This window comes from Triplophysa dalaica, chromosome 23, assembly GCF_015846415.1.
Source record: "Triplophysa dalaica isolate WHDGS20190420 chromosome 23, ASM1584641v1, whole genome shotgun sequence".
NCBI classification, from domain to species: Eukaryota; Metazoa; Chordata; class Actinopteri; order Cypriniformes; family Nemacheilidae; genus Triplophysa; species Triplophysa dalaica.
This window is the reverse complement of record NC_079564.1, coordinates 20,089,289-20,161,377: the sequence shown is the minus strand read 5'-3', so window position 1 is coordinate 20,161,377 and position 72,089 is coordinate 20,089,289. Positions and strand designations below refer to the sequence as shown.

At 41.8% G+C, this 72,089-nt stretch overlaps 1 protein-coding gene and 2 long non-coding RNA genes across 4 annotated transcripts; 1 reads left to right on the top strand and 2 right to left on the bottom strand.

Moving 5' to 3' along the window:
- Window positions 1-24,800: 24,800 nt before the first annotated feature.
- On the bottom strand, window positions 24,801-40,595 carry LOC130413185 (uncharacterized). Of its 2 annotated transcripts, XM_056738208.1 has the most exons (15): window positions 40,331-40,470; window positions 39,394-39,574; window positions 38,809-38,850; window positions 38,598-38,692; window positions 38,341-38,388; window positions 37,797-38,175; window positions 37,493-37,669; window positions 37,267-37,355; window positions 36,919-37,171; window positions 36,652-36,746; window positions 36,403-36,450; window positions 35,859-36,237; window positions 35,555-35,731; window positions 35,175-35,263; window positions 24,801-35,080 (listed from the first exon to the last, which is right to left on the bottom strand). In XM_056738208.1, the coding sequence occupies exons 2-15, from the start codon at window positions 39,503-39,505 to the stop codon at window positions 33,404-33,406; spliced, it is 3,660 nt and encodes a 1,219-aa protein (XP_056594186.1). In that variant the 5' UTR covers window positions 39,506-39,574; window positions 40,331-40,470; the 3' UTR covers window positions 24,801-33,403. The 2 variants fall into 2 exon arrangements, with proteins under 2 accessions (XP_056594186.1, XP_056594185.1); XM_056738207.1 differs by lacking the exon at window positions 39,394-39,574 and having other exon boundaries at window positions 40,331-40,595.
- Window positions 40,596-40,787: 192 nt separating this feature from the next.
- On the top strand, window positions 40,788-41,684 carry LOC130413186 (uncharacterized). The gene is made up of 2 exons (XR_008905460.1): window positions 40,788-40,941; window positions 41,208-41,684. It is a non-coding gene; the product is annotated as an uncharacterized LOC130413186 (long non-coding RNA).
- A 385-nt stretch (window positions 41,685-42,069) lies between these two features.
- Window positions 42,070-46,455, bottom strand: LOC130413187 (uncharacterized). Its single transcript, XR_008905461.1, has 2 exons — window positions 44,112-46,455; window positions 42,070-43,691 (listed from the first exon to the last, which is right to left on the bottom strand). It is a non-coding gene; the product is annotated as an uncharacterized LOC130413187 (long non-coding RNA).
- Between the last annotated feature and the right edge of the window lie 25,634 nt (window positions 46,456-72,089).

Here is a 72,089-nt window from a genome sequence, read left to right as displayed (position 1 = left end):
GGCATGCCTTCACAACAGTCAAAAAGGTGAAATATCATACATTTAAATTACTATTTTAAACTTGTCTTTAATAAATACATCATTTGCTAATCAAATTGCTAATCAGCCAGTCACATAGCATAAACCCAATCCATTTTGGCATCCAGACGTGGTAAACACACTTGCTGAAGTTTAAACCGAGCATCAAAATGGAGAAACAATTGGATATATGGTATGGGATATATTAGATAACACATACCACCTGAGGATTGTTGCCAACCATGTCCATGTTTTGATGGCTACTTCCAGCAGTAAAAAATGGACCATGTCAGAAAGCTCAAATGATCTCAAACTGGTTTCTTGAACATGACAATGAGCTCACTGTACTCCAATGGCCTTCAGAGTCACCAGACTCAACCAAATAAGCATCAGTTAAATGGCAATGTCTTCTGGAATATTGTTGCAGACCATGAATGTGAATCAATTATCTATTTAAATTGGTCTTATTTTTTTTAATCAATTTTTCAGAACACAAAATGAGCTATTTTGAAGAATGTGCATTGTATTAACAAAAAAGACCTATATATGTGCATGGAATGTTTTAGAGACACAGGAGTTGCTTTGTTTTGCTAATGGCTTCGTTCTTTATCAATTGACAGCTGTCAAGCCACGCCCTTAGCAACCAAACAGATTATTTTTTGCAACCGTCTAGCCAGACCTACATCTCTGCAGTAGAATATTATAGAGACAAGGGGCTTAGTTCGTTTGACTTGTGGTTTGATGTGTTATTAATTGACAGGTGCTATTCCACACCCATGGCAACCGAACAGGTTAGCTTAGCAACCGTTTAGCAAGATCTATATCTCTGCAACAAATCATCGTAGAGACATGAGAATTGGTTCATTGCACTCGTCCCTTAGGTATTATCGGTTTACGCCCGTTTTTGCATACGAGTGTAAGCATGCATGGTCTGTATTAAAAGTTACCGTTCGTTTCTGTCATATTTCTTGGTGTGGAAGAGTGTCATTCGTTGTGGATTTGTTACGGTGCCATTCCTGATCCTAGTTGACAATGGCAAGGCCAATAGAGGCCTTAGACTGCTCGAACCCGCTAAATGCTGCTTGCAGCTTTAATTCTTCTTCTTATTATTATTCTGCCATAAAACTGATACTGCAGCCCAAACCGTAAGGCCGACAGAGCTGAGACTTGGTCAGATGGTAGTAGTCCTTGTCGCTACTCAGATACACGGAGCCAGCCATATCGACCCATAGGTGGCGCTATAGCAATACCAAACGCGTTTGCGCTTGTTACTCCGAAACCGTTTGTCGCACACCCAAGTGTCTTATATCAGTGTAATCACTGGCTCAAAACTTAAAAAACGTATATCTCCGATTTCATTTCCGCCATTATAGATTTTTCGCTAATTAGCATTTTATGAAAAAAAAAAAAAATGAACTAGTCCCTGGATTTTTGCCCTATTGGAACCAAACCAACGCTGATGAGTTCTGTGGAGTGTGAATATGAATAATTATTAAAAAAAAGTTCAATTTTCAATTCACGGTCGCTAGGTGGCGCTAAAACATCCAAACCGGAAGTAACATATTTAGCTAAAATGGCCATAACTCCTGAACTGTTTGAGATATCTTCATGGGGCTTTGAACACATGTGTAGACCCTCAGTCCGGGGTCACAATAAAAAAACAGTGGCGTTTGGCCACTAGATGGCGCTATAATTTGAATGAGCTAGAAAATGTCTATAACTACGCAACAGTTTGCCCGATTGACTTATTATTTGGTATGGTGTGTCTTTGTCTCATTCTACATAAATATCTAAATGGACATTGGCGTATATCAAAAAACATGGCCGCCATTGGTCGATGAAGTTTGAGCACTCATTACGCCGGGTTAACGGAGGCCGATCAAATCGCCACTCACTGGGCTTATTTGTCTCATGGTCCTGACGGTGTGTAAGAAACATGAACTTATTCGGCCACCGGGGGGCGTAATAGCGCTTTTGGAGTGCATGCACAACTGTGTATCACGTGATATTTGACATTTACCCAAACTATGGTTATAATATGATAGTACTCTTCATTCTGAGCAACTTTGCCTCTGGAACAACTTCTATTGATCAAACGGTTCGTGAGTTATCGCTGATGATGTCAAAAACCTACTTTCGCGAACTAGTTCCTGGTTTTTCAACCGATCGGAACCAAACCAATGCAGATGACTTCTGTGGAGTGTGAATGTAAATAATCATTGAAAAAAAGTTGCAATTTTTCTTTCACCGCTGCTTAGGGACGCCAAAACTTAAAATGGTCTGAGCCTATCACATTAAAATGGCCATAAATCCAGAACGGCTTAACATATCATCATGGGGCTCAGATGATATGTGTAGACCATCACTCCAAGGTCACATACAAAGGAAGGTGGCGTTTGGATACTAGGTGGCGCTAAAACATTAAAAAAGGCAAAATGTACATGTATTTTGGTGGCCTGGACAACTTTGTGTCATGTGACATTTGACTAATACACAAACTATTGATATCAAACGATAGATCTCCTCATTCATAACAACTTTGCCTCTTGAACCATTGATGTCTATCAAATGGTTTGTGAGTTATTGGTGATGATGTATAAAACCTACTTTTGCAAACTTGTTCAAAGATTTTCAAGCAATTACAAAATTTCCACCACAGTACATTTCTCTGGACTCTCTAGGTCAATAATCATCAAAAACATGTTGAGTTTTTTTAGTTTTGTGACCATAACAGTGTCCTTTTTGATATTAGCGTGAATCGAGTACGGTGAAGGTCGCTAGTCCTTAATAAATGATCCAACTGACTTGCCATTTAGTACTATTATACATATTATGATACTTAACAATCATGCAAAATGTGATGCTCATAGGAATAGGCTTTCCTTCATAAGAGTCAAAAAGGTGAAATATCATTCATTTCAATGGCTTTCTTATAGAGTCACCAGATCACAATGCATGTAGCTTTGCTTAAGGAACGATAAATGTGTGCAGGATAAAGGTGTGTAGTGTGCATGTGTGTATGTTTCTGGGTATCATTTCCCTCTTTATCATAAGAGTGTGAATGCACTGTATAGTTCTGTGTGTCTTGTGTGATCGAGACTGTGCATGTGTGTGTAATGAAATATGTCTCACAGGAAGACAGTGTTAGAGATATAATGTATTACAGATTAAAAGTTGCTCCATATTTACACATCTATAAATATAGCACATGTCTGGCTGGTTTTAAGATGCTGTGTTGATATATATATATATACAACACACCTTTATTAGATAAAACCAGTTTAATTGCATGTAAACCCAAATTGCTACTCAGCCAGTCACATGGCAGCAACTCAATGCATTTAGGCATTTAGACATGGTAAACATGACTTCCTGAAGTTCAAACCAAACATCAAAATTGAGAAGAAATGGGATATATCATGTGAGGTGTGTCTACCAAAGAAACATAATTTAAATGGCACGTCCTTCTAAAATATTATTGCAGACAATGTCAATGTCCTACTGACCACAATGTATTCATGAATATGAATCAATGTATCCATTTAAAATTGTCCTAAATTTTAAATTCAATTTTAATTCTTCAAAACACAAAAGAGGCTATGTTGAAAAATATGCATTAAATTAACAAAAAAGACCAATATCTCTGCAATCGAATGTCATAGAGACAAAGAAGTTGCTTCGTTCTACTCATGGAAAAGTGTATTATAATATGACAGGTGACAAGCTATGCCCATAGCAACTAAACAGATTAGCTCTACAATCAGTTACACAGACGTGTATCTCTGCAGTTGAATATTGTAGAGACACAGGGGTTCGGTTAATTTCACTTGTGACTTAATGTAATATCAATTGGCAGGTGCCATACCACACCCATAGCAACTAAACTGTTAACTTAGCAACCATTAAGCTAGACCTCCATCTCTGCAATAGAGCATCGCAGAGTCACTGGAGTTGTTTCGCCACTTGTGGTTTGATGTGTTATTAATTGGCAGGTGCCATTCCACGCCAATAGCAACCAAACGGATTAGCTTAGCAACCTTTTAGCAAGATCTATATCTCTGCAACTGTATTAAATGTTTCTGACATTTTACTTGGTGCGCTAGAGTGTCGTCCGTCCTTGATCTGTTATGGTGCGATTCTTGAAACTGATCGGCGATGGCAGACGTACCTTAGATGCCTTAAATCGCTCGAACCCGCTAAATGCTGCTTGCAGCTTTAATTAGGGTTTCGAGCACGAAGTGCTGAAAACCTATTGTTTTTGTAAGGATTTTTAGGGTTCGAGCCCGAAGGGCTAGAAACCTATTGTATTTGTTGGTTTTATTATTCTTCTTCTTATTATTATTCTGCCATAAAACTGATACTGCAGCCCAAACCGTAAGGCCGACAGAGCTGAGACTTGGTCAGATGGTAGTAGTCCTTGTCGCTACTCAGATACACGGAGCCAGCCATATCGACCCATAGGTGGCGCTATAGCAATACCAAACGCGTTTGCGCTTGTTACTCCGAAACCGTTTGTCGCACACCCAAGTGTCTTATATCAGTGTAATCACTGGCTCAAAACTTAAAAAACGTATATCTCCGATTTCATTTCCGCCATTATAGATTTTTCGGTAATTAGCATTTTATGAAAAAAAAAAAAAATGAACTAGTCCCTGGATTTTTGCCCTATTGGAACCAAACCAACGCTGATGAGTTCTGTGGAGTGTGAATATGAATAATTATTAAAAAAAAGTTCAATTTTCTATTCACGGTCGCTAGGTGGCGCTAAAACATTCAAACCGGAAGTAACATATTTAGCTAAAATGGCCATAACTCCTGAACTGTTTGAGATATCTTCATGGGGCTTGGAACACATGTGTAGACCCTCAGTCCGGGGTCACAATAAAAAGACAGTGGCGTTTGGCCACTAGATGGCGCTATAATTTGAATGAGCTAGAAAATGTCTATAACTACGCAACAGTTTGCCCGATTGACTTATTATTTGGTATGGTGTGTCTTTGTCTCATTCTACATAAATATCTAAATGGACATTGGCGTATATCAAAAAACATGGCCGCCATTGGTCGATGAAGTTTGAGCACTCATTACGCCGGGTTAACGGAGGCCGATCAAAACGCCACTCACTGGGCTTATTTGTCTCATGGTCCTGACGGTGTGTAAGAAACATGAACTTATTCGGCCACCTGGGGGCGTAATAGCGCTTTTGGAGTGCATGCACAACTGTGTATCACGTGATATTTGACATTTACCCAAACTATGGTTATAATATGATAGTACTCTTCATTCTGAGCAACTTTGCCTCTGGAACAACTTCTATTGATCAAACGGTTCGTGAGTTATCGCTGATGATGTCAAAAACCTACTTTCGCGAACTAGTTCCTGGTTTTTCAACCGATCGGAACCAAACCAATGCAGATGACTTCTGTGGAGTGTGAATGTAAATAATCATTGAAAAAAAGTTGAAATTTTTCTTTCACCGCTGCTTAGGGACGCCACAACTTAAAATGGTCTGAGCCTATCACATTAAAATGGCCATAAATCCAGAACGGCTTAACATATCATCATGGGGCTCAGATGATATGTGTAGACCATCACTCCAAGGTCACATACAAAGGAAGGTGGCGTTTGGATACTAGGTGGCGCTAAAACATTAAAAAAGGCAAAATGTACATGTATTTTGGTGGCCTGGACAACTTTGTGTCATGTGACATTTGACTAATACACAAACTATTGATATCAAACGATAGATCTCCTCATTCATAACAACTTTGCCTCTTGAACCATTGATGTCTATCAAATGGTTTGTGAGTTATTGGTGATGATGTATAAAACCTACTTTTGCAAACTTGTTCAAAGATTTTCAAGCAATTACAAAATTTCCACCACAGTACATTTCTCTGGACTCTCTAGGTCAATAATCATCAAAAACATGTTGAGTTTTTTTTTGTTTTGTGACCATAACAGGGTCCTTTATTATATTAGCGTGAAACAAGTGTGGTGAAGGTCACCACTCCTTAATAATTAATCCAACTGACTTGCCATTAAGTACTATTATACATATTATGACACAAAACAAGCATGCAACATGTGATTCTTATCGGAAGAGGCATGCCTTCACAACAGTCAAAAAGGTGAAATATCATACATTTAAAATTACTATTTTAAACTTGTCTTTAATAAATACATCATTTGCTAGTCAAATTGCTAATCAGCCAGTCACATAGCATAAACTCAATCCATTTTGGCATCTAGACGTGGTAAACACACTTGCTGAAGTTCAAACCGAGCATCAAAATGGAGAAACAATTGGATATATGGTATGGGATATATTAGATAACACATACCACCTGAGGATTGTTGCCAACCATGTCCATGTTTTGATGGCTACTTCCAGCAGTAAAAAAAATCGACCATGTCAGAAAGCTCAAATGATCTCAAACTGGTTTCTTGAACATGACAATGAGCTCACTGTACTCCAATGGCCTTCAGAGTCACCAGACTCAACCAAATAAGCATCACTTAAATGGCAAGGTCTTCTGGAATATTGTTGCAGACCATGAATGTGAATCAATTATCTATTTAAATTGGTCGTATTTTTTTTATCAATTCTTCAGAACAAAAAATAAGCTATTTTGAAGAATGTGCATTGTATTAAAAAAAAGACCTATATCTGTGCAATAGAATGTTTTAGAGACACAGGAGTTGCTTTGTTTTGCTAATGGCTTCGTTCTTTATCAATTGACAGCTGCCAAGCCACACCCTTAGCAACCAAACAGATTATTTTTTGCAATCGTCTAGCCAGACCTACATCTCTGCAGTAGAATATTATAAAGACACGGGGCTTGGTTCGTTTGACTTGTGGTTTGATGTGTTATTAATTGACAGGTATTAATTGACACCCATGGCAACCGAACAGGTTAGCTTAGCAACCGTTTAGCAAGATCTCTATCTCTGCAACAAATCATCATAGAGACATGAGAAATGGTTTATTGCACTCGTCCCTTAGGTATTATCGGTTTACGCCCGTTTTTGCATACGAGTGTACGCATGCATGGTCTGTATTAAAAGTTACCAACCGTTTCTGTCATATTTCTTGGTGTGGAAGAGTGTCATTCGTTGTGGATTTGTTACGGTGCCATTCCTGAGCCTAGTTGACAATGGCAAGGCCAATAGAGGCCTTAGACTGCTCGAACCCGCTAAATGCTGCTTGCAGCTTTAATTATTATTATACTTCTTCCCTAGAACTGATACTGCAGCCCAAACCGTAAGGCCGACAGAGCTGAGACTCGGTCAGATGGTAGTAGTCTTGCTCGCTACTCAGATACACGGAGCCAGCCATATCGACCCATAGGTGGCGCTATAGCAATACCAAACGCGTTTGCGCTTGTTACTCCGAAACCGTTTGTCGCACACCCAAGTGTCTTATATCAGTGTAATCACTGGCTCAAAACTTAAAAAACGTATATCTCCGATTTCATTTCCGCCATTATAGATTTTTCGCTAATTAGCATTTTATGAAAAAAAAAAAAAATGAACTAGTCCCTGGATTTTTGCCCTATTGGAACCAAACCAACGCTGATGAGTTCTGTGGAGTGTGAATATGAATAATTATTAAAAAAAAGTTCAATTTTCAATTCACGGTCGCTAGGTGGCGCTAAAACATCCAAACCGGAAGTAACATATTTAGCTAAAATGGCCATAACTCCTGAACTGTTTGAGATATCTTCATGGGGCTTGGAACACATGTGTAGACCCTCAGTCCGGGGTCACAATAAAAAAACAGTGGCGTTTGGCCACTAGATGGCGCTATAATTTGAATGAGCTAGAAAATGGCTATAACTACGCAACAGTTTGCCCGATTGACTTATTATTTGGTATGGTGTGTCTTTGTCTCATTCTACATAAATATCTAAATGGACATTGGCGTATATCAAAAAACATGGCCGCCATTGGTCGATGAAGTTTGAGCACTCATTACGCCGGGTTAACGGAGGCCGATCAAAACGCCACTCACTGGGCTTATTTGTCTCATGGTCCTGACGGTGTGTAAGAAACATGAACTTATTCGGCCACCGGGGGGCGTAATAGCGTTTTTGGAGTGCATGCACAACTGTGTATCACGTGATATTTGACATTTACCCAAACTATGGTTATAATATGATAGTACTCTTCATTCTGAGCAACTTTGCCTCTGGAACAACTTCTATCGATCAAACGGTTCGTGAGTTATCGCTGATGATGTCAAAAACCTACTTTCGCGAACTAGTTCCTGGTTTTTCAACCGATCGGAACCAAACCAATGCAGATGACTTCTGTGGAGTGTGAATGTAAATAATCATTGAAAAAAAGTTGAAATTTTTCTTTCACCGCTGCTTAGGGACGCCAAAACTTAAAATGGTCTGAGCCTATCACATTAAAATGGCCATAAATCCAGAACGGCTTAACATATCATCATGGGGCTCAGATGACATGTGTAGACCATCACTCCAAGGTCACATGCAAAGGAAGGTGGCGTTTGGATACTAGGTGGCGCTAAAACATTAAAAAAGGCAAAATGTACATGTATTTTGGTGGCCTGGACAACTTTGTGTCATGTGACATTTGACTAATACACAAACTATTGATATCAAACGATAGATCTCCTCATTCATAACAACTTTGCCTCTTGAACCATTGATGTCTATCAAATGGTTTGTGAGTTATTGGTGATGATGTATAAAACCTACTTTTGCAAACTTGTTCAAGGATTTTCAAGCAATTACAAAATTTCCACCACAGTACATTTCTCTGGACTCTCTAGGTCAATAATCATCAAAAACATGTTGAGTTTTTTTTTTGTGACCATAACAGGGTCCTTTATTATATTAGCGTGAAACGAGTGTGGTGAAGGTCACCACTCCTTAATAATTAATCCAACTGACTTGCCATTAAGTACTATTATACATATTATGACACAAAACAAGCATGCAACATGTGATTCTTATCGGAAGAGGCATGCCTTCACAACAGTCAAAAAGGTGAAATATCATACATTTAAAATTACTATTTTAAACTTGTCTTTAATAAATACATCATTTGCTAGTCAAATTGCTAATCAGCCAGTCACATAGCATAAACTCAATCCATTTTGGCTTCTAGACGTGGTAAACACACTTGCTGAAGTTCAAACCGAGCATCAAAATGGAGAAACAATTGGATATATGGTATGGGATATATTAGATAACACATACCACCTGAGGATTGTTGCCAACCATGTCCATGTTTTGATGGCTACTTCCAGCAGTAAAAAAAATCGACCATGTCAGAAAGCTCAAATGATCTCAAACTGGTTTCTTGAACATGACAATGAGCTCACTGTACTCCAATGGCCTTCAGAGTCACCAGACTCAACCAAATAAGCATCACTTAAATGGCAAGGTCTTCTGGAATATTGTTGCAGACCATGAATGTGAATCAATTATCTATTTAAATTGGTCGTATTTTTTTTATCAATTCTTCAGAACACAAAATAAGCTATTTTGAAGAATGTGCATTGTATTAAAAAAAAGACCTATATATGTGCAATAGAATGTTTTAGAGACACAGGAGTTGCTTTGTTTTGCTAATGGCTTCATTCTTTATCAATTGACAGCTGCCAAGCCACGCCCTTAGCAACCAAACAGATTATTTTTTGCAATCGTCTAGCCAGACCTACATCTCTGCAGTAGAATATTATAAAGACACGGGGCTTGGTTCGTTTGACTTGTGGTTTGATGTGTTATTAATTGACAGGTATTAATTAACACCCATGGCAACCGAACAGGTTAGCTTAGCAACCGTTTAGCAAGATCTCTATCTCTGCAACAAATCATCATAGAGACATGAGAATTGGTTTATTGCACTCGTCCCTTAGGTATTATCAGTTTACGCCCGTTTTTGCATACGAGTGTACGCATGCATGGTCTGTATTAAAAGTTACCAACCATTTCTGTCATATTTCTTGGTGTGGAAGAGTGTCATTCGTTGTGGATTTGTTACGGTGCCATTCCTGAGCCTAGTTCACAATGGCAAGGCCAATAGAGGCCTTAGACTGCTCGAACCCGCTAAATGCTGCTTGCAGCTTTAATTATTATTATTTTTCCGCCATAAAACCGGTCGCCCAGCCCAAACCGTAAGTCGTAGAAACTCGACACTTGGTCATTTGGTTGTATCTGTGCAGGCTACTCAGATACAGTGACCCAGCCAAATCGGCCCATAGGTGGCGCTACAGCGATGAAAAGCGTGTTTGCGCACGTTAACGCTCGTTACTCCTAAACCGTTTGTCGCACACCCAAGTGTTTTATATCATTGTAATCATTGGCTCAAAACCTAAAAAACGTATATCCCCGATTTCATTTCCGGTATGCAAATTTTCCCGCTAATTTGCATTTTAGGAAAAAAATAAAAAATGAACTAGTCCCTGGATTTTTGCCCGATCGGAACCAAACCAACGCTGATAAATTCTGTGGAGTGTGAATGTAAATATTCATTGAAAAAAAGTTGAAATTTCGATTCAGGGTCGCTAGGGGGCATCAAAACGTCAAACCCGGAAGTAGCCTATTTCATTAAAATGGCTATACCTAGAGAACGGTTTGAGATATCTTCACGGGGCTTAGACCATATGTGTAGACCCTCAGTCTGGGGTCACAATAAAAAAAACTCGGTGTTTGGCCACTAGGTGGCGCTATAATAGCAAAGAACTCGAAAAGGGCTATAACTAAGCAACCGTTTGCCCGATCGACTAATTATTTGGTATGGTGTGTCTTTGTGTCATGAACCTTGACTGTATAAAAGGACTTCTGCGTATCTCAAAAAACAAGTCTGCCATCGGTCAATTAAATGTGAGCACTCATTATACCGGGTAAACGGAGGCCGATCAAAACGACACTCGCTGGGCTTATTCGTCTCACGGTCTTTAAGGTCTGTAAGAAATGTGAACTCATTTGGCCACCGGGGGGCGAAATAGCGCTTTTGGAGTGCTTAATCAATTCTGTATCACGTGACATTTGACATATACAGAAACTATTGGTATCATATGATAGCTCTTCTCATTCTGAACAACTTTGCCTCTGGACACGCGTCTGTCAATCAAACGGTTTGTGAGTTATCGCTGATGATGTCAAAACCTACTTTCGCGAACTAGTCCTTGGTTTTTCAACCAATCGGAACCAAACCAATGCAGATGACTTCTGTGGAGGGTGAATGTAAATAATCATTGAAAAAAAGTTGAAATTTCTTTTCACCGTTGCTTAAGGACGCCAAAACTTAAAATGGGCAGATCCTATCACATTAAAATGGCCATAAATCCAGAAGGGCTTAACATATCATCATGGGGCTCAGTTGATATGTGTAGACCATCACTCCGAGGTCACGTACAAAAGAAGGTAGCGTTTGGACACTAGGTGGCGCTAAAACAGTAAAAATGGCAAAATTGACGTGTATCTCATATCTTAAACAATTGTGTATCACATGACATTTGACACTTACACAAACTAATGATATCATTTAATAGTCCTCCTCTTCATTCTGAACAACTTTGCCTCTTGATCCATTGATGTCACACAAACGGTTCACGAGTTATCGGTGATGGTGTTTAAAACCGACTTTTGCTAACTAGTTCTTTGATTTTTTTAAGCAATTTCTAAATTCTCTATTGCAGGTACATTATAATTGATCATAAAGATTATGAAATGACCATGCCAGTAAACATTCATAACATTTAGTTTGATAATTATTCAAGGGAATGTATTCAATTATACAACACATCTCTTAGATGGTGTGTGACTATGTTCCACATTATAAATCTGGTGGCGAAATGGCCAGGCTCTGTTCACGACTCAAGTATCGGAGAGTTATGCACATTATTTGGACGTGGCAAGTCAAATAGTCTTTACAAACTAACTGGATTACTAATTTTGGGCCTTTTTGGGCCTAACAGAACTGCATTTTTCTATTATACAGGTGACTATGATGGAATCCTGCTAGGGGACAAAGGCTACACCTGCAGACAGTATTTTATGACACCATTACCTGACACCAACCAACTTTGAATAAGTTTATTTTGTTGTTTTTATTAAGGGAAAACAGCTAGTCATGAGTGTGTAATCATGCAACGCTACTTTGAGGTGATACTGATCATTTCTATAATTTTTCTGTGTGTGGGACTTTGATCCATCGTGGGTTCGTTGGGGTTTGACCCCTTAGCCTGTTCGTGGATGCATAACTGCATTGAATGGCGCAAATTCTCGAAACCCGCTTAAAGGCTGCTTGCAGCTTTAATTTTTTATTGTAATTGTATTGTCTGTGACTTTAACCTTACAGTTAGCATTCGTGAATGCGATGATTATGACCTAACAAGCCATGTCGAAGAGGAAAAAAGCTATATAAATAAAAATAAAGTTAAGGAAGAGGAGGAAAATGAGAAAGTAGATGGGAGGTAAAAAGACCAAACGCAAGTTTGATGACTATTATTTTCTTGGAATGCTTCAATAATTGTTGAATCTGTCTTGATGAGAATCATTGTCTGTACTCTGAATTCATATGGTGCACTCAAGGTCATGTTTTTAAATAAGTAATCAATACATGTTATAAAAGATTGTATTTTGTACAATTAAAGAATCTGACGATTTGGAGGAGGAAGAAGAGAGCACGACAGGTAATGGTTTTACAAGCTATTGACATTGCACACCTAAGTACTTTTATAGAATTGCAAAGTTTTAAGATTGCAAAGTAAATGCTCATTATTTTTATGACTGATGCAATTCCACTTATTTTATATACTGCATCTGTCTAGGTGCCATTATCATGGCGCCCTCCTTTCCATGCAACCAACAAAGATGACAAAGCCCATTCAGATGGAGTCTACTGGATCTAGGAAAGAGCTCCCTGGTATTAACATCATTTGAGTCAACTATTTCTCAAATATTTTTTTCATGCATAATTATAACATGAAGGCGGTAACAAAATCATTGTTAATTTACATTGCAAATTTGTATTCTCTGGACATTCAAATTCAGCCAGCACTCAGCAGCGGCAGGGTGCTGGGTGCTGGGTCCAGGGACAGGTCCACAGGCAGTGAGTAATCATCATTCTGTCAGGACCTTTTGAGTCAAGAAAAACCAAGTCAAAATTGAAGACAAGTAATCTTTTATTTGGCAGATTTGCTTAATTTACGTTTGGTGGTATGGCTCTGTTCTAAATTCCCCATCCTTCTCATAAGCTCCATGAGAAGTAAGATGGGGAAGCAGCAGCAGCATCTGGGGTGACTCTCCCGGTTTAGCTGGGAGAGCAGCTCAACCCCTGTGAGAACAGTGTGTGCAAAAAAAAAGGAAGAAAGAAAGAGGACAGCAAAGTCCGTCGATCGAGTAATATTAAAGGAGGAGCTGGGGAGGTGGTGGGTTTTAAAGCAGTAAGCATAAGAAGCACCGGCGGCGCCAGGGGGGGTCTTGGGGGGTCTCAAGACCCGCCCAAAAAACGCCTTGACCCCCCATTTGACCCCCCACCGCCTCCGTGATTAAAAAATATTTAATATATATTCAAATATATATATCCGGAATAGGGTTAGGAATAAAGATTTAACAATGATCTTCTTCAAACTACGCAGAACAATAATAATTCATTATTTATTCGACATATAAAAAAATATAAACATAAGAATCACTGCGGCGCCCCATGAACGCTGCTGCCGCTGCGCCTTGCGTCGTTGCGTTCAAGGCGCTGCCGAGAGGCCGCAAGTGCTCCAACGCACTTTATATCTTTGAGCTAAAAATGGATCGCTTCGTCATACCTAAAAACAAATTGACAGCAGACCGAAATAGGACTGAAAATATACCCGTTGCAGTGGAGGGCGAGCCCTGCTTGATCGTAGAATTAGAAATAGAGGACACAGAGGAATTAGATAGTGGTTCTCAACTCTGGCCCGCGAGATCCATTTTCCTGCCAAGTTTAGCCCGAACTCTGATATAAAACACCTGAACAAGCTAATCAGCGTCTTTAGGAATAGAGGCGTTCAACTTAATGCATCGCTGCGCAAATCTATCAGAGTATGAGATTTAAGAACCGCGAGAGCAATTCAAGTGCAGATTGTTCTGTACGGATTTGAATCGCTCTCGCGGTACTTTAATGCGATATGCCAAACAATCTGTGCAGCCCAACATTAAGATGAACGGGTCTGTTCCTGAAGTCACTGATTAGCCTCAACAGGTGTTTTATCAGAGTTTGGGCTAAACTCTGCAGGAAAATGGATCTCGCGGGCCAGAGTTGAGAACCACTGAATTAGAGGATGAGGAGGTGGGACTGCAGCAACTCGCATATGGAAGCTTATGTGTTGCAAAATTCAATTTGCAATGTAACATGCAAAATGGCAATGCAGTATGTAAATTGACAATGCAATTGTGTATCTAAATATACAATTCAAATAACGTATGTGCAACATTAAGTGCAAAATGAAAATAAAAATTCAATTATATCAATTACATTTGGGAGTTCCTACACGGGTTTTATGATTACAAATGTAATTGATATAATTTAATTTTTATTTTCATTTTGCACTTAATGTTGCACATACGTTATTTGAAATGGAATGGATTTAACAGGGGATTTAAGCCATGGCCCAGACGAGAAACCAAGACAGCCTAAATTAAAATCATTTCGGATCTCAGGGGCAGCATCCAGGGGTTTTAGTTACTCGTGGTTCAAACAGTACCATTGTCTTGAATATTCTGTCAAAAGACGCGGCTTTTTGTTTTGCCTGTCATCATTGTTTTCACAGTGTGCATGGATCTGGTTTTATTTGTTTAGTAGCAGTAATATGCAGTTATTAGCCGTGTCCACTGTTTTGTTTTTGGTTTTCATGAGACCCCCCTTGAAATGACCAGGACCCCCCATTGCCCCCCCAATCAAAAGTGTCTGGAGCCGCCACTGATTAGAAGCAGTGAGGCAGGCTCGACTGGTCCGATATTTAAATAGGGCGCCCAATTGAGAGAACGTATCAGATCAGCTGATAGGGTTGATTAGGGTTGGGATCAGCTTGTGACAGCTGATAACCAAGCTTGACTACAAGGCCTGCCAGAACTAACGCTGATGCTCAATCAATAAACCACATCATTTTATCAACCACAAACCATTTAATCAACTACGTTGTGTGTTAACCCAGTTGAATCTCAGAGCATATTTCTTCTGTATTCAGTATTTCCATTAACCTGCATTTAACTGTAAATTAACTTATTGTTTTGTTTTTCAGACCCTGCACATTCAAATGTAAAACGAGCCAGCCAGTCGAAGGGTGCTGGGTCTAGTCATCAGTTCGGCCACATTGATGGATCCCGGCACAGCGAATGGTCCAGGCACAGCGACCGGTCTGTGCACAGCAAACGTTACCGACATAGGAAGCAGTCCAGGGACAGCGATGGATTCCGGAACAGCAAATTTTACCAACACAGAAAGCATTCGAGGCATAGCGACCGGTCCAGGGACAGCGACGGGTCCCTGCACAGGAAACATTCCAGGGTCTTTGCGCGGGTCCCATTGATCCCCAGGATACTCACGAGCACTGCATTGCCTGCCTGGGCCTGGCTCATGCGGAGGCTGCATTCTGCAAGTCCGATTGCGCGCACTGTGGGGACCTGCCGGCGTGTGTCTTGAGAACTCGCATGAACATTGCTTCAGGAATCAAAGGGTCGAGGCTCACTGCCACCAACGAGCCGCTGGCGAGTCTACCCATTCCAAGGTCCTCTGCCGTCACCCCATTCCCCAGTCCTCTACGTTGACGTTGACTCCATGTCCATCTCAGCTTCGGACAAGGACTGGGCAGGATCGGAGCGGGATCGCCCCGACCTAGAGAGCACCCCGGACCTCCACGAAGAGTTCGTATCACCTGGAGTTCACCTGAGGACCCGGCTAAAAGTAAGCTCGACTCGTGGTACCTCCAGGCGGGCCGCCGTCAGGCCACATCGAAGAGGAGTGGGCTATTTTTCCCAGATGTCCACGAGCACGTGGTGAAATTGTGGTCTGCTCCTCAGTCGGCGGGCGTTCACGCAGCTACGCAGTCCATGTTCGCCCTTGTTGGGCTCGGACCTAGGCTTGCCGTCGAAGTCGTGCAGATTTACTGGCCATCTCGCCTGTTAGGTTTATGCATCCGCCGGGGAAGCCGCTTCTGCTTTACACGCAATGGCGGTGCTGCAGGTGTTCCAGGCTAAGATCCTTCAGTTGCTGGATAGTGTTGTGGCGAATCGGCCTTCCATCGCAGAAAGAAATCTCAGAGACAAGGGTTCCAGGTGCCAAGAGTTTAAACTTTATTTGCCCGGACAAACAAAGTGGGATATTCAGAGTTCATCTGAAGGGATCCAACGAATACATATCTGACTCCATCTTTTATACATTGTTTTCAAGTTGTTATCACAGTTTAATCCAATCATGTGTGCATGACATCGTCTTCTTCCAATCAGGTTTCATATGACATCACTTTTTCATTAGCCCGTCCCTCTGCGCTCATAGTTCCGACCTACCATATTTAGATTTAATGGTTGCGTGAGCCTCTCAAAAACAGGTGCCTCTTTATCTTGACACTTTCCTGGGGGTTTCGGACGATACATGATTTAACCATGTTTCTATCAAAGATGAGCTCATGGTTTAGCGATAATGAGCTGCCCAGTATCCTTAGTTGAATGCGATTTAATTAGACTTCCCTACAAAAGTGTGTGGGGTGTACGTCTTACTGTTAAAAGATATATGGTGCGTGTGCAGATGTTCAAGTTCTCAGACTCATACTCTTAGCTTTGTTAAAATGAGCTCACTGTTAAGAGATACCAGCGTCCTTGACTCTATGAGACAAACCAAACTTCCTTATTAAAACTTATTTGTGGTGTACGTGCAGCTAAGATAAGATGCTTGTTGTTCATGCAGGTGTTCATGAGCTCATACTTATACACGAGGCCCAATATTGTTTCCTAAGAATACATGAAACCTATAACTAACTAAATGTATTATTTTATATAAGAAAACTCAACACTATAATAGGAAAAACCACCATAATAGCGGCAGCCTGGAGCCGGCGACACGAGTGATCTGAGAGCAGCGACCGACTTCGCTCTGATGGGTACGAAGCGGACCACACAAGCTATCAGCCGATCTATGGGGTTTATGGTCGTCCTCCACCGTCATCTGTGGCTTACGTTGGCGGACCTAAAAGATGCTGATGGTAAGTTTCTTCTCAACGCCCCGATCACTCCCTCTGGCCTCTTTGGTGACGTCTTGGAGTCGGTGGTAGAGCGCTTCGGGGAGACGCAAAAGCGCGCCAAGGCCATGAGTCACGTGCTCCCTCGACGGTCTTATCAACCGTCTCCGAGAGCCGGTTCTTCATGCTCGCCGCACTCCATGCAGAGACCGGCCAAACAACACGCGTCATTGACCTGTAAAGAGGAGTAGAGAGTTTGTGAGCGTTCCGGTGGTCCCCAAACGCCGCTGGTCTAAGGGCACATCTATTCAGGACATATGCTGTGCGGCTGGCTGGTCTTCGCAGAACACTTTCGCCAGGTTCTACAGATCGGACGTGTCCTCTTTGTCGTCTTAAGTCCTCTTGGTGAGTGCTGATCACTCTTTATCTTCTACCTTATAATCGCTTATTTTACACAGTTGTTGCCGCGTTGCTGTTAACGCTGTGCTTGGTGTACTTTTATGATCACTGTTATATCCGCCCGGGATTCCGTGCTCTTACTGTTGTGGTGTCTGCCCTGTTTCAGCGCAGCCCGCTGCATTTGTTGGGTTTGGATATGCAAATTTGGCAGGAGCCCGATCTAACAGTTCATTGGCCTGTTATTGATTTAGCAGTTCATTGGCCGGTTTAAGCCAATCAGCTTTTGACGCTTAGGGCGACCTCGCGAATGGCTAAAATTGTATGCTTCCCATGCTTGTGTGTTTTAACCCAGTTTTTCTGGCTGATTTTGCAAGCTCTCACGGCGGGATTGTACTACCGTTCCATATGCGGTTCTCCGCAATGTCGAGGTTTCGTAATCTCGGTTCCCTTAGAAGCGGGAACGAGACATTGCGTAGATGGCCGTGTTTGCCGCTCATCACCATGCAGGCGTTCTCTCATAGATTCTGAGGATTGTCGTCACATGCACTGTATTTATACTGTCTGGATTCGTCAGTATTTGCATACTGTTGCATTCTTGCGACAATTGGCCAGTTTTTTTACAGGCGTTATCCAATATGACTTCAGGAAAAGTGAAAAAGCGGAGGAGTTTCATATGCGGTTCTCCACAATATCTCGTTCCCGCTTCTCAGAGAACCGAGGTTACGAAAGTAACCAGAGACGTTCTCGAAGACTGGTGGTGGCGGTGGGGGAGAGGTCATCGCTCCGGTCCTGGTTTGCTCCTTTCGCTTTGTGTGTGCCAGTGCAGGAGTGAGGTTCATTTGGGCTCTTCATGTTCTTGAAGCCTGGGCTCTGTTCAGAGAAACACACGGAGTAGAAGTGGTAGGAGTATTACAATCAGGATGAAAACTTACAGCGGATTTGTCAGTGTCAGCCCGGGATGTTTCAAGCACTGAATGAAGTGCGAACGTTTCTTCATTGTTCAGTGTTCCGGAGCATTGTTTGAAATGAGTCTGTCACGTGACCTGAGGAAACAAAGCGTTGTTACCTCACCGACACATCATGAAGGGATCAAACTCAAAGCATGTCGATTGTACTGTCCCATAGGAATATCTTATAGTTATTTATTTAATTGATATTATTTTACGTAATGTATTGCTAATTAAAGTACTACTATGTCATAAAGTAAATTGCAGGTTTACATTTACTCATTTGGCAGACGCTTTTATCCAAAGCGACGTGCAAGTAGGGTGCAGTGGGCAGAGCAAACAGGGGTAAGGTGCCTTGCTCAAGGGCACTTCAGTCATTTCCTGGTGGCACTGAGAATTGAACCAGTGACCTTCTGACTATGAGTCCAACTCTCTAACCACTAGACCACAATTGACCCCAACAGTTTACCACTGTTCCTAACAATTTAACACTATTCCCAAAAAGTATAAAAGTGTTTCATCAACCAAAAACTGGTTTCCTGGGTTCTCTGCAGCTTACACGTGCTGTAGAAGTGTGTTTGATCTATAAATGGATAATGCACGCAAGAGACCCCGTTCTCAAGTGTAGGAACCCTTCACTCTCCACACTCCTAATAAAGTGTCACTTCTGATATGAGAGCAAACTTTGACTTATTCCTATAATACATCCTCAGTGCTTCGTCACAAACATCCTAAAGGCTCTGGGCAACGATACTCAAAGAACAGAGCACCAGTCTGCACCATCTGGGGAGAGGGTAAAATACATATTAATAATAAAGACATCTCCTTTGGGACAAAAAAAATGATCTATTTTCTTCAACAAATGAGCAATAAATGAATAAAAATGTAGAAAAGTCACCCGTTTTGAGTTTAGATTTTCATATTCTATTTAATTTTTATGTGTTATAAAGATTACACTATCTAAGAACACTGAGTATTTTACTATCCATTAGTTTGGTGGGTTAATCTAATGTATTCAAGGTTTACAGGCTGTTGGATTTAAGGCAAACACCAATCAAACACTTTTAAATTGTGTCCACCTTCACACTATATCATTATTTATTGTATATATACCGTACAGTATATAGAGTTGGATTCCAAAGGTTTTTTATCATGGCTTAAACCAACGACAGTTTAATTCAAATTAAGTGGAATCTACCATAAAAAACATGATTTGTTAAAAATTTGAAAAATCTCATGGAAGTCTTCATATATATTCAATTATTATTCATGTTTCTTATGTTAAGAACTGGACGTGCTTACTTTTCTTTGTAACTTTGAGTTCTAATACTGTTTATTATTAAATGATATATTAAATATACAAATAAAGCTTATAATAACATTTAAATGAACAAAACAGCTGAGTGACACAGTCGGTGTAGGAATTTTTATTGACCACCAGATGACGTAGTAGAGCACTGTGTCAAAAGCTTCGAAGCACCGATGGAGTTTGTTGAAAAAGCTTCGCTGATTCAGAAGCTTAATTCGGGCCAACCCTAGGCTAATAGCGAATGATCGTATAAAACAGATGTATCCATGCGTTTTATGGCGATTTTGGTATGGGATACACTTAAGGATAAGTTTTACCCTCTGTGAAATATCAATTTAAAACATAAATCTTAAAGAGGCCCTGCAACGATGTATCATGTATTCAGACTTCTTTACAATTATTAAATGTGCTGTCTTCAACCTGTCAAAAAACGAGTTGGGTGTATGACGTAGTATTTCTGTGCTCAATACACTCCCCCAGCGATCATACAGCTTACGGAAAGTTTTTTTCTAACATATAAAAAACTGTTTCGTAACAACTTTTCTTAGTCCCTTAATGGACAATTCAAAAAGGTTTGAAGGAGCTCAGGCTCAAACCACGCGGTCTCAGCAAACAGGAAATGACAAATCCAGCAGGCCCTGCGGCCACTTCAGTGTATTTGAGTAACTTTTGATCTTTTGGAACTTGATCTATTTAGACACTGGGATACTTTTTGTTTATTTTTTTACTTTTCCAATTAACAGACACAATGAAAAAATACAAAAGCACAGAAACAATATAAAACAATACATTGCTATGAAACTATACTTTGCTGCAAACAAACTTATGTATCAATTATCATATATGTATCAATTTCTCTTCATTAATAGATTATTCTTCAAAACACTGATCAAATGTATATTCTAGAGTCTTAGGATTTTCCAACGATATAATGTTTTTCATGATAAGATAAGTATTGAAGTAAATCTTGGTGTACTGCATGCCATGAAACCCGTGAAACATTTGTCACTATTATCAAAGCAGTCTTTGAACAGTGACTTGCTCGAAATCCAGACTGGAATTCATCATTAATGTAATTCCTGAAGGAGCATAATTGAGTTGAAACTACTTTTTCCAAAAACTTTAGATATTAAACGTAAATTCGATATAGGCCTGTAATTCCCTAGTTCCCTTTCTGTCGGTCTTTCGACGTTGTGTCGAGAACGACAGACGGGGTTCGCCCTTGAGAACCAATCAACTCTGACTACTATAGAAAAGGCCAATGAAATTTGGCGAATGAAATTTGCATGCCGGTCTCTGCCCCCGGATGTCCGGTATAAAATGAAGCCGGCGTCCAGAATTCATTTACCTTTTGTTCTTCAGACCGCTCATAACTACAAACAAAACGAATTCAACGAATTCTTCTTCTTTTGCATTCCCGGATCTACGACGTAGAGCAGCAGATTGTGACGATGCGTGTCGCTCGCAGCATCGGAGGGAGACTGGCATCCCACTCTGACGAATCAGAGCTCTCCCCCAGGGGGGTCGAGCTCAGAAGGAACCAGAAGTGATATCAGCCATGCTAGCCCGGGGATACGTGGTTCCTGGGGTCTGAGCGCGGTGCAAACCGCGCCCAACCCGGGTCCCATTTTTTGGTCAAACCAGCTCCGGCTCCCTCACTTCCCTCGATGGTGGGGCAGCCAAAGGCTACTTCGAGATCCCCCAGATGGAACGTGCAGCTGCAGTGCACCTGTGCTTGCAGGCGGCTGCCACCTGGGGGAATCGGCCACGCCTACTGTCCAAGGCATGTACGACTTCGACATCACTGGTGTCAAAGACCTGCGCTGCCGCGGGCCAGGCTGCCTCCTCTCTCTGCGCCATGGCCAAGGCGTCGAGAGTGCTCTATACCTGGGTAAGGCCGACCCGGGTATAATGCAGGATTCAATTCAATTCAACTTTATTTATATAGCGCTTTCACAATGTGTATTGTTTCAAAGCAGCTTTACAGGGGCAAACAGGAAAAACAGATAAGTTAGAACACAGCACAGTGCATGGTATTTATACAACGAGTCTTTGGCGTACATCTATCATCAGGGTGGCTTACGCTCATGGCAGCTAACACGACTTGCTCAAAGCCTCCTCCGGTGGAGGAGTAAAATGTACTGTTGTATAAAAAAAGAGTAAAATGTTGTATAAAAAATAATAAAAGCAATAAAAAAATAAGAACTTTTTACAATTAAATAGGAATATAGTATACAGATATTATTTTATGATGTGTGCCTTTTCTTTTCTGAAAAATATTTCATATAAATGTCATTTGTTTTATTTCATATAAAAAAATACGATATACAGTAGGTGGGTTACTGCCCTAGCTGTAGGATTGGGTCAATCTGATGGCTAACATCTTGGTTAATTTAATTTCTGTCATGATTCCACTATCATGTCATGTTTATTGGTGCTATTTGAGTGGAGCCATGGCATTGCCTGATGGTTTTATGTGAGAAAATCATAGTTCTTTCTCGTGTCTCGTCATTGTTCCCTGCATCACGTTCCTCGTCAACCTCTCCTTAGTGCTAATCCCCAGCACCTGTTTCTCGTTATGATCCTGTGTTTGTTCCTCTATAAAACACCCTCGTGTTCTTTGTCTTGTGCTCGTGCATTGCACCTGTGCACCTGCTGTTCAGAGTTCGTTGTCTCATGAAGTTCAGAGTTCGTTGTCTCATGAAGTTCTTATTACCTTGTTCCTGTTTCCCTTGTGTATAGTAAGTGTCAGTTTAGTGTTTGTTAGTAATAGTCTAGTCAGTCAGTGTCCTTGTTTATTGTTAAAGTTATATATATATTCCTGTCCTGTTTTACCCCATCGTGGGTTTTTTGTTTAATAAAGTCCTTGTTGCATGACAAATTTCATATTATTTTAATAAAGTAACATTAAATTGACTTGTATTTTTATATTATAAGTATTAATTAGACTTTGATTGTTTTGAGTGGCATTTAAAAAAATAAGTAGACTGGAGTCATCTATTTTTATTTGTTTTTGCAATTCACACTCTTGTGCAGGATGCAATCAAAGTGACCCATGTGGATGAAGCAGAACAAGCTCTTCGAAAGTCTGTGTCACGAACAAGGTTCCTGCAGACTCTTCCGTTCGCCACCAGAGGGCTCCCTCCCCAGAATATTGAACCTATTTGGACTCCATTTCTCACAAACAACTTTGGTTTCAATAAAGCTTCACATGGATCCTCAAGATGCGAGTGCTTCATTACAGTTTGTGCGTAATTTTGCGAAACTTTATGGTGCTAGAAATGTCTCTTTCAATGTACATTTGTAAATGCACTTGGCAGCAAGTGTGCATAACTGGGGACCATTGTGGGCAACATCCACATTTCCTTTTGAATCATTCAATGGGACTTTGCCTATTTTTTTAATGGAACAACACATGTCTGATCAAATAGTAAAGAGATTCCTTAGGTGGAGCGGTCTTTCAACAAAAGCAGGGACTATAATGGCAAATGCTAATGACAACGTAAGAAAATAATTTGACAAACTCCAAGGTAGATCTGGCAAAAATGTCAAAGGAGTTTCCAAATAATGTCAAAGCTTTTGGTTGCCCAAAGAAAGCCAGAACAACTGTGCTGCAGAGGATGGCTATTCAACATTTCACAGGAGACATTGTACATTTAGATTTATGTAATGACCGTTTCATTTGTAGCAGTGTTATTTATCATTCATATAATAACACAACTCTTAAAAAGAGAAATAATTCTGTTGTAAAGTAAAGTGATGGAAAATTCTGTGAAATGACACTGGTGGCTCTCGCATCTCTGGATGAGCACTCTTCTGCATCTACTACAAATAGATTCTGTGTTTTAGTTAAGGAGCTTGCCAAGAGTGGAAGACAGGTTTATAGAGATGTTCAGTTAAATATACCCTGTACATTTCTAACTGAACTGTTTCACAGTAATAATGTATGTTCTGTACATCCTCAGTGATTACAGCGTCAATGTGTAATAATTAGGTCTAAGGACAAAATGTATGTCAGTCCTCTTCTGAACAATATTTAAAGAGACTAAACATTTACCAGTGAAAAACAGGTAACTGTTAATGATCCCAAACATGTTTCCATAATTAACTGTGTGTCTTATATATGGCTATTTATTTATTAATTAGATATTATTTATTAGAATGATCTTGCTCGTTTTATAAACACCATGAACTGTGCTGTGTTTTACCTTTCCTGTTTTTCCTGTTCACCCCTGTAAGGCTGCTTTGGAACAATGCACATTGTGAAAAGCGCTATATAAATAAATTGAATTGAATACCATTTCAATGCTTCTTTTTTTTGTATGTTAAATACTTTACATAAGTACTGTTATATTGTGTTGAATGACCAAAGTTGTATTGGTGTATTTCTGTGTATGACACTGTGCACAATACAGTATTAGCATCGGCAACTTGGAAGGATTAATGAATGTAACATGAGTCTTCGACACTATTACCAAAATAAACATTACTCATCTTCAAACGAGATGGTGGTCTAGTGGGTTAAACCACTGAGCTGGTAAATCAAAGGTTGCTGGTTCGATCCCAGCAGCCACCACCAGTGTGTCCTTGAGCAAGACACTTTACTCCATGTTGCTCCAGGGGGATTGTCCCTGTAATAAGTGCACTGTAAGTCGCTTTGGATAAAAGCGTCTGCTAAATGACTAAATATAAATATAAAACACCAATAAAAGACACATTTTTTAAAATGTGTTTTTTTTAAATATACTTAATTACAATTTTTAATAGTAGATTTGAAGTTTAATGGTAAAAATTAAGTAAAAGTATATTACTAATAAACTTTAAATTTATTTAAAAGTGCGCTATATTATGTTAGTATATTTACAGTGTAATGTTTAAAAATAAAATATATTTGAAATACAAAAAGTTTTTTTTTTTCACCGGGGATAAGCTGTAGTTTTTGATTACATTGTGCAATCTTTAGTATCTAAATATTACAATCAAACAGTATAGCATTACTTCAAAATATACATATCCATGGTTTACTGCACATTTGAAAAAAACTCATATTGCATTTGTAATGCAAACACTTTTATTTCACTAATCAAGCCCATAATGGATTTGTATATAAAGGTATATGCTTAAAATATGCTAAACATACTTGAAATTGTTCCACTTTAGCACATGAAAGTACACTAAATACACTTGAAATTGTAATTTATCACAATTAAAATTCAACTTAAATATATTTAGTACAAAATTTGTATTCCCAAAATAGCACTCTTTAAGTTAACTTATCATTAACATACTTAAAGTACTGATCATTAGTCTGAATGTAAGTACACTTTATAATACCAAAACTTAATATACTTGGCATATTGTTTTTTCACTAGGTTCGACTACTTATCCTTGTGTTAAACCCATATATTGCTAAGATTTAAAAAGAAAAAGAAAGCAAGCTGAAAAAAAGAAAAGAAAGCAAAAAGCAAATAGATTATAAAGTTCGAGTACAAACTTTCTGTTGGCTTGACAAAGCCAGTCCTGAAGAGTTTGAGCTAGTTTAAATTTTATAGTTTGAATTTTATTGTTAAACTTTTTCTAACATGATGGAAAAAATAATGTGAGCCCAGTGTGTAAAAAACGGGCTTATTATGTTGTTAGCATGATTAGGATTTTCCCCTGGCATAATTAGCATGCTGCTAGTATGATACTCCAGGCCATGAATGAAACAAAACAACCCCATGTCTCTATGATGTTCAGATGCAGAGATATGGGTATTGCTAAACGGTTGCTAGGATAACCTGTTTGGTTGCTATGGGCGTGGCTTAGCATTTTACCAATGATGATACTCTAAGACAGGGTTTCTCAAATCTTACCCTGGAGGTCCGGAGCACTGCAGAGTTTAGCTCCAACCCTGATCAAACTTGCATACCTGTGATTTTCTAGTGATACTGAACAACTTGATTAGCTTGCTCAGGTGTGTTTGATCAGGGTTGGAGCTAAACTCTGCAGTGCTCCGGACCTCCAGGGTAAGATTTGAGAAACCCTGCTCTAAGATATGAGTGAAACGAACCAACCCCTGTGTCTCTACGAAGTTCTGATGCAGAGAAATAGGCAGCGGTGGGGACAAGTAGCTGCCCCACCATCAAGGAAAGAAAGGGCAACGGAACGAGTTTGACGGCACGCGCCTCCACTCCCGGGAAACACGGCGCTGAGGGCGGGCGCTCAAACCCGAGGCCCCATGTATCCGGCAGCGAGCACTGGGAGAGTAAGAACGGAGCACTGCAACCCGACGCTCGCGCAGCACAGTTAAGAATGGCTGACGTTTCGACATCCGCTCGACCCCCTGGAGGAGGGAGCTGCAAGGAATCGTTGGAGTCAGATGCCAGTAAAGTCCTCCCGAAGGTGCAAGGGACATCTCATTATCATCACCAATTCTGATACGTGGTATCGACTATCTCCTCCTGACGCTCGGCTGTCCGTGCTGCACCGAGACGGCATGTTCCACCTGGGGGACATCGACGTATCCGTTAGCTGCCCCACCATGGAGGGAAGAAAGGGCAACAGAACAAGTTTGATGGCACGCGGCGAAAAAGAGGGTGTTTTCAGGTCTTACTGAGTTCCTCATGCACCACCGGGAAACACGGCACTGAGGGCGGGTGCGGCTTGCAGGCGCGCTCAAACCCGAGGAAATATGTATCCGCCATCGAGAAGTGGGAGAGTAAGAGAAAGCATGCCAGTAAAAGCATGAATGACATTTCGACATCCGCTTCTTCCTGAGCTCGACCACCTGGAGGAGGGAGCTGCAAGGAATCGTTGGAGTCAGATCCCAGTAGGTCACCCCCCGATGCTGCCAGGGACATCTCATTATCATCACCATTTCCGATACGTGGTTTCGAATCTCTCCTCCCGATGCTCGGCTGTCTGTGGTGCACCGAGACGGCATGTTCCACCTGGGGGACATCGACGAATCCTCTAGCTGCCCCACCATAAAGGGAAGAAAGGACAAAGGAACTTGTTTGACGGCACGCTAAGGAAAAGGGGGCGTTTCCAGGTATTACTGAGCTCCTTATGCACTTCCTGGAAACACGGCACTGAGTGCGGGCTCGGCTTGCAGGCGCGCTCAAACCCGAGGCACCATGTATCCGGCAGCGAGCACTGGGAGAGTCAGAGCGGTGCACTGCAACCCAACGCTCGCGCAGCACAGTTAAGAATGGCTGACATTTCAACATCCGCTTCTTCCTGAGCTCGACCCCCTGGAGGAGGGAGCTGCAAGGAATCGTTGGAGTCAGATGCCAGTAGGTCACCCCCCGATGCTGCCAGGGACATCTCATTATCATCACCATTTCCGATACGTGGTATCGACTATCTCCTCCTGATGCTCGGCTGTCCGTGGTGCACCGAGACAGCATGTTCCACCTGGGGGACATCGACGTATCCGCTAGCTGCCCCACCATCGAGGGAAGAAAGGGCAACAGAACAAGTTTGATGGCACGCGGCGAAAAAAGGGGGGGTTTTCAGGTCTTACTGAGTTCCTCATACACCACCGGGAAGCATGGCACTGAGGGCGGGCGCGGCTTGCAGGAGCGCTCAAGCCCAAGGAACCATGTATCCGCCATCGAGCAGTGGGAGAGTAAGAGAAAGCATGCCAGGAAAAGCATGAATGACATTTCTACATCCGCTTCTTCCTGAGCTCGACCCCCTGGAGGAGGGAGCTGCAAGGAATCGTTGGAGTCAGATGCCAGTAGGTCACCCCCCGATGCTGCCAGGGACATCTCATTATCATCACCATTTCCGATACGTGGTATCGAATCTCTCCTCCCGATTCTCGGCTGTCTGTGGTGCACCGAGACGGCATGTTCCACCTGGGGGACATCGACGAATCCTCTAGCTGCCCCACCATAAAGGGAAGAAAGGACAAAGGAACTAGTTTGACGGCACGCTAAGGAAAAGGGGGCGTTTCCAGGTATTTCTGAGCTCCTTATGCACTTCCTGGAAACACGGCACTGAGTGCGGGCTCGGCTTGCAGGCGCGCTCAAACCCGAGGCACCATGTATCCGGCAGCGAGCACTGGGAGAGTCAGAGCGGTGCACTGCAACCCAACGCTCGCGCAGCACAGTTAAGAATGGCTGACATTTCAACATCCGCTTCTTCCTGAGCTCGACCCCCTGGAGGAGGGAGCTGCAAGGAATCGTTGGAGTCAGATGCCAGTAGGTCACCCCCCGATGCTGCCAGGGACATCTCATTATCATCACCATTTCCGATACGTGGTATCGACTATCTCCTCCTGATGCTCGGCTGTCCGTGGTGCACCGAGACAGCATGTTCCACCTGGGGGACATCGACGTATCCGCTAGCTGCCCCACCATCGAGGGAAGAAAGGGCAACAGAACAAGTTTGATGGCACGCGGCGAAAAAAGGGGGGGTTTTCAGGTCTTACTGAGTTCCTCATACACCACCGGGAAGCATGGCACTGAGGGCGGGCGCGGCTTGCAGGAGCGCTCAAGCCCAAGGAACCATGTATCCGCCATCGAGCAGTGGGAGAGTGAGAGAAAGCATGCCAGGAAAAGCATGAATGACATTTCTACATCCGCTTCTTCCTGAGCTCGACCCCCTGGAGGAGGGAGCTGCAAGGAATCGTTGGAGTCAGATGCCAGTAGGTCACCCCCCGATGCTGCCAGGGACATCTCATTATCATCACCATTTCCGATACGTGGTATCGAATCTCTCCTCCCGATTCTCGGCTGTCTGTGGTGCACCGAGACGGCATGTTCCACCTGGGGGACATCGACGAATCCTCTAGCTGCCCCACCATAAAGGGAAGAAAGGACAAAGGAACTAGTTCGACGGCACGCTAAGGAAAAGGGGGCGTTTCCAGGTATTTCTGAGCTCCTTATGCACTTCCTGGAAACACGGCACTGAGTGCGGGCTCGGCTTGCAGGCGCGCTCAAACCCGAGGCACCATGTATCCGGCAGCGAGCACTGGGAGAGTCAGAGAGGTGCACTGCAACCCAACGCTCGCGAGCACATTTAAGAATGGCTGACATTTCAACATCCGCTTCTTCCTGAGCTCGACCCCCTGGAGGAGGGAGCTGCAAGGAATCGTTGGAGTCAGATGCCAGTAGGTCACCCCCCGATGCTGCCAGGGACATCTCATTATCATCACCATTTCCGATACGTGGTATCGACTATCTCCTCCTGATGCTCGGCTGTCCGTGGTGCACCGAGACAGCATGTTCCACCTGGGGGACATCGACGTATCCGCTAGCTGCCCCACCATCGAGGGAAGAAAGGGCAACAGAACAAGTTTGATGGCACGCGGCGAAAAAAGGGGGGGTTTTCAGGTCTTACTGAGTTCCTCATACACCACCGGGAAGCATGGCACTGAGGGCGGGCGCGGCTTGCAGGAGCGCTCAAACCCAAGGAACCATGTATCCGCCATCGAGCAGTGGGAGAGTAAGAGAAAGCATGCCAGGAAAAGCATGAATGACATTTCGACATCCGCTTCTTCCTGAGCTCGACCCCCTGGAGGAGGGAGCTGCAAGGAATCGTTGGAGTCAGATGCCAGTAGGTCACCCCCCGATGCTGCCAGGGACATCTCATTATCATCACCATTTCCGATACGTGGTATCGAATCTCTCCTCCCGATTCTCGGCTGTCTGTGGTGCACCGAGGCGGCATGTTCCACCTGGGGGACATCGACGAATCCTCTAGCTGCCCCACCATAAAGGGAAGAAAGGACAAAGGAACTAGTTTGACGGCACGCTAAGGAAAAGGGGGCGTTTCCAGGTATTTCTGAGCTCCTTATGCACTTCCTGGAAACACGGCACTGAGTGCGGGCTCGGCTTGCATGCACGCTCAAACCCGAGGCACCATGTATCCGGCAGCGAGCACTGGGAGAGTCAGAGCGGTGCACTGCAACCCAACGCTCCCGCAGCACAGTTAAGAATGGCTGACATTTCAACATCCGCTTCTTCCTGAGCTCGACCCCCTGGAGGAGGGAGCTGCAAGGAATCGTTGGAGTCAGATGCCAGTAGGTCACCCCCCGATGCTGCCAGGGACATCTCATTATCATCACCATTTCCGATACGTGGTATCGACTATCTCCTCCTGATGCTCGGCTGTCCGTGGTGCACCGAGACAGCATGTTCCACCTGGGGGACATCGACGTATCCGCTAGCTGCCCCACCATCGAGGGAAGAAAGGGCAACAGAACAAGTTTGATGGCACGCGGCGAAAAAAGGGGGGGTTTTCAGGTCTTACTGAGTTCCTCATACACCACCGGGAAGCATGGCACTGAGGGCGGGCGCGGCTTGCAGGAGCGCTCAAGCCCAAGGAACCATGTATCCGCCATCGAGCAGTGGGAGAGTGAGAGAAAGCATGCCAGGAAAAGCATGAATGACATTTCTACATCCGCTTCTTCCTGAGCTCGACCCCCTGGAGGAGGGAGCTGCAAGGAATCGTTGGAGTCAGATGCCAGTAGGTCACCCCCCGATGCTGCCAGGGACATCTCATTATCATCACCATTTCCGATACGTGGTATCGAATCTCTCCTCCCGATTCTCGGCTGTCTGTGGTGCACCGAGACGGCATGTTCCACCTGGGGGACATCGACGAATCCTCTAGCTGCCCCACCATAAAGGGAAGAAAGGACAAAGGAACTAGTTCGACGGCACGCTAAGGAAAAGGGGGCGTTTCCAGGTATTTCTGAGCTCCTTATGCACTTCCTGGAAACACGGCACTGAGTGCGGGCTCGGCTTGCAGGCGCGCTCAAACCCGAGGCACCATGTATCCGGCAGCGAGCACTGGGAGAGTCAGAGAGGTGCACTGCAACCCAACGCTCGCGAGCACATTTAAGAATGGCTGACATTTCAACATCCGCTTCTTCCTGAGCTCGACCCCCTGGAGGAGGGAGCTGCAAGGAATCGTTGGAGTCAGATGCCAGTAGGTCACCCCCCGATGCTGCCAGGGACATCTCATTATCATCACCATTTCCGATACGTGGTATCGACTATCTCCTCCTGATGCTCGGCTGTCCGTGGTGCACCGAGACAGCATGTTCCACCTGGGGGACATCGACGTATCCGCTAGCTGCCCCACCATCGAGGGAAGAAAGGGCAACAGAACAAGTTTGATGGCACGCGGCGAAAAAAGGGGGGGTTTTCAGGTCTTACTGAGTTCCTCATACACCACCGGGAAGCATGGCACTGAGGGCGGGCGCGGCTTGCAGGAGCGCTCAAACCCAAGGAACCATGTATCCGCCATCGAGCAGTGGGAGAGTAAGAGAAAGCATGCCAGGAAAAGCATGAATGACATTTCGACATCCGCTTCTTCCTGAGCTCGACCCCCTGGAGGAGGGAGCTGCAAGGAATCGTTGGAGTCAGATGCCAGTAGGTCACCCCCCGATGCTGCCAGGGACATCTCATTATCATCACCATTTCCGATACGTGGTATCGAATCTCTCCTCCCGATTCTCGGCTGTCTGTGGTGCACCGAGGCGGCATGTTCCACCTGGGGGACATCGACGAATCCTCTAGCTGCCCCACCATAAAGGGAAGAAAGGACAAAGGAACTAGTTTGACGGCACGCTAAGGAAAAGGGGGCGTTTCCAGGTATTTCTGAGCTCCTTATGCACTTCCTGGAAACACGGCACTGAGTGCGGGCTCGGCTTGCATGCACGCTCAAACCCGAGGCACCATGTATCCGGCAGCGAGCACTGGGAGAGTCAGAGCGGTGCACTGCAACCCAACGCTCCCGCAGCACAGTTAAGAATGGCTGACATTTCAACATCCGCTTCTTCCTGAGCTCGACCCCCTGGAGGAGGGAGCTGCAAGGAATCGTTGGAGTCAGATGCCAGTAGGTCACCCCCCGATGCTGCCAGGGACATCTCATTATCATCACCATTTCTGATACGTGGTATCGACTATCTCCTCCTGACGCTCGGCTGTCCGTGGTGCACCGAGACGGCATGTTCCACCTGGGGGACATCGACGTATCCGCTAGCTGCCCCACCATGGAGGGAAGAAAGGGCAACAGAACAAGTTTGATGGCACGCGCAGAAAAAAGGGGGGGTTTTCAGGTCTTACTGAGTTCCTCATACACCACCGGGAAGCATGGCACTGAGGGCGGGCGCGGCTTGCAGGAGCGCTCAAACCCGAGGAACCATGTATCCGCCATCGAGCAGTGGGAGAGTAAGAGAAAGCATGCCAGGAAAAGCATGAATGACATTTCGACATCCGCTTCTTCCTGAGCTCGACCCCCTGGAGGAGGGAGCTGCAAGGAATCGTTGGAGTCAGATGCCAGTAGGTCACCCCCCGATGCTGACAGGGACATCTCATTATCATCACCATTTCCGATACGTGGTATCGAATCTCTCCTCCCGATGCTCGGCTGTCTGTGGTGCACCGAGACGGCATGTTCCACCTGGGGGACATCGACGAATCCTCTAGCTGCCCCACCATAAAGGGAAGAAAGGACAAAGGAACTAGTTTGACGGCACGCTAAGGAAAAGGGGGCGTTTCCAGGTATTTCTGAGCTCCTTATGCACTTCCTGGAAACACGGCACTGAGTGCGGGCTCGGCTTGCAGGCGCGCTCAAACCCGAGGCACCATGTATCCGGCAGCGAGCACTGGGAGAGTCAGAGCGGTGCACTGCAACCCAACGCTCGCGCAGCACAGTTAAGAATGGCTGACATTTCAACATCCGCTTCTTCCTGAGCTCGACCCCCTGGAGGAGGGAGCTGCAAGGAATCGTTGGAGTCAGATGCCAGTAGGTCACCCCCCCGATGCTGCCAGGGACATCTCATTATCATCACCATTTCCGATACGTGGTATCGACTATCTCCTCCTGATGCTCGGCTGTCCGTGGTGCACCGAGACGGCATGTTCCACCTGGGGGACATCGACGTATCCGCTAGCTGCCCAACCATGGAGGGAAGAAAGGGCAACAGAACAAGTTTGATGGCACGCGCAGAAAAAAGGGGGTGTTTCCGGGTCTTACTGAGTTCCTCATACACCACCGGGAAGCATGGCACTGAGGGCGGGCGCGGCTTGCAGGAGCGCTCAAACCCGAGGAACCATGTATCCGCCATCGAGCAGTGGGAGAGTAAGAGAAAGCATGCCAGGAAAAGCATGAATGACATTTCGACATCCGCTTCTTCCTGAGCTCGACCCCCTGGAGGAGGGAGCTGCAAGGAATCGTTGGAGTCAGATGCCAGTAAAGACCCCTCAATGGTGCAAGGGACATCTCATTATCATCACCATTTCCGATACATGGTATCGAATATCTCTTCCTGATGGTCGGCTGTCTGTGGTGCACCGAGACGGAATCCTCTCGCTGCCCAACCATCAAGGGAAGAAAGGGCAAAGGAACAAGTTTGATGGCATGCGCCGAAATAGGGGATGTTTCCAGGTCTTACTGAGTTCCTCATGCACTTCCGGGAAACACGGCACTGAGGGCGGGTGCGGCTTGCAGGCGCACTCAAACCCGAGGCACCATGTATCCGGCAGCGAGCACTGGGAGATTCAGTGTGGTGCACTGATACCCAACGCTGCTCGACTGTCAGTGGCGAGTGCGAGTGGAATCTGTGGCATGCATCAACCTCATTCTCCTTCTACTCCTCGGTCTGCCTGTGACGAGCCGAATCTCTCCTTCTGATAATTGGCTGTCTGTTATGAGCCGAATCTCTCCTTCTGATAATTGGCTGTCTGTTATGAGCGGAATCTCTCCTTCTGACAATTGGCTGTCTGTTATGAGCGGAATCTCTCCTTCTGATAATTGGCTGTCTGTTGCAAGCAGAATCCATTCTTCTAATAATTGGCTGTCAGTTGCGAGCGGAATCTCTCCTTCTGATAATTGGCTGTCTGTTACGAGCCAATTCGGAATCTCCCCTTCTGATAATTGGCTCTCTGTTACGAGCCGAATCTCTCCTTCTGATAATTGGCTGTCTGTTACGAGCCAATTCGGAATCTCCCCTTCTGATAATTGGCTGTCTGTTACGAGCCGAATCTCTCCTTCTGATAATTGGCTCTCTGTTACGAGCCAATTCGGAATCTCCCCTTCTGATAATTGGCTGTCTGTTATGAGCGGAATCTCCCCTTCTGATAATTGGCTGTCTGTTGCAAGCAGAATCCATTCTTCTAATAATTGGCTGTCAGTTGCGAGCGGAATCTCTCCTTCTGATAATTGGCTGTCTGTTACGAGCCGAATCTCTCCTTCTGATAATTGGCTGTCTGTTGCAAGCAGAATCCATTCTTCTAATAATTGGCTGTCAGTTGCGAGCGGAATCTCTTCTTCTGATAATTGGCTGTCTGTTACGAGCCGAATCTCTCCTTCTGATAATTGGCTCTCTGTTACGAGCCAATTCGGAATCTCCCCTTCTGATAATTGGCTGTCTGTTATGAGCGGAATCTCCCCTTCTGATAATTGGCTGTCTGTTGCAAGCAGAATCCATTCTTCTAATAATTGGCTGTCAGTTGCGAGCGGAATCTCTCCTTCTGATAATTGGCTGTCTGTTACGAGCCGAATCTCTCCTTCTGATAATTGGCTCTCTGTTACGAGCCAATTCGGAATCTCCCCTTCTGATAATTGGCTGTCTGTTATGAGCGGAATCTCCCCTTCTGATAATTGGCTGTCTGTTGCAAGCAGAATCCATTCTTCTAATAATTGGCTGTCAGTTGCGAGCGGAATCTCTCCTTCTGATAATTGGCTGTCTGTTACGAGCCGAATCTCTCCTTCTGATAATTGGCTCTGTGTTACGAGCCAATTCGGAATCTCCCCTTCTGATAATTGGCTCTGTGTTACGAGCCAATTCGGAATCTCCCCTTCTGATAATTGGCTCTCTGTTACGAGCCAATTCGGAATCTCCCCTTCTGATAATTGGCTGTCTGTGACGAGCAGAATCTCTCCTCCTGATGCTCGACTGACTGTGACAAGCAGAATCTCTCCTTCTGATAATTGGCTGTCTGTTATGAGCGGAATCGATCCTTCTGAAAATTGGCTGTCTGTTACGAGCGGAATTTCTCCTTCTGATAATTGGCTGTCTGTTACGAGCGCGAGTGGAATCTCTCCTCCTGATGCTCGCCTGTCTGTGGGGAGCTTCAACTTCACTATCTTTCTTCTCCTCGGACTGTCTTGGGCAAGCGGGAGTGGAATCTCTTCTTTGAAAAGTCTATTAACTGATTCATTATTGGCTGGATCCTGAATGATATTCTGCTGTTTGTCTGTCTGATCTTCGTCCTGAAATGAACAGTAAGTTGGTGATTATCTGAACATATTTGTGCAGTGAATAAGAATAACATCAGTGAAATAAACATGAGCAGATCTTCAGTACCTGTAACCAAGCGTGGTCGTGGATCTTTCCCAGAAGAATGCGTTCTTTTGGGTTCTCCTGCAGACAGGCTCCAATTAAACTGCAGCATTCTGCGAGGAAACACAAAGAGTCTGTTATAAGCTTAAACTGTCAATTCATCTGAATAATCCCTTTTATTTATAAGATTTCCTGTAGCTCAGTGGTAAGAGCATTGCGTCAACAACAGAAGGTTGTGGGGTCGATCACAGGGGATTGAACATACCTATGTATAAATGTATAGTACATTGCTTTGGATAAAAGCGATTGCCAAGTGCTTAAATGTAAATGTAACTTCACATTTGCTCTGACTTTATTCAGTTGAATATCATTGAGAATTTCAGGCGGCCTGATGAAGATCTCACCTTTAGAGAAGCCATGTATAGACCAGATCTTGTTCTTCATCTGGTTCTTGTCATCAGAGTCTGGGAATCTCCGGCACAACAAGGTGAACAACAGGACACCCAGTGAGTACACTGTCGTGGACTTAGCGTGGTACTTGCCCGTTTTAAAATATTCTGGGCAGAAGTAATCCTCTGTGCCTGAAGAAAGAAGATTTCATGTGATTCATTAGTCTGCATTAGTTTAGCACTGAATCTAAATGATGTCATCTTAGTATTTATATCAAGAGCTGTTTATAATAGACATGTGTGAAGTGATGAAACATACCAATGAAGTCCCTGTAGGCCGTATTCTTATATAAATCACCGCACTCAAAGTTGATGAGTTTGATATCTAGGGTGTCTGTGTTGATGAGGAAGTTTTCCAGTTTTATATCTCGGTGGAAAACTCCCCGTTTGTAACACATGTACGCAGCCTTGGTCGCCTGCCGTATGATAGATTTCGCTGTCTTCTCTGTGATTTGATTCCCTGCATCCAAGAGGAAGTCACTCAAAGTTTTGCAAGGAGGGAAGACGTCCAGGACCATGATGTAATGCTTCTCAAAGTCCTGCCACTCCAGAAGCTGAACAATCTCTGGAACATTATCTCCCTCATTGGCAAGAATCAGAAGAGCGATCTCTCGAGGAATGGGTTTAGCATAACCCGGCTGCAAGAAAGACAGTTTTATCAGGATTAGATAAAGGTGTTTTTACAAACAAGGATTTATCTCAGTCTTCAACAAACTGAAGTCAACAGAAGTGTGTGTTTGTGTGTGTTTGTAAGAGTTGTGTGTGTTTAAGATATTTTCAGCTAAATATCAATCAATACTTACGATGCTGATGTAATCTGTGTTGTTCTTGTCGACATATTTCACTGCCACCTGAACAACAGAACCAGATTTACAGTTAAATCATGTCACTAAAAGCATTCATAATGAAAAGAAATGTCAATCATTTATAGCAATAGAGATTATATTTGATCAGTCTGTCTGTTTCATTAGATCAAATTCACAAAATAGTGACCAAAAGATACACAAAGAGATGTTCAAAACATGAGCACAATGCAGAAGAAAAAGTCAAACCTTCCGGCCATTGAGAGTATGTCTGCCTTCATAGATTGAACCAGCTGCTCCGTCGCACAGCTTCTTCCCAATCTTATACAGCCTGTTGTAGTTTTCTGTTCAGAGATAAAGGAAATGTAATTTATCTGTACTGGCTGCAGTTTATCTTTACTGCAGTACTGTCCTAATGGACCCAAAATTTTTGTCTCTTACTTGATCTTAAAATAACTCTAAAACGACTCGAATGAAAACACAGAATATGATTTGGGATTATGGAGGTAAACTCACTTTTGGATAACCAATTCTTTTGCTTTTCATCCTCCATCTTCTCTTTAGACTGACTGCCTGTGGAGAGCGAAGGTGGAATCCCTCCTCCTGATGCTCGACTATCTGTGGGGAGCTTCAACTTCACTCTCTTTCTTCTCCTCGGACTGTCTTTGGCAAGCGGGAGTGGAATCTCTTCTTTGAAAAGTCTATTAACGGATTCATTATTGGCTGGATTCTGAATGATATTCTGCTGGTCGTCTGTCTGATTTTCGTCCTGAAATGAACAGTAAATTGGTGTTTTATCTGAACATATTTGTCCAGTGAATGAGAATAACATCAGTGAAATAAACCTGAGCAGATCTTCAGTACCTGTAACCAAGCGTGGTCGTGGATCTTTTCCAGAAGAATGCGTTTTTTTGGGTTCTCCTGCAGACAGGCTCCAATTAAACTGCCGCATTCTGCGAGGAAACACAAAGAGTCTGTTATAAGCTTAAACTGTCAATTCATCTGAATGTCTCTTTAAACTTCACATCTGCATTGATTTTGTTCTGCTTATTTTCATTGAGAATTTCAGGCGGCCTGATGAAGATCTCACCTTTAGAGAAGCCATGTATAGACCAGATCTTGTTCTTCATCTGGTTCTTGTCATCAGAGTCTGGGAATCTCCGGCACAACAAGGTGAACAACAGGACACCCAGTGAGTACACTGTCGTGGACTTAGCGTGGTACTTGCCCGTTTTAAAATATTCTGGGCAGAAGTAATCCTCTGTGCCTGAAGAAACAAGATTTCATGTGATTCATTAGTCTGCATTAGTTTAGCACTGAATCTAAATGATGTCATCTTAGTATTTATATCAAGAGCTGTTTATAATAGACATGTGTGAAGTGATAAAACATACCAATGAAGTCCCTGTAGGCCGTATTCTTATATAAATCACCGCACTCAAAGTTGATGAGTTTGATATCTAGGGTGTCTGTGTTGATGAGGAAGTTTTCCAGTTTTATATCTCGGTGGAAAACTCCCCGTTTGTAACACATGTACGCAGCCTTGGTCGCCTGCCGTATGATAGATTTCGCTGTCTTCTCTGTGATTTGATTCCCTGCATCCAAGAGGAAGTCACTCAAAGTTTTGCAAGGAGGGAAGACGTCCAGGACCATGATGTAATGCTTCTCAAAGTCCTGCCACTCCAGAAGCTGAACAATCTCTGGAACATTATCTCCCTCATTGGCAAGAATCAGAAGAGCGATCTCTCGAGGAATGGGTTTAGCATAACCCGGCTGCAAGAAAGACAGTTTTATCAGGATTAGATAAAGGTCACTTTACAAACAAGGATTTATCTCAGTCTTCAACAAACTGAAGTCAACAGAAGTGTGTGTTTGTGTGTGTTTGTAAGAGTTGTGTGTGTTTAAGATATTTTCAGCTAAATATCAATCAATACTTACGATGCTGATGTAATCTGTGTTGTTCTTGTCGACATATTTCACTGCCACCTGAACAACAGAACCAGATTTACAGTTAAATCATGTCACTAAAAGCATTCATAATGAAAAGAAATGTCAATCATTTATAGCAATAGAGATTATATTTGATCAGTCTGTCTGTTTCATTAGATCAAATTCACAAAATAGTGACCAAAAGATACACAAAGAGATGTTCAAAACATGAGCACAATACAGAAGAAAAAGAGAAAAAGTCAAACCTTCTGGCGGTTGTGAATTTGTCTGGCTTTATAGATTGAACCAGCTGATCCGTCGCACAGCTTCTTCCCAATCTTATACAGCAAGCGGTTGATTTCTGTTCAGAGATAAAGGAAATGTCAAGAATTAGAAATATTTCTTCCAAATTAAATGAACAATGTTTAACATATGATGAAGAGTCTGTATATGTTGATATTTTGGACGTAATCTCACCTTCGATTGACCTTGGCTGAAACTTTACAGTATGATGACGTCCTGAAATCACATCCGTTGAGCGAAATGAGATCAAACACAACATCAATTCAATCAACTCATATCAATTAAATATTTAACAATCCTATTGATAGATAATATTGAAAACCAACAGCAGCATTTTACAGTGCAAATTTTACTTTAAATATTAGTTCAAATGATCATCACACATTTAACATCTTCATTTCAACCAATAAGTTACATTTACATTTAATCATTTACCAGACGCTTTTATCCAAAGTGAAAGTGTAACAAAGTTACATACAACAATCTACAGATGATCCAGAATGCTGCGGCAAGAGTTATCTTTAATGAACCAAAGAGAGCACACGTCACTCCTCTACTCATTAAGCTACATTGGCTTCCCGTAGTCGCTCGCATCAAATTCAAGACTCTGCTCCTGGCCTACAAGACCACTACTGGTTCGGCACCACCTTATCTTAAATCGCTAATGCAGACATATGTACCCACCAGATCCCTACGCTCTGCAAACGAACGACGTCTTGTGGTGCCATCCCATAAAGGTAAAAAATCTCTCTCGCGCACCTTCTCCGGATCTGTTCCACCTATGTGGAATGATCTGCCCGCTGCTACAAGATCTGCAGATTCTGTAGCCATCTTTAAGAAACGCCTGAAAACACATCTCTTCCGCCAACATCTGACTGATCTGTTCTGACTCTTTTCTTCTCCACTCTTTTCTTCTCTACTCTTTTTCTTCTCTACTCAACTAAAAAAAAAAAAAAAAAAAAAAAAAAAATGTATGAATGAGTGAATGGTTACGTATACTGTGTTAGGCTATATGAGACTAGTCTTCATTTTAATTGCACTTATGCTTTTGTTGTACTTATGCTGTCCTAATTGCTTCCATTACCTACCCCACTTGTAAGTCGCTTTGGATAAAAGCGTCTGCTAAATGACTAAATGTAAATGTAAATGTAAACCTTAACCTGAGCAATAAATAACAACATCCACAGTAAAAATAGATGATGCATGTCTAACACGTGTGTTTGATATCTATCTTTGGTTAAAATAAAATGAATATCTTATATATGTCATTATTATGTGTGTGAAATACATAAATCTTTAAAGTATCATATGTTGAAGTTCGATTGATTTCTTATTTTGTTGTATTGGTTTGTCATTTTTCTTAATTATAACTTGTATGTGTTCAGAGCTTCAGAGACCTTGTGTGCTTAATGTCTGAAATTAGTCATATAGACAAAAATATACAGTATTGCATATATCAGTTACAAAACTGAATGGACATGGGTGACTGGGAGCAAATAACGAAACAAGGAGAGAAAATCCTCTAGTATCGTTCAAAAATCACATCAGGGCTAAAATAGCGATGTTCAAAGTATTTCGTATTTAATAACACATTTACATTCGTGTTATTAAACAGGCTAGATGCGTTTACTGTTATTGTGAAATATGGAGAACATATGTCTAGATATTGTTATAATGTGGTGATTTTATGACTGACCATCATTTCTGCTTCTGTCAGCGGTCACAAGAGGTGTTTGTGTAACCGGCTCCTCTCTCTCAGCCGGACCTTTGCGGCCTTTTATCCATCTCAGAAACCTATTTCTCTTTTTCTCCTTCTTTCCTCCGTCTTTCTCGATCGGGTTGTCGATTAATCGAGCAGGTAGTTGGTAAACCTCGCTAGCATCACTAGCTTCATCGGCTTTAACGCACTTGTCAAAAGTTTGACCCATTTCACTCACGTAAACACCAGTAACAAGTTATCAGAAAGCAGATTAAAAGCAGAATGAGCAAAACAAGAAATTTCAGCGTCTATAAACCGTCAGAGTCTTTGTGACGTCATATGGACGCTCGTGTCATCTAAAGTGTATATTTGAATTAACCAATAAAAGCTGCTCATCCAGTAAACACGTGATTGGACAATAGAGTGTTTTCACGACGCGTCATCAACCCGGAAGTCGGCCATTTTGTGGACGCTCGGACATAAACATTGCGAGTGAACGGAATGTGACTCGGTCGTAAAAGTTATTACCAATAAAGGAGAAAAGAGCAACAAACTGTCAGAGGAAAGAATGCATTTGTGGATTACCAGACTGTACCAGGATTTTCAGGGTAAGAATCTTGACAACATTCGTGTTTGGTCTTCTCATTTCCTGTCAGGTACGGGAATAATTGGACTAATTTATTAACTAATTTTGTAATGTAGTATACGTTACACTCATGTTAATATTTCGTTGCTGTTTGTTAAATACTTGTCTTTAAATTTAATTATAATTTCATTTCAGAAACTACTCTAGTAGTGCAAGACATAAATATTTTCTTTAAAATGTTATTGAAATTTAGAAAAGGAAGCTACATTTATTATTATTGTATTATAGGTCAAATATCTGACCTGCACAAAAAGGATGATCCAGATTGGGGGCCATGCCTTAATATGAGAGGAAGGACTCATTGACATCAAGTTACAAACGGCGTGTGAATTGAGCCCAGCAGAAACACAAGGATGCTTCTGCCCATTCTTTGCTTCTTATGGACACAGCAGATGATTATGATTGAGCATCAAGTGACTATATCAGCGATAATATCTGCAGTGACTGGTGACATTATTGATTCTATGACCAGTGAACTTCAAAATCTGAGAACGAAAACATTCAGTTGCAAATATTGTCCTCTTCATATGATGTGCAAATGAGTGAATTTGAGGGTAAAGATGAAAAGGTTTTATTATTCATTGGTCTGCCTAAATATCAGATTTTGTTAGCAATGTTTACATACCTTCATCTCCAGCTCTCTGTGAAGAAGTCACTTAATGCATTCCAAGTGCTAATGCTTACATTAAAAAGACTAAAACTTAATGCTTCTACAACCTTCCTGTCTTATGCGTTCAATGTGTCAATGTTTATATGGATGAAACCACTTGTTAAATGGCCTGAAAGAGAACAGTTGGTAAAAACTATGCCGATGCAAATCCGAAAACATTTTGATAAAAAATATGTTGCTGTTATTGCTTGGAGGTGTTTATTGATCGTCCATCCAACCTTATAGCCAGAGCAGAAACATACATGGTCATCTTACACCAAATGATTTCTTGTTAAGATAAGATGATAATTTTGTACTTGGATCTGTCTTTTGTGCTCTGGTGAACCTTTGTCCATCAGCTGTTGATTTTGAATGAAGCTGCTTGTTGGTAAAAATAATCAATTTGTAAATAAATATGTAAAGAACAACAGAACAGCTGGGTATGTCACAACCTTTTACTTGTAGTATGATGTACAAACAATGTTAATTACAAAATTCTGAAATAAAACTAGCAAAATAATGGCCAAATTACACACATTACATTACAAAATGTAATAAATGAAATATTAAAAGTAATATTACAGCCTAATTAAAAATGTGTATTTAGGGAAACGTTTACACATTACACAGATGTACATCACAGATATACATGAACATGCAAGCTACAGAACAGATAACTGCATATGACATAACTGTTGTTTTTAGTGCTTGATACCTTTCCTTAACCTTTTTGGAAGAAACTGAGGTAGCTTACAACAGTTTGAACAGTACCATTTTCCTTTCTGAGCAATAACAACATTAAAGCATGAATAATGAAACCTTTGAATATCACTTTGCATTGTGACACAAACTCCTCTGACCAAACTCAACCTGGCCACAGTAACACCAGCTTTTTTCTTTCCACTGCCACTTGCACCTTTGTCAGAAACTAGTTCAGGCATAAGGGTGGTGTCAAAAATGTGCTTTCTTTTATTACAGATGTCACAGAACTCATCATTAAACAAAATGTGTTCAACATGCTAGTCTTTCTCTGTCCAAACAACAAAATAAGCAGACTCCAATTCGCACACACCGAGCTGCGTTTGGGCTTGGTAGTAAGACTGGTGGTTTCTGTTTAGTATCAGTTACCCTTCATCATCCTCCTCCAAGTAAAATCCCGTAAGTCTGTCTCACTTGTCAGATTTGACACAGAATGGACATTTAATTTCAGTGACACTGACGCCACAAAAAAAACAGCCAATCTGGGGAAGCACCTAAGAATGGCACACATGGATTAATGAAAAAACCTGTCTTGTCCACTTTCACATTTTCATAAGATTTCTTGTGTTCATCTGTAAATGTGTATGATTGGGGATAGCGTACACTGTTGATCAAGCTCTGAGCTGGTGGATTGGGATCAGTACAACATACACTTTTCATTTTAGATGCTGTGATTCGACCAGCACGACACTGAAACCAGTTTAGAAGAAGCTTGATCCCTTATAGCTATTGCTCTTCAGATACTGAAATCTTTCAATGATTACAAATGGACAATACATCACTGTAGTCCGTGTGAAGTGTCCCCTCATGCCGCAGTTCAGTCAACACCAGAGGAAAGTTTTCACTCATTGGTTTGGGAATAAAGTGGTCTGAATAAGGCTCAATCAGGGATAAATTGCAGAGTTTGAGCCAATTGTGCTGAGAGTGTTAAATAATGATGACAATTCATCACTGGTGTTCTGCTTTCTTTTTTTAACAGTAGAACTGTTACTTTCTTTTTCAAATGACTGCACATAACCAGATCATTCACTCTAGCAGCTACTTTACTTTATATTTCTTTGCTGCAAAACAGGCAATCTCTCGACATTCCTTGTACTCCACTTTTGACATTCCAGTAGGTAAGATCCAATGCGTCTTTTCCTGCGTCACTGTCTTTGAGTCCATCAACTTCACTGTTGCTTCATTCAGAAAAAACAAAGCAGCGACATGTGTGCACGTCTCCCCCAGGCCAGCCATACAAGTACAGTGGGCTCAAAGAATCCTTCCAGACCATCCTTCAATCGTATTCACTGAGAATGAAGTACCTTGACAAAAGACAAAGTAAGACAACTAGATATCTAGCATCTGATTCATATGTTTCTTTAATAAACTAACTGAAGAGGTAGCTGGAGCTACAATAATATATCAGTAGACAGTGTGTTGAGTATTCACAGTGCAATCCATACTATTGTTAATGTCAGAGTGCATCCAACATGGCCGACTTCAGGATTGATGACGTGTCGTGAAAACACTTTAACACACTCAATTAAAGCTTTTCTAAATTTGGTTAGATACTAGGTTAGATTTAACTGTATTGGACTGAATAGTGGCTCAGTTTTTAGCACCGTCACCTTACAGAAAGAAGTTTGTAGATTTACTTTTCTCATAAATGTTGTTTTCATCTGGGTGTCCCCCAAAACACATGCAAATTAGCCTAAAGCAGGGCACTAAACATTAAAACCAACCTTATAGCAGGAGGCTAATAGCCAAGCCAACACAATGGCTGACCAACATCCTCTTTTGCATTAAGGCATTTAAGGTGGTATGGTCTTGCTTCTTTCCAGCGCTCGGAGGCTTTCTGCTGCCGCGAAGACCATGATGATGATTCAGAGCTTTTCTGAGGCTCAGCAGCAGGATAAGATGTCAAAATATCAAGAGAGCCCCTCCATATTTTATTCTGTAAAGAAGATATGAAATAAAGCTGTAAGGGACAACTTAGATGAGGACCAATAACAAGTTAATTGATCGATATTTAGAATAAACACCATTTCAAACTGTGTTCTTAATCCATTTACAGCACTGTCAGTTTTGTCTAAGGGGTTATTCTTTAACTCTTTCCCCCAAGCCTTTTTTTTAAGTTGTCTGCCTGCACCAGCGGTTTTTAACATTTTCACCAAACTTAAATGGCTCACAGTACATTTTCTGTAGCAAATATATGGTCAAACAATATGTCAAATGAAAGAACAGAGTCTCTGCTTTTAAACTAAATAAACCGTATTCTTCCATCTTCGGTTGTTCTTTTTATCAGCCCTTTGATGTGGGTAGATTTCTTCAAAAATGCATCACTTTGATTAAACAGCTGCGATAATTATATTTCTTGTCAAAGATCCGGTCCAGATTACACTCAGAACAATCATTAAAAACAGATCAGATATATACGTTCTGTGTTCTGGGATTCTGTTCTTTTTCCAAAGGTGTGTAACAGCGCCACCTGCTGTACAACAGTACAAACGCAGATTGCAGTAATAACTCGTCAATGTAAACTTAAATTCATCACTTTGATTTAGCAAATTGCTCTTGAGGATTTAGCTCTGCTGAGGGAACAGTAAGTGGAACCTCTGCACTGATGGAAGAGAGCATTCATGAAAAACTGACTGAAAAACAGCACAAAGAAGAATAAAAACATGTTAATCTATCACTGCATGTTTGTTTTTTTCCCAAAACTGAACAATTCAGACATATTTCTCTTATGTTCTTGGTGATGTGTTCTTCTCACTTTTTTAGATATTGGAATATTTTAAACTCTCAAACATCAATAACAGTCTTCTTATTTGATTTAGTCCAACATTTACACAGGAAATTCCTACAATGACAAATCCAAAATAATTCAGATATAACCAGTAGCTGAAGCTTGGCGTCGCCCTCCTTGTCTCCTCCTGGGCTTGTCATGTCCTAAAAGTCCCTTTTAGAGGTCTGTGGAGGGTCTCCTACAGAGCGTGCATGTTTCCCCTCCACAGCTGCTCTCTGTGTGTTGGAGGGAGTATCTCTTGTAAGATTGATGTTGTTAAAGGTACTGGAGCAAAACGACAGGTGATAAGTGAGAGGCAAACACAACATAGTATGTTAGTAAGGTGTTGAATGGCTAAACTGAACTTTGCCAAAGATTCTCCAAGCACCCTATTTTAACTATATAAACACATGATATGAAGCACAAGTGAACTTAGGGGGCCCAAATCCATTTTTGCTATTTTAAGGATGGGACAAAAGGTCTAAAAGGCTTGTCCCTGTTCTCTTAATAAGTCATAAGTGTGTTTTGGGCAAAACGTGCAGTAAACCAATCAGACTCTCACCTCCCTTTCCCTTTAAGAGCTGAAACTAACAAAAAACACCTGTGTCGAGTGTATGATAGAGCTTAGGGTCTATCATACATAAGTCTCTGTAACTCAAAAATATATTCCCTCAGTTACACATGCCACAGAGCATTATAGGATGATAATGCATCATGCAACAGGGCTCTATACTAACTTTTTGCACTGGTTGCACTGGTGCGCCTAAGAAAAGTTCTAAGGTGCACCAGCACAAAAGGTAGGTGTTCCCAAATTTTCGACCGCATCGCATTTAACTGGTTTGACCAGTTAACTTTTTTTTGTCCATATAGGATTTACTTGTAAAAAATTAACTAACAATCTGGTCAACACAAAGTTCTTTATTTGAAGCACAAATCTACAAGAAGGGTAACTTACTGAAAAAGTGTTGGTGCTCAAAGTGCTTCACTGAACTGAAATTTAAACAAGATAAATGGACCAGGGCTTGACATAAATTGGGAGGTTGACGGCTCCGTGTCAGAGCATTGCTTATGATTTTTGGACGGATCAGGGCTTTACTTAAGATTATTCACGAAAAAGTGGTCAATCGTTCTTTTCATCTTCTCTCATCATCTGCTGCTACAACCACTCTGTCTAACTGATGGCTGCTCACCTCTCTGTCTGACAGCTGCACTCATGTTCACATGTGATTAGATCTGGGAAAACCCAACACATGGTGCATATTTATATAGGCCTTTTACAGTTTTTGATATCATATTCAAGACCTTTCAAAATCAGTTTGTATTTTGCTCAAATCCTGTGTATGTAAAATTATGTAAGTTATGGCTGATGTCGGCTGAAGAGCTATGATGTTCTGGAACGGAATTTGGAGAAAAACTTGTTTAAAGTTCAGTGATGAAAATAAAAGCACAACAGTCCAGTATCACAAGTAAAAGTCACTTTACAGTGGTAAGAGACTTACTCTAATAACAATTTAATAAAAAAAACATTTCCTAGTGTTGAAGTCTATAAAAATACTGTACAAAACCGTTTGAATAAAACGTAAGTAAGGAAAATGGTGCAGGTCACACTTAAAGAACGAGAGCTCTGCCTTTATCACTACACAAGGACACTTACAAACAATACGGACAACAACTAATAAGCAGTGAAGCAAGTTTTATGTTGTTTATCATCTGCAGTGTCTGGACTTTTGATCATCTCTTGTATGTTTTGCGATCGCGGTCTGACTCGCGTGAGCAGCGGAGCGGGGATAACTCCTGGTGCTGTAGGCTGGGAGCTCTGTCATCTCACGAAAACATGTATAAAACAACTTTGCATACCATAGTTTAAACAGGACTGGTGGGATATGTGCATTGAGACCCATTTATTCTTCATGTTATGTGGTTTACTTTGTTAGGTGAACTGTCTTTCCCGCGTCCCAGTGCGACATCCGACGGGTTGTCCCAGATCGCATCACATATGTCTAGTCAGTAACAATAACATGTGAAAACACGCAGGTTGCTTCGCGAGCATATCACACTGAATGGAAACAGGGATTTACAAATAGCCCTCATTGTGATCCGACATATTATGGACGGCCTTCAGATTTTTCCGTCACTGGTAAAAAATTCGGTCAATGACAGAGAATTTTGGGTTAACGCGACCTCTGGTACACAAACGTACAGAAATATCTGGACCACAGCCAATCAGAGGGACCGACCATAACTATCTCTGACTGTTTTAGACCATGATATGAGCCTGATGTGTGTCTGTTGTTGAATAACAGAGAGACTTTCAGAGTTGTGCAGACTTCTTTCTCCCTCGAACGGCTGATCACACCGGTGCGACCTCTGATTATTTTTAGTCACACCATTGAGAAATAAGGCCGCATTTGCCACCAAATTACTCTGACTTATGGTGGTTTTTCTATTATAGTATTGAGTTTTCCTATATAGAAAAATACATTTAGTTAGTTATAGGTTTCATATATTCTTCTGAAATAATATTGGGCATGGACCTCATGTATAAGCCTGAGCTCTTGAACACCTGCATGAACAACAAATATCTTATCTTATTTGCACGTATACCAAACATACGTTTTAATAAGGAAGTTTGGTTTGTCCCATAGATTCAAGAACACTGGTTATCTCTAAACAGTGAGCTCATTTTTAATAAAGCTAATGTTATGAGTTTGAACACTTGAACATCTGCATGTTTGGAGGCCATTACAACGCAAACAGATACAGACAGACAGACAGACAGACACTAACAGACAGACAGACACTAACAGACAGACAGACACAAACAGACAGACAGACAGACAGACAGACACTAACAGACAGACAGACAGACACAAACAGACAGACAGACACTAACAGACAGACAGACAGACAGACACTAACAGACAGACACTAAAGAACAGACAGACACTAACAGACAGACAGACACTAACAGACAGACAGACACTAACAGACAGACAGACAGACAGACACTAACAGACAGACACTAAAGAACAGACAGACACTAAAGAACAGACAGACACTAACTAACAGACAGACAGACACAAACAGACAGACAGACAGACAGACAGACAGACAGACAGACAGACAGACACACACAAACAGACACTAACAGACAGACAGACACTAAAGAACAGACAGACACAAACAGACAGACACTAACAGACAGACATACAAAAAGAAAGACAGACAGACAGACACAGACAGACACAAACAGACAGACAGACAGACAGAAACAGACAGACACAAACAGACAGACAGACACAAACAAACAGACAGACACAGACAGACAGACAGACACAGACAGACACAAATAGACAGACACAAACAGACAGACAGACAGACAGAAACAGACAGACAGACACAGACAGACAGACAGACACAAACAGACAGACAGACAGACACAAACAGACACTAACAGACACTAACAGACAGACAGACAGACACTAAAGAACAGACAGACACAGACAGACAGACAGACACAAACAGACAGACAGACACTAAAGAACAGACAGACACTAAAGAACAGACAGACACAGACAGAAACAAACAGACAGACAGACACAAACAGACAGACACTAAAGAACAGACAGACACAGACAGACACTAGAGAACAGACAGACACAGACAGACACTAAAGAACAGACAGACACAAACAAACAGACACTAAAGAACAGACAGACACAGACAGACACTAAAGAACAGACAGACACAGACAGACACTAAAGAACAGACAGACACAGACAGACACTAAAGAACAGACAGACACAGACTGACAGACACTAGAGAACAGACAGACACAGACAGACACTAAAGAACAGACAGACACAAACAAACAGACACTAAAGAACAGACAGACACAGACAGACACTAAAGAACAGACAGACACTAAAGAACAGACAGACACAGACAGACACTAAAGAACAGACAGACACTAAAGAACAGACAGACACAGACAGACACTAAAGAACAGACAGACACTAAAGAACAGACAGACACTAAAGAACAGACAGACACAAAAGAACAGACAGACACAAACAGACAGACACTAAAGAACAGACAGACACAGACAGACATTAAAGAACAGACAGACACTAAAGAACAGACAGACACTAAAGAACAGACAGACACTAAAGAACAGACAGACACAAACAGACAGACACTAAAGAACAGACAGACACTAAAGAACAGACAGACACTAAAGAACAGACAGACACTAAAGAACAGACAGACACTAAAGAACAGACAGACACAAACAGACAGACACTAAAGAACAGACAGACACAGACAGACAGACACTAAAGAACAGACAGACACAAACAGACAGACACTAAAGAACAGACAGACACAAACAGACAGACACTAAAGAACAGACAGACACAAACAGACAGACACTAAAGAACAGACAGACACAGACAGACACTAAAGAACAGACAGACACAGACAGACACAAACAGACTGTATAAAGAGAGGTTGTGAGAGTTAGTCACAGGCAGGCAACTTCACAGACTAATTATATATGAACAGTTACACATGTTTATTATTGCACAGGCTTAGGATGGCTGAAGGCCCAAGTGCATCAGTGTGCAGTGTTTTAGTTATGTTTAATAGTGATGATGGCAAAGAAGTGAATAAAAGACTTTAATCTTTTTTTGGAACGGGAGGAGTGCCTTGAATTTATTTCTATAAATCGAGTTAGCTTATATTGAAGTTAGCTAGCCCCGTTCAGCAAGCCTAATTTCTTGTTATTGTATTATTATTCGATAATAAGGAGCAAACTAAAGGTTGGGTATAAATTGTTGCTCAAGCATTTTAAGCATTTGAGTTAAATGGCAAAGAAAGGCATCAATTACAACATTTAAACAAAACGTGATCATAACTAGCTCGTGACTTACCTGGACAGTGCTTCGAGCGCGGCCTGGCTCCGGAGGCTGAGGATCATGGGTAATGTTGACAGAAATACTACATGTAATCTATCCCCCCAATTTTTATCAGAGAATAAGGCGGAATATGTATTTTATCATTTATATACTGTTATAAATGTGTTTGTCTCTAATTAACGCAGTCTCGTATAGTTCTATATGACACCGCTAGAGATGTCTCTTAGGCGGAGCAACTTGTGCGACTGCATTAGGCTCCGCCCTCTAGCGAGCCCCGCGGCAAGGGAGATATTAAAAAGATGAATAATAATTTAAAAAAATTTAAACGTATAGTTCTATATGACACCGCTAGAGACGTCTCTTAGGCGGAGCAACTTGTTAAATTTAAACAAATTTAAACGTATAGTTCTATATGACACCGCTAGAGACGTCTCTTGGGCGGAGCAACTTGTGCGACCGCATTAGGCTCCGCCCTCTAGCGAGCCCCGCGGCAAGGGAGATATTAAAAAGATGAATAATAATTTAAAAAAATTTAATAAAATTTTTGTTGATTTATTTTTTGTTTGTGAAGTAGGAGTTGAATGTAAATAATGTTAATGTAAGGTGTCTGCTTTGAGCAGAGTATATAACCTGCGTTACTGCTCTGACAGTGAGTTTCACACGTGTCTGGTGCTTCACACAAACGACTGAGAATTATGTCCCAACAGCAACTGATTGAACGCGCGTCTTCTGTATGAAGAGTAGAAGGAAAGTTTTTTTTCAATCCGGGCTGTTCTGTTCGGTGGGATAATGATTCAGGCAGTATTTCATATTCACTGGCAACTGGAAGCACCGGGAATTCCCGATGACCTCCCTCGCGACTATTGGCTTTGAAGCGCAGCGCGTGATTGAAGCTGTCATATCTACAGCGCTCGGAGCGTGCACCTCACGACTGGACCACAGCTGTCATGTGTACAACCAGATCAACAATTGCAAGTTCGCTTTACGTTTTTTAAATACATGTATGATCAAAACCTCTTTAATGAGCTTATTTTATTTTACTGGCATTATACAACTTTGATTGGGGTTATGCTCGTGGTGGAGGTCAAGAAAGTCTTTGACATCAAATACATTTGATAGAAGTTCTTGATGAGTGACACGAAAAAAGAGGGAATTTTGTTTCCACCAATGGATTACATTTCGTGACTATATCAAGATCTGCCCTGTGACTTCATGTTAACAAATTGTTTATTAAGTCACAACCAAGCTGTTTAGGTTACACATTTGGTTATTGTGGTGTGTAAACATATAATATTTAGACAAATCATTGTTAATTATAAGTTAATGTTCTTGCAGTACCCAATCTAAAGTTGAAACTAGTCATCGTTTGTGAAGACTGATCTATAAAACGTATATGCTTGCTGTACAGACATTAACAACACATAATAACACCAAGAAGACCTGTGTTTATTGTGTCAACACATGGTACAGTATGGTTTACTAAATCCTGAAGCAGATGGCATGGTACATTAAAAAGAGAAAACAATAAAAATATTTCAATATCAAAACAACATATGAAAATCTGGTTACACTTAAACAATAAGATCACACAACTTAAACAAATGACCTATTGGTGAACACTGTGCTTTTCCATGACATTTTGGATGCTTTAACCAATTTTAATCTATAGAAACAATATAACCATTGCTTCTTCAAACCACATTAGGTAGAAATGAAAAACAAACAGTATTAAGCAACAATGTAACCATTTCAACATATTTAAATGAAAAACAAACCAAAGCCTTAAAAACTTAAAGGAGTAGTTCACCTTCAAAATGAAACATCTGTCATCATGTCATCCCTCTTGTCATTTCAAACCTATATGACTTCTTCTCAGAACACAAAAGAAGATATTTTGAAACAGGTTGTTAACAGAACAGCACACTCACCCATAAACTTCTATTGTAACGAATGCAAGTGAATGAGGAGCTGTTAACGACATTCTTCAAAATATCTTCTTTTGTGTTCTGTGGAGGGAAGAAAGGCATACAGGTTTGAAATGACAAGAGGATGACAGATTTTTTATTTTGAAAGTGTTGTGGCGAATCGGCCTTCCATCGCAGAAAGAAATCTCAGAGACAAGGGTTCCAGGTGCCAAGAGTTTAAACTTTATTTGCCCGGGCAAGCAAAGTGGGATATTCAGAAGTTCATCTGAAGGGATCCAACGAATACATATCTGACTCCATCTTTTATACATTGTTTTCAAGTTGTTATCACAGTTTAAACCAATCATGTGTTCATGACATCGTCTTCTTCCAATCAGGTTTCATATGACAGCACTTTTTCATTAGCCCGTCTCTCTGCACGCATAGTTCCGGCCTACCATATTAGGATTTAATCGTAGCGTGAGCCTCTCAAAAACAAGTGCCCCTTTATCTTGACACTTTTCCGGGGGTTACGGACGATACATGATTTACACTTGTTTTTATAAAAAATGAGCTCACTGTTTAGAGATACCAGCGTCCTTGACTCTGTGTGACAAACCAAACTTCCTTATTAAAACTTATTTGTGGTGTACATGCAGCTAAGATAAGATGCTTGTTGTTCATGCAGGTGTTCATGAGCTCATACTTATACACGAGGCCCAATATTGTTTCATAAGAATACATGAAACCTATAACTAGCTAAATGTATTATTTTATATAAGAAAACTCGATACTATAATAGAAAAACCACCATATAATCCCCCCTTTGAGGCTGACAAGCCTCACAGTCCTAAAAAATGGTATCCGTAAAAAGGAAATTATAGACTAATATAAATTGTAATCTCTATAATATAAAATCAATAGTGCTCAAATAGAATAATAAATGCGTGTGCATTCAGTTAATTATAAAATGCTTTAGGATAAAGTAATACGTATGATGAAATGATACTTAGGTTCAAATACTACTTGTTAAGAGCAAGCAATAAAAAAATAATTAAAAAAATCCTTCCACCCTTCGGTAATTCAATTCAATTCAAGTTTATTTATATAGCGCTTTTCACAATGTGTATTGTTTCAAAGCAGCTTTACAGGGGCAAACAGGAAAAACAGAAAAGTTAAAACACAGCACAGTGCATGGTATTTATACAACGAGTAAGTTCATTCTAATAAATAACATCTAATTTCTAAATAAATAAATGAATGAATGCAGTCTCCCGGTGAGCAGGCCAACACTGTCCTGCTGTGGCGAGGAACCCAAACTCCAATGATTGATTAATGGAGAAAAAAACCTCGGGAGAAACCAGGCTCAACCGGGAGGGCCAGATCCCCTCTGACGTGTCATAGCTGCACTCAGACTGCTGACGTGTGGTTTAGGTTTAGCATTTAATACCAAATATTGTAACTTCAGCATTAATAAGACAAATAGTCCGTCTTTGCTCTTGGTTGGGGATGTAGTGGTCTGAGCTGGGATGGTCCGATGGTCATATTTCTCTTGGCAGCTGGTGGAATTGCCTTAGATGGAGCTGGGATGGTCAGTCAGTCTGCAGCTGTATCTGGTGTAATCTCAGATTGGGGATGGGCATCTGTCGGTCGTCTGGACATGGTGGAACTTCTTCCTACCTCGGGATGGGCATCCCGAGGCAGAGGCGGAAAGAGAATAAAGAGAATAATTAGCGTAGCTGCTGTTCATTAACTATGCATTAAGTGAAAGCTTGGCTGAAAAGATGTGTCTTTAATCTAGATTTAAATTGGGAGAGTGTGTCTGACCCTCGAATAGTATCAGGAAGGCTATTCCAGAGTTTAGGTGCTACGTATGAGAAAGCTCGTCCCCCTTTGGTGGATTTTGTTATTCTAGGTGTTGTCAAAAGTCCTAAGTTTTGAGATCTCAGCGAGCGTGATGGGTTGTAACGTGATAAAAGCTCGGTTAAGTAAGTAGGTGCTAAACCGTTCAGGGCTTTGTAAGTAATTAAAATAATTTTAAAATCAATGCGATACTTAATGGGTAGCCAGTGAAGCGATGATAAAACTGGGGTTATGTGATCGTATTTTCTTGACCTAGTAAGAACTCTGGCAGCTGCATTTTGAACTAACTGTAGTTTGTTTATCGATGATACAGGACAACCACTAAGTAGAGCATTACAATAGTCAAGCCGTGAGGTCACAAATGCATGAATAAGATTTTCTGCATCTGCAACACATGAACTATTTCGTAATTTGGCAACATTTCTAAGGTGGAAGAAGGCTGTTTTTGTGATATTTGAGATGTGATTTTTAAATGACAGGTTGCCGTCTAATATAACGCCTAGGTCTTTAACTGTATTTGTTGGAGTAACAGTGCAGCTTTCAATTTGCAGGCTGTAATCAGAGATATTCTGTTTACTTAATTTTGGTGCTATAAGTAATATTTCTGTTTTGCTAGAGTTTAAAAGGAGGAAATTACTAGTCATCCAATGTTTTATGTCCTCGATGCACTCTGCCAGTTTGGATAGCTTAAAGGAATCATCTGGTCTTGATGAGATATATAGCTGAGTATCATCTGCATAACAGTGGAAGCTAATTCCATGTTTTCTAATAATGTTGACAAGGGGCAGCATGTATATGGAGAAAAGCAAGGGTCCTAAAACCGATCCCTGAGGTAATCCATAATTGACTTGCGTAAGATTTGACGATTTCCCATTTAAATGGACGTATTGATATCGGTCTGTTAAGTAAGATTTGAACCATTGCAGTGCCTGTCCCTGAATACAGATATAACTGTGTAAACGATCTAGTAGTATTTTATGGTCTACAGTATCGAAAGCAGCACTAAGGTCAAGCAGGACTAATAGTGAGACGTTACCTTTATCTGAAGCAATAAGAAGGTCATTTGTAATTCTAACGAGTGCAGTTTCAGTGCTGTGATGCGGTCTAAAGCCAGACTGAAACTTTTCGTGCATGTCATTATTTTGTAGGAAGGTACACAGTTGAGTTGACACTACTTTTTCTAGTATTTTAGACAAGTACGGGAGATTTGAAATCGGTCTATAGCTTCCAAGTTCATTTGGGTCTAAATTTGTTTTTTTGATAAGAGGCTTAATTACAGCCATCTTAAAGGGCCCTGGGACATGTCCTAGATTAATAGACGAGTTGATTATGTTACAAATGGGCTCAATTACAGCAGGTAGTAACTCTTTTAATAAAGTAGGCGGAATGGTGTCTAATAAGCATGTCGTCGGTTTGGATGTTGCAATAATTTTAATTAAATCTTCCTGATTTATAGGAGAAAAACACTCTAGCTTTTCTTTTTGGGTGACGGTTGAAACTAATTCTTCCGACAAACTTGGAGGTTTGGTTTTAGCTATGTTGTCTCGTATTATTTCGATTTTCTCGGTAAAAAAATTCATGAATTCATTGCTACCAAGGTGCGGCGGAATACCCAGGTCAGGTGGAGTCTGTTTGTTTGTTAATTTAGCAATTGTACTAAATAAAAACCTTGGATTGTTTTTGTTATTTTCTATGAGGTTACGGAAGTGCTCGGCTTTTGCTGCTTTTAGTGCCTTTTTGTAACAGCTTGTACTCTCTTTCCATGCAATTTTAAAGACCTCTAATGGGTTTGTTTCCATTTTCGCTCCAGTTTACGCGTTTCTCTTTTTAGGGCGCGAGTGGTGTTATTATACCATGGTGCTATGATCTTTTCATTTATCCGTTTTGACTTCATAGGTGCGACCGCTTCTAATGTATTAGAGAAAATAGTGCCCATGTTGCTGGTCATGTCATCGAGCAATTTTATATTCGTTGGAAAGGTTATTAGAGAAGTCAGATCTGGCAAGTTCTTTACGAAACTATCTTTAGTAGTTGAGGTGATTGTTCTACCTTGTCGATAACGAGATATACAACTGATTTCTGCAGTGCGCAGTGTACATGTTATAAGATGGTGATCGGAAACATCGTCGCTTTGAGGTATAATATCGATATTGGTTAGATCGGCTCCGTGAGATATAATCAAGTCTAGGGTATGATTAAGGCGATGAGTAGGTCTATTGATGTATTGTGTTACACCACAAGAGTCTAGTAGTTCTTTAAACGCCACAGCTAATGGATCGTTAGCACTGTCTACGTGGATATTAAAATCTCCAACAATCAGTACTTTATCGACGTTAACCAATAGATCCGATAAGAAGTCTGCGAACTCTATCAGAAAATTAGTGTAAGGCCCAGGGGGTCTATACACAGTAACCAATGTAAGAGAGACCAATGATTTTTTACTTTTGTTTGGAACTGTTATGTTCAACGCAAGCATTTCAAATGATTTAAATGTATGCATTGTTCTCCGAGTAACGGTAAGAAAGTCTCTAAAGATTGTTGCGACACCACCACCTCGACCAACTGGACGTGGCTCATGAATATAACCGTAGCTTGGAGGAGTAGACTCATTTAGACCAAAATAATCATTTGGCTTAAGCCAGGTTTCAGTGAGGCAAAGTATATCAAAACTGTTGTCTGTGATCACTTCATTTACAATAACTGCTTTTGGATTTAGTGATCTAATATTAAGTAGCCCAAACTTTAGGCGTTGGTTTTGCTCATTAAATATATTGTCTTTTGGTTTAATCATGATAAGATTTTTTTTCTGACTTTTAAATAAATTATTATTTGGTTGTATTATTCGGGGGACAGACACAGTCTCTATGCATTTGAAAGCAGTAACATTCTTAACAGTTGGGTGAGAAGAACACAGACTGTAGTTAAAATTTGTACTTACTAGTCAAATGGTGCGTAGCGTCTTTGAGATGTTGTCAGACAGAATTTCCGCTCCAATGCTGCTGGGGTGCAGCCCGTCGGGGCGGAAAAGCCTAGGTCGCTCCCAGAACAGATCAAAATTATTTACAAAGAGCAGCTTCTGTTCAATACACCATGACATTAACCAATTATTAAGCGTAAATAGTCTACTGAACTTTTCGTTCCCTCGTCGGTAAGTTGGAAGCGGCCCTGATACGATGATCCTCGCCGTGGGCGATGCGTTGCGAACAGTATCGACCAGACTCCTGAAGTCCCTCTTCAGGATCTCCGACTGCCGCATTCTCACATCATTCACCCCCGCGTGCAGAACTACGGCTCCTACTCTTGCATCCTCCTTCAGAATCGCAGTTACCTGCGCAGACACATCGAGAACACGGGCGCCAGGAAAACAGTGAGTGCGCACCTTACCTTCATTGAAGGAGGCGCGTACGTTCCGGACGATTGAGTCTCCGATGACCACAGCGCTGGATTTCGTCTCGCAGAGGGCGGCAAAGCGATTTCTCGTAGAAATCTCGAAGACCGGTCACGGCGGTGGGGGAGAGGTCATCGCTCCGGTCCTGGATTTCGCCTTCCGCCGTGTGTGTGCAGGTGCAGGAGTGAAGTTCATTTCGGCTCGTCGTGATCTTGAAGCCTGGGCTCTGTGCATAGAAACACACGGAGTAGAAGTGATAGGAGTATTACAATCACGTCGAACACTTACCGCAGCTTTGCGAGCGTCAGCCCGGGATGTTTCCATCGCCGTTTTACGTTCTCGCAGACGTGTTTAAGAAATAACAGGAATAAACGATATATTTAGAAAAAGTTTGACGGAGCTCTGTCTCAAACCACGCTCTCTCAGCAAACAGGAAGAGATGAGGTCCAGGTGTGTCCAATTTGACGGCTTGACGGCGGCGGCTGGGCAGCCGGGCTTGACGGCGGCGGCTGGGCAGCCGGGCTTGACGGCGGCGGCTGGGCAGCCGGGCTTGACGGCGGCGGCTGGGCAGCCGGGCTTGACGGCGGCTGGGCAGCGTTGTCTAACGGCGGCTGGGCAGCGTTCTGTGGTGGCGGCTGGGCAAGGCTCTCTGGCGGCTGCTGGACCGGCCTAGGTGCCGGTTTCTGGAGCGGATCTGCGGCCGGGCTGGACGCTCGGACCGTCACCTCCCCACAGCGCCCCCCCAAAAAATATTTGGGGTTTGACACCACCGGACTCGGGACCACCGGACTCGATTTGGCGCGTTCATTATGTCATGAAACTCAATGGAGAACCCAATTGCAGGCAGAGACGGTGGATAAGGGGTTTTAACAGGGATTTATTTATACAAAGAAAACTACAAAAACAGGGAAAACAAAGACCCACAATGGGGTAAACAATACTGGGATATATATACTTAAACAATAAACAAGGACACTGACTGACTAAAACTATTGCTAACAAAACAAACACTTGGAACAAACACTAAACTAACACTTACTTTGATAAACTCAGACGAGGACCAGGTATCACAAACAGCATACAGATAACCTCAAACAATGAACGCGCCACGAGACAAAGAAACATGAGGACTCTTTATAGGGAAGGTAATTAACACAAACTAGGAAACAGGAGGGTAGGGCAATGACGCGACTTGAGGAGAGTATGGAAGACCGCAAGGGTCAAAAATGTCTCTCCCCACATGAAACAGAGGATTCTGTATGATTCCACCTCTAAACCAAGAAATACCTGACAAGGAGAGGTGGAACCATGACAGGCCTATTACAAAAACTGCAACTGGTTCAAAACGCGGCAGCTCGAGTTCTTACACGTACAAAAAAGTATGAGCATATAACCCTGGTTCTGTCAACTTTGCACTGGTTACCTATAAAGCATCGCATTAACTTGAAGATCTTGCTTATTACCTATAAAGCCCTACATGGTGTAGCGCCGCAGTATTTGAGTGAACTTCTATTGTATTACAATCCTCCATGTGCATTACGCTCTCAGGCGTCCTGTCAGTTGGTAATACCTAGAATTTCAAAATCAAGTGCAGGTGGTAGATCCTTTTCTTATCTAGCACCTAAACTTTGGAATATTCTTCCCTGCACTGTCAGGGAGGCAGACACACTCTGTCAGTTTAAATCTAGACTAAAGACGCATCTTTTTAATCTTGCATACACTACACTTCCATAATATTAATCCTCAGAGGATTTAGGCTGCATTATTTAGATCAACCGGAACCAGGAACACATCCAACAACAAATGACCTGGCCACATGGTGCTCAAACAACAACCTGCTCCTTAACACTTCAAAGACAAAGGAGATCATCGTGGACTTCAGGAAGGCGAAAGGAGGCACACACGACCCCATCCACATTAACGGGACGGCTGTTGAACGTGTTTCCAGTTTTAAGTTCCTGGGGACCCACATTTCGGAGGACCTGTCCTGGACCACCAACACCTCATGCCTGGTCAAGAAGGCTCACCAGCGTCTCTTCTTTCTGAGGACACTGAAGAAGAACCAACTGTCTTCAACTATCCTGGTGAACTTCTATCGCTGCACGATAGAGAGCATCCTGACCAACTGTGTCACAGTCTGGTACGGGAACTGTTCTGTTGCTGAGCGCAAGGCACTGCAGCGGGTGGTGAAAACAGCCCAGCGCATCACAGGAACTACACTCCCTTCCATTGAGGACATCCAGAAGAAACGCTGTCTGCGTCGAGCTCGCAGCATTCTCAAGGACTCCTCTCACCCCGCTCATAGACTGTTTACTCTCCTGCCTTCCGGTAGGCGCTTCAGGTGCCTCCGGGCAAGAACCAGCAGACTAGGAAACAGCTTTTTTCCCAGAGCTGTTTCATTATTGAACTCTGCTCCCCACTGATTTCACTACCTCTCATAACTTTAACTTAATGCTGCTATTATAATGTTTACATTGCACTACAGGGCTGCCATGCATGACGGAACTGTACACACCAGTACTTCATGTATCTGCTCTACCGGACTGTTTACACGCATCATTTGCACTCTATACTGCTCACTTGCACACCAGGAACATTACACTGAATGCTCATTTGCACTAATGGACTACTCTCATAACTGCATTAACTCATCTACTGCACTGTAACTTTCATAACTGCATTAACTCATCTACTTCACTGTAACCTTAATAACTGCATTAACTCATCTACTGCACTGTAACTTTAATAACTGCACTAACTCACCTACTGCACTGTAACTCATCTATTGCATTATTGCATCTATCGCATAACAAACTGCATCTACTCATCTATTGCACTATAACTTCAATAACTGCATTAACTCATCTACTGCACTGTGACTGTATATCTGCATCTACTCATGTATTGCACCGTACCTTTAATAACCACATTAACTCATCTACTGCACTGTAACTTTAATAACTGCATTAACTCATCTACTGCACTGTTACTGTATATCTGCATCTACTCATGTATTGCACCGTACCTTTAATAACCACATTAACTCATCTACTGCACTGTAACTTTAATAGCTAATGTCTGTAACTAATGCACACTCAAGTCACTTGCACTATTGTATAGTCTATATTGTTATCTGTTCATAACCTCCTGTACATTAATGTTCACAGTATATAGCCTTCTGTATATATTGTTCATAGTACATACCGATTGTCATATTTTCATAGTACATGCCCAACGTAAATTATTTTCCTAATATTGTATTCTGTATTTATTCACACTGTATATCTGCACTTGCTAATTGCACTTCTGGTTAGACCTAAACTACATTTCGTTACACTGTACCTGTATATGTGTAATGACAATAAAGTTGAATCTAATCTAATCTAAAAATGTACTTGTTGCATCAAAGAGTGCAGAACAGTACTCTACTCTCAGCCAGTCTTGTCTTTTTGTTCCAAGGTTACCGCAGGATGCAGTTCATGTCCAGACCTGATGGGAGAGCTGAGAATGGGAAGCGATGACCTGACAAGAGCTGAGATGATAGAGCTGGATAAAGGACACTTCAAATGCTATTAGATTGTTAATGATAATCTTAAATCTATAATTTACCTTATTAGTAAGTTTATTTATTTTTTATTTAGCCTTGTTGTGCAAGCACTGTTGAGCTTGTGCAGAGGCAGCAGCTTTTGCCAGAGGGGAACTGGAAACCCCTGGTTGGGCCTGGGTTCTCCTAAGGTTTTTTTTCTCGATTGGAGTTTTGGGCTCCTCGCCACCGTTTGCATATTGCTTTGCACTATTTGCCTGGCCAGGGGGGCTGCTTTAGAATTTAGAAGCTAGACATAATTAATATTGCATATAAGAATTTATAGTACGTTTAATATTTGACCTGTGGTTCTCTTCTATGTGTGCTTTCACTGTGCGTGTGTGCGAGTGTTCCTTTTTAAAAGAGGGGATACTGCGCTTAACTAGTTTGTGCGACTGTCTATCTGAATGTATGCGTCACATGCATGGTGAAAAACCTGCTGTTTTATCTATTTATTGTGAGGTGTTTACAGATTTACAAAACTTGTCTCAATCCTTCCTGGGAACCGTGAACTTGTGAGCTCAAGTTTGTTTGGGGTGTTTATATCCTTGGGTGAAAGTCCACAGGTGGCATAGTGGACTACAAAAACTAACTCGCTGGCCACAGTTAGAAAAAACTAACCTGCAGGGTATGTTCCGAGAACATTAGCTGTTGGTGAGGAAAAAGGAAACATTCTGGAAACGTTAGCTTTTGGTTTGGAAAAATATAACCCACGAGAAACTTTCTCCTATGGTTCCCAAGAAAAATATTTTTTTTATTAGAAATGCATTGTTTTTCAATTGTTGTTAAACAACATTAAAAAATTTAGACTTTATGCTTTTTGCACTCTGGGTGTCAGGATTCCATCACCATCTCACTCCACTCATTCCCTCACTCCGCCCACTCAGTCATTCACACGCTCATTGTCACCCGATTACTAATCACTATCACCTGGACCTCATAAGCAGTGCACCCATTTATACCACAGACCAACATTCACTCATTGTCTGATCTCGTCTACACATGACACAGACTCTATACCATACGTACATGTATTCCTACCTACTATCCCGATCTTCTCAACAAATCTTCTTCCCGCCTGCAAAGGAATTCATCATCAGCTTTATCTGCAAGATAAAGAGAGAGACTTGGTTACACTACGGATAAGTTTCCATCTGTTTTGTCATCTTACCGGATATTCACCTATTTCGTTGTACCGATCCATTCTGCAAATTAAACTTATAAACTTACCATTCTGTCTGTTTCGTCTCTGCCAAAACCTGACAGAAGATCAGACCACCATGCAGAATCCTTCGGAATCCGCGACGAATTCACCGGTTAACCCAACCACCTCTCATCAACCAACCTCTTCAGTTTCACGTCCTCAAACGCCTGCTGCTTCGTTAACTGCCTCAGCGTGTCCCATGGCCCGACCAGCTACATACTCCGGTGAGGCGGAGGACTGCAGTGGGTTTCTTCTTCAGGTATCTTTGTATTTCTCCATGCAAGAACAGCTATTCGCTAACGATTCAGGTCATGTGGCTTTTATCATCTCACTATTGTTTGGGCAAGCACTTCAGTGGGCACAGTCGCTGTGGAATTCAAATTCAGAAGTCGTTCAATCCCTTTCCACCTTCATACAACATTTCAAAGAAGTCTTTGGTCAAGCTGCTGCCGATTTGTCAGTTCATGATCAACTCTACAATCTTCGTCAAGGCAAATCTTCCGTGAGTACATTCTCCTTACAATTCCGTACCTTAGCGGCATCCAGTGGATGGAATGAGACAGCATTGATTACAGCCTATCGTCACGGTTTGAATTCTAACATTCGTCAATTGATGGTGGTTTATGACTACAGTCTGGGAATTGAGAAGTTAATTCAAAAATCCATTCGAGTTTTGCAAAGATTATCAGCCTGTGTCTCTCCGATTCCCACTGTATGTCCTCCGCCCTCGCTTCCATCAGTATCTCCTCTAGCACCAGAGCCTATGGATCTTGGCTCCGCCCATCTCCCAGTTTCAGAGCGTCAATGACGAATTCTTCATAAACTATGTCTCTATTGTGCATCTGATAATCATCTTCTCAGCACTTGCCCTATTCGACCCCCACGCCCAGCGGTAAGCACTATTCAAGTTTATCCTAAAGTGGAAGCCTTAAATCGTACCACTGTGTATATAGTAACCTCTCACAATTGCGTCTCAGCACAAGCCCTTATTGACTCCGGTTCGGCGGGGAATTTCATCTCCACCCAGCTTCTCCAAAAATTGAACATCCACAAACATCGCAACTCCCAAGACCTCCTTATACAAACCATCCAGGGAAAACCGCTGGGTCGAGGTCGAATTCGTCACTGCTCACCTACTCTGACGCTGCGTGTAGATTCTCTGCATTCTGAAGAAATTTCCTTTATGGTACTGGAGGAGTCCACAGCTGAACTCATCCTGGGACGCCCCTGGTTAGTACAACATCAACCGACGCTCCATTGGAAGTCTGGTGAAGTTTTGCGTTGGGGCGAGTCCTGTCATTTGTCCTGTCTATCTACCATTTAAGAAAATATCATCCTCATTATCATCATCGACACCTCAGAAGAGGTCCAAAGTTCCAGTTTGTTCCAACTCGGTTGAGAGCCCTGAAGTAGATCATCAAGTAGTAATTCCAGTGGAGTACCAGGCGTACCAGGATGTGTTTAGCAAGAAACTGGCTACTAAACTACCACCTCATCGGCCATGGGACTGCGCAATCGACTTACTACCTGGAGCCACTCTACCTAAGGGTCGTATCTATCCACTGTCCATCCCGGAGCAGAAGGCCATGGAGGAGTATATGGAGGAGGCATTGCAACAACAGTTTATCCGCACTTCGACCTCCCCTGCCGCTTCTAGCTTCTTCTTTGTGGGGAAAAAGGACGGAGGCTTGAGGCCCTGCATCGATTATCGTCATCTCAACTCTCAAACCGTCAATTACAGCTATCCCCTTCCTCTGGTCCCAGCTGCCTTGGAGCAGGTGCGTGGGGCTTGTGTATTCTCGAAACTAGTGCATATAACTTGATTCGGATACGACATGGAGATGAGTGGAAGACGGCGTTCGTCACCCCATCCGGCCATTATGAGTACCGGGTTATGCAATTCGGACTGTCAAACGCTCCAGCGGTCTTCCAGGGGTACATGAACGAAGTGTTCCGTGAGTACCTCGACCGCTTCGTGATTGTCTATATTGACGATATTCTTATCTATTCCTCTTCAATTGCTGAACACCATTACCATGTCATTCAAGTACTAGAGAAACTGAGAGAAAACAAGCTCTTTCTGAAACTGGAGAAGTGTGAGTTCCATATCACCTCTGTTCAATTCCTGGGATACATCATTGATCAGCAGGGTATCCAGATGGACCAGAGGAAGGTGAAAACAATCCAAGACTGGCCATTACCCACTTCTGTTAAAGAACTTCAAAGATTCCTCGGTTTTGCAAACTTCTACAGAAGATTCATCAAGGTATTACAGTCTCATCAGTGCTCCTCTCACTTCTTCGTTGAAGAACCGACCCAAGTCTCTGTCCTTGAATCCCACTGCCATCCAAGCCTTCCAGCGCCTCAAAGAAGTCTTCACGACAGCACCGATCCTCATCCATCCCAATCCTGAACTCCCCTTCATCGTTGAAGTCGATGCGTCTTCTACAGGAGTTGGAGCGGTGCTGTCACAGCGACAGGATAAGCCTCCCAGACTCCATCCATGTGCCTTCTTTTCTAAAAAGCTGTCCATAAAATTGGCTTTAGAAGAATGGAGACATTGGCTGAAGGGAGCTAATCACCAGTTTGAAGTAATTACAGATCATCGCAACTTGGAATATCTTCCCCCCAGGCCCGCTGGGCACTCTTCTTCACTCGATTCAGTTTCATTATTACTTACCGTCCAGGAAGTAAGAATTGCAAGGCAGACGCTCTTTCCCGACTCTATCATTCATCTTCGGAGGACATCAGTACTGAAACCATCCTCCCTCCAGCCTTAATCCTCAGTCCCATTCTCTGGGACATCGATCAGCAAATTTCTCAAGAAAATTCTCGCCATCCTGCTCCGCCCGGAGGTCCAGAGGGGCGTAATTTTGTACCTCAACATCTCCGTACTCCCCTTCTGGACTCTGCTCACACAGCTCCGTGCTCTGGACATCCAGGTAGTAAGCGTACCCTCTCGCTCAGCGGTACTGGTGGCCATCTATTTCCGAGGAAGTCGCCAGATTTGTCCGCGGCTGCTCAGTCTGCGCCATATCCAACACGCCCAGAAAACTACCTGAGGGTAAACTTGTGCCTCTACCTATCCCCAGACGCCCTTGGTCACACATCGGAGTGGACTTCATGACCGACCTTCCTAGATCCGGTGGATTTACCTGTGTGCTCGTTGCGGTGAATAGATTTTCCAAAGGCTGCAAGCTGATACCTTTACCTGGTTTACCCACAGCTTTAGAAACTGCTGAAGCCTTGTTTCATTACGTATTCAGAAACTTCGGCATTCCAGAAGACATAGTTTCGGACAGGGTACCCCAATTCATCTCCCGGGTGTGGCACGCCTTCTTGAAGCTCCTCGGGGTCACTGTCTGCCTCTCATCAGGATATCATCCGCAGACTAACGGCCAGACTGAGCAGAAGATTCAGGAGATTGGACGTTATCTGCGGACTTATTGCCACCAGTACCAAGACAGCTGGAACCGATACCTCCCCTGGGCTGAATACGCCCAAAATTCCCTCACTCAACGTACCACCGTGCTCACCCCCTTTCAGTGTTTCCTTGGATACCAGCCACCTCTCTTCCCTTGGTCGGGTGAGCCCTCGGAGGTTCCAGCTGTCGACTTTTGGTTCCATCAGAGCGAGAACTGTGTTTGCTCTTAAAAAAATAATGCCAAAATATCTTCAGATCTACAACGTGGATGACGTTTTGCAGTTGACATGTTACTATTTCACACTGTCTTTCAAGTAACTTGTAGGCTGATTCTTCACTTTTCCTTTGACACTTATATGAATGGCATTAAATATACAAATATTAAATCATCAAAGTATAGAGAAATACATTTATTCAAGTTTATAATGTTCTAATGTTTCCCTCAGTTTAAAATGTTATATGACCAATGACATTACTATAAACAAACTGTTTTAAATTGTCTGCTTTTTTGATAACAATGTTCTTTTGTATTAGGTTATTTACAGACCATTCTGGAATATCTAAAACACTGGTCCACAAGCATTTTGCTTCCAGTAGATCTTTAGTTGGTGGCCTCATAAGCAATGGGCTTTAGTTTTAATAGAATGATCTTAATGTTGGACTACAATTCCTATAATTTTAAATTTACACTTGCCAAAAATGTACTCCCTCACATATATGATACAGGGTCCGTGTACGTTTTATTCATTTGATATCCTATATTAAATAAATTAATGGAAACTGAAAGATGACTCGTTTTTTCATTTTTCGTTTAGTTCAACAAACGAAAAATTAGATTTCGCCCCGATTTTTCATTTTTCGTTTGTCGTTTAAAAAACGGATTTCGGACTCAATATGGGATTCGTACATGTGGGCGGTGCTGTCACGCCCCTTTCACCCGATTGGTCAAATCGCTCACCATTCTGTACGGATTTAATTCTACCCATCAGATTAAGAGTCTGTACGAGTGCGATACTGACAAGTGTTTGCACTTTAAAATATGTTTACTTCAACCACCAGACAGCCTCGCATATCTTAGACCCGCTAGGTTAAGAGGGACGTGCTCACTAGACTTTCTCTTGTTTTCTGTGCACCTTGTCTCACAGCAGTTTAGGCATTGTTATGTTTTTTGTTATAAATCAGAAATGACAAGGATGCATTTTCCCGCAATAGAAAGTGGGTTGGATTGTTTCCCCGGTGTGGGCGTGGCCTAAATGCGCTCTCTCTTTATGCGCTAGCTCAAGTTCAAAGTCTATTCCTGATGCAAGTTGGGCCAATTTTCACTTATTTTAATGTTTATTGTTATAAAAAAGTGGATGAATACGCTCTATATCACGAACTTTGATACAGATCATTTAGATCAAACTCCAAAAATTCCATGATGACCATAATTCTTAATGCTGTCCACAAGAGGGGGTGTCAGCCTCTTTCAATCTAATTTATCCACTCTCCATACAGATAAAGTATGAATATGTTGTAGCTGTATTTCTGAGAACAAACATCACACATAAGGAACATCATGAATCTGCACAGTTGGGAGCCTGCATGCAGATGTGTATGTTAGTTTGTAAAACACAAAATTTAATTCTGCAAAAAAATATTTTATTCTCACAACATCACATGTAACCAAACTAAATGTGACCTGAAATGTTTTAGAAATTTAAGTCAATTTATCACAAATAATTTTCTTTCAACAGCGACAATTTTATAGTACAAGTTTATGAACATTGCTGAACTTAAAACAGCATTCTGTAATGATGATTGGGAACATTCATCGATTCATGTTTAAGGAGAAATAGTTCACGCCATGAAAGTGAAAGTGACCGATTCGTCAGGTATGGTGACCCATACCCGAAATGTGACCTCTGCTTTTTACCCATCCAGTGATTAGTGAGCACACACACAGCAAGTGATGAACACACGTACACCCGGAGCAGTGGGCAGATATCACTGCAGCGCCCGGGGAGCATGTAGGGTTAGGTGCCTTGTTCAAGGGCACCGCAATCGTTACCCGCCGGGCCTGAGGATCGAACCGGCAACCTTCTGGTCACAAATCACAAGGAGATGGTGGTCTAGTGGGTTAAACCACTGAACTGGTAATCAAAAGGTTGCTGGTTTGATCCCAGCAGCCACCAGTGTGTCCTTGAGCAAGACACTTTACTCCATGTTGCTCCAGGGGGATTGTCCCTGTAATAAGTGCACTGTAAGTCGCTTTGGATAAAAGCATCTGCCAAATGACTAAATGTAAATGTAAGTCCAACTCTCTAACCATTAGGCCATTATGACTACTACTAACCGTAGTTGCCCCATCAGTTATATTCCAAAAATAAAAAATTCAATCAATATTCTTCTCCCCAATAATTATTGTGATCCGAGTAAATTATATGTACAGTATGCATGTATGTATGTACAGTGAGGGAAATAATTATTTGATCCCAACACTGATTTTGTAAGTTTGCCTGCTTACAAATAAATGCAGGACCTATAATGTTTAGGTTTATTTTAACTGATAGAACCTGAAAATCAACCAAAAAATCAGTAGAAATAAAGGTTATAAATTGATTTGCATTTCAGTCAGTGAAATAAATATTTGATCCCCTACCAACAAGCAAGAATTCTGGCCCCAAAGATTGGTTATGTGCCTACATGGCCCACAGATTAGTCCTGTCACTTTAAGACAGTACTCCTAAATCATCTTATGTATATAAGAGAGGCCTGCCAACAGAATCTGTATCTCCCATTTCAACCTCTCCACCACTATGGTCAACCAAAGAGTGGCTTAAGGAGACGCACATTAAATGTCCTAGCCAGTCTCTAGACCCTAGTCCTATAGAAAATCTGTGAAGGAGGTTAAAACTACAATTTACTGAGCGACAGCCAAGAAACCTTAAAGATATAAATCGTGGCCTAATGGTTAGAGAGTCGGACTCGTTATCAGAAGGTTGCCGGTTCGATCCTCACGGCCGGCGGGTAACGATTGCGGTGCCCTTGAACAAGGCACCTAACCCTACATGCTCCCCGGGCGCTGCAGTGATATCTGCCCACTGCTCCGGGTGTATGTGTGTTCACCACTTGCTGTGTGTGTGCTCACTAATCACTGGATGGGTTAAAAGCACAGGTCACATTTCGGGTATGGGTCACCATACCTGACGAATCGGTTGAATCTTATCTTATCTAGATTGACAGAGGAGTGGACTCAAATATATCCTGACACATGTTCAAACCTGGTGACCAACTATCAGAAATGTCTGACCTCTGTGCTGGCCAACAAGGGTTTCTCCACCAAGTACAAAGTTATGTTTGCTTGGGGATCAAATTCTTATTTCACTGACTGAAATGAAAATCAATTTATAACCTTTATATAACATTTCCCCCTGATTTTTTGTTGTTGATATTCTGTCTCTATCTGTCAGTCTATCACCATGAAAATGATGGACCCTTCATTTCTTTGTAAGCAGGCAAACTTAAATCAGCAGGGGATCAAATAATTATTTCCCTCACTGTATGTATGATTAACAATAGTTTTAGCATTTGTCTTTTGTTTTAGTTTTTAGTTTAGGCATTGACTCTTTGTTTCCAGTTTAAAATAACAGCTTTATCTAATTGTGAGAATCTACATATCACTATGTTTTGCAAATGTTTGAGGGAGAAGTGTGTGTGTGTGTGTCTGTGTGTGTGTGTGTGTGTGTGTGTGTGTGTCTGCGTGTGTGTGTGTCTGTGTGTGTGTGTGTGTGTGTGTGTGTGTCTGTGTTTGTGTGTGTGTGTGTGTTTGGTGGTGGAATGACTATCTGTAGGTGACCAGATTTATAGATATGCTAACCGTGTTGTGCCTAAACTAGGGCTTCTGTTGTCTTACAGTATTGAAGATATGATGTGAACTGGACATCCATGTGTACTGTAGATATTATCTAAATTATCTTTGGCTTATTTGTATCAGTACCTATTGTGTGATTGCTCCTGTTTGACATGTCGCTTATTGCTCCCTGACCTCTCTGTAATACTCTTTGGATAAAAGCGTCTACTAAATGACTAAATGTTAATGTAAATATATAGTTCTATCATTTTGGTTTTGTAACAATTTCTGAACCAGCTCATGCAGACCGAATGAGAAACCCAATTATAAAGCAGATTAGTTTTTGTTGAGAAAAACCAGCACATCTAAATTTTCAGGTGAAAGTCGAGTCTGTAAAGTACCCTAGGTGTCGACAGAGACACTTACATACAGATGTCACGGTTTGTGAAGCAAACACTCAAGACAAGCAGATACTCCAAACTGGTATAATTTAATCCACAGAGACACAGGAAAAAGCACAACACCATAAACACATTCAACAGCGGACAAATAACAAGACCAAAGGAATAAGACAGTAAACAAGGGGTAGACAAGTGATGGGAATAGTGTCCAGATGATGGGGATCAGAGTTATTCTGCTATTTTTTTTTATAATTGAGGAACATAAATTGCTGAATTGACGAAATGCATGCAGCAGGCAGTGAGTAGCTGGACTGATGCAACTCTGTCAAACACCCGCAATGCCCCGTGAAAAAGGATCTTTGTTAACGTTTTTACTTATGCTATTACACATGTATGTTTTCTATGTCTGCGTGTCAGCAGAGACCTTCTGTAGTACTTCGAAGAGGTCACATTTCTTATTCTTGACTGTCTGTGTCTTTTAAGTGTTTATTGTAATGGGTGACTTTTGTTGGAAAGATACTATATCATCATAAATCATCATAAATTACTGTATACAGAGGGATCTTCAACCCTGGACCTGGTGAACTACCGTCCTGCAAATTGCAGCTCCAACCCTGCTTCAGCACACCTTTCTGTAATTATCAAGCAACCCAGGTGTGTTTGATTGGGGTTAGAGCTGAAATCTTAAGGAGAGTAGCTCACCAGGAGCAGGGTTGGAGACCCCTGGTATTCAGCATACTGCATCTCTTAAATGTCGTACATTGCAACAGATATGTCTGCTTAAATATCACGCACTGTTAACAATAAGCAGTGGTTCGCGCCGACATACTTGCAATAACTTAAAAATGAAGGACTAGAGGTGACTCTTATTCTGCCTGGCAGAATTAAGACCGTACAGGATGGTGAGCGATTTGACCAATTGGGTGAAAGGGGCGTTACAGCACCGCCCACATGTACGAATCCATATTGAGTCCGAAATCCGTTTTTTAAACGACAAACGAAAAATGAAAAATCGGGGCGAAATCTAATTTTTCGTTTGGTGAACTAAACGAAAAATGAAAAAACGAGTCATCTTTCAGTTTCCATTAATTTATTTAATATAGGATATCAAATGAATAAAACGTACACGGACCATACAGACACATCTTTATATAGAGGTTGTGCCTTTAAAAGCATTTGACTGTATCTTCAATACGGTGGGTTTACTGGGGGGGGTATCATTTCCACAATGATGACCAATATACCTGTAAAAAAGTACTCCTCCTTTAATCTTACTTTAATATTAACAGAGGGATGTCACATATGAAATACAGACACATCTTAATATGGGGATCATGCCTTTAAAAGCATTTGACTGTAGCTTTACTGTAACTGTAGACAGTTCCAAATACTGTATGATTATATTTATATTTCCATATTATTATATGTTATAATAATTATATATTTATGTAATAATATAAATTATATGACCATATTTTACATGAAAAGTAGAAATTCTTAATGTGTTATTCAATATATTGTAATTTAGTCATATTCTGTCATTGCATTATTTTCAAATATACACAGTAAGATGAAATATATATTGAAGCTACAGTCAAATGCTTTTAAAGGCACAACCTCTATATTCAGATGTGTCATTATTTTATATGTGACGTGCATTTGATAACATTAAAGTGAGATTAAGGGTGGGGGGGCGAGTACGTTTTTAGCAGGTATATGGTCAGTGTTGAAGTCGGACTCGGTCTTGAACTCAGTCTCCAACATGTTCGGAATTGGACTTATGCCCAAATCCACTCGAGTCCCGTCAAAAATATTAAATACATTGAAAAGACTTCCCTTTATGGGCCAAAAATGACAGTTGATTTCTAAGGCTTTGCATGGCGTCTCCTGATGGTCTAATATTGTTGTCCAGTCTGTATAAAAACTGGTGGAAATTTCGAGTTATTCAGACTAATTTAAATTTTACATGGAAATAAATGAATTGAGACTCTTTGAAATAAACTGAGTTAAATGATTTAAATGCAGTTAGAAAGCAAGCAACCATTGAATCAAGGTTAAAAATTGATGATTTGTCAATGTTCATTGCATTGAATCAGTATCACTTTTGTACCTGCAAAAATCACCATTACTGTGATCTTTTTTTAGCTTTAGTTGAGCTCTTGGCTCTCATATTTTAATGTTAAATTAGGTTTCCTTTAGCCATAACTGTGTGTTAAAATACATTAGTTGTGGAAAAGACTTGATGACTTCTGAATGGTAATGTATACATTTTGAAGTTGTTTAGATCACTATAATAATTGAGTTTGTTTTATTAATGTGTCAGCTCTGTGGATACTGTGATTTCGTTAGGAATTAAATCTGCTAACCCACTTTAACACACAAAGACATTGAGAATCTGCATGCGAAATCTTTATGCTTCA

Excerpts from the sequence above, each read along its gene's own strand:
- LOC130413185 (XM_056738207.1), bottom strand. The coding sequence starts at position 40,562 with ATGGGTCAAACTTTTGACAAGTGCGTTAAAGCCGATGAAGCTAGTGAT. Across the intron at positions 37,356-37,492 it reads TATACATGGCTTCTCTAAAG|AATGCGGCAGTTTAATTGGA; the intron begins GTGAGATCTTCA and ends GTTTCCTCGCAG. Across the intron at positions 35,732-35,858 it reads GGCCTACAGGGACTTCATTG|GCACAGAGGATTACTTCTGC; the intron begins GTATGTTTCATC and ends TTCTTTCTTCAG.